This window comes from Lagenorhynchus albirostris, chromosome 5 (assembly GCF_949774975.1).
Source record: "Lagenorhynchus albirostris chromosome 5, mLagAlb1.1, whole genome shotgun sequence".
Lineage (NCBI taxonomy): Eukaryota > Metazoa > Chordata > Mammalia > Artiodactyla > Delphinidae > Lagenorhynchus > Lagenorhynchus albirostris.
Window position 1 is genome coordinate 117,157,522 of NC_083099.1, and position 72,089 is coordinate 117,229,610.

Sequence of the window (72,089 nt, forward strand, 5' to 3'; positions counted from 1 at the left end):
TTTGCTCACCCTTCCTCATGACCCAGCTCTATTCATCTTGGGGGAAAAAGTTCTCTATAAAAAAGATCTAGGTCATTATCAAGAAAAATGTTTCTTCAAAGCTCTATTGATTGCCAAAAAAACTATTACTGTGAAAAGAGAAATCTTCAACTACTCCTAAAATAATTGACTGGACATGTGTTATGTGTGACCCAATGGCACTAAGAAGAATTTCATTTAATCAACAAAATAGATCTTTCACATAAAAATTGGCCTCCTATAATGACATACAATAATCACCAATTTTATAGTGGACTCCATTATTAAAAAAGCCATTCTGAAAGCAATTGGATTTTAAGTGGTCTCTTTTTTTTACATCATCAGATTCACCTGCTGTCCAGACTAAATTGTCTTGGTCAGCTGCAATATGGGCTGGATGGGCAGAAGGTCCCCAGGTCAGAGGAGCTCTCAGAGAGGCATCTGTTCCACTAAGCCCTGCTGGTTTGTGTGACGTGGCACTGCTTGGTGCCGACTGCCCAGGATTAAGACAGGGTGCAACTTGAACAAAAAGGATGACCGCATGCAACTATTTGGAAGAGATTTTTAAAAAAATAGATTGAGATTTAGAACCTTTGGCTACAATCCAAGCAGGTCACTTTTTTTTTTTTTTGCCCTTGTTTTCTTATCTAAAAAAATGAGGAGGGAATTAAATTGGATAATGTCTAACTCCCTTTTCACCCCTAAGATGCTACGATTTTGGTAATGCACGTTAATGCCTGTTAATGTCAGTGGATGACAATGTGTTTATGTGTGTCCATCTGTGGAGACATTTTTATTTTCCACCAAGGTGAGATTCCTTTTTCAGCCTGTTTCATTTTATGAATAACTCTTTCCGCTCGGTCTTAGCTTAGTCTTTCACTTCAAGTTATCAGAAATTGAAATTTTGTGAGCAAAACTTATTTCAACAGCAATAAAAGTAAAGGAATGTAGGACAATCAGTCCTCTCCTGTTCAGAGGACACTCTTTGAGAACATGGCAGTACTGACCCAGCTGAGATTTCTTGTGGTTTGGGAAGAAAGGAAGAAAGGAGGGATGCTATATGCTCTGAAGGGACTGGCAGTCTACAGCCACTCAGAAGTGAAAAAATGAAATTGAAACCACAAAAGCTGGCAGAATGAGTACTATGAAAACACATTGTCTGCCATCAATCATTAGAAATAGTCAGTTGAAAATAATTAGAATAATTGCTGTATCGAAAAATCAGGATTATCCATTATTGTTCCCAAGCATATTTGAATGTTTACAAAGCATGCGTTTACCTTGATTTTATCATTATCTTGACCCTGAAATTGCTTCTGTGTTTATACGTGGTTATTAGATCAATTACTTTTACTTTCATCTCTTTTGTTCCCCATCTTGATGATTCAGGTTTGTTCAGTTGATCATGTTGGTAACTTATTCAACCTGATTCAGTGAAAAGATCATTGGAGTCATGAAATCAACCTGTTTTATTGTACAAAGAGGTCTTCCTTCATACAAACCCAGGACAAAGGTTCACTTTGCCTCTTTTCATCTAAATTTATCAAAATTTCTCTGGCTTTCATGACAGAAGACCATGGAACTCTCAGGTAAGCTGGTTTCTTCACAGATTGCCAAAGGAATGCAAAATTGCCTTTACTATTGAATTAAGTTCGACCTATATCTAACTTCACTTCTTTCTTACACACACACACACACACACACACACACTATATAAAGAAATACTTGCACAACGTTCTAGAAAATTTGGGAAAATTAAAGAAAACCAAAATTAACCGTAATCCTATTACTCCAAAACCATAAACATTTTTGTTTGCTTTTTATCCTAGTCCTGTTTCTAAGACAAACATGAACACTCACACATACAAACACAAACAAAATGGGTCCTATCTCTTATCTATCTATCCATCTATGTCTATCTCTTTACAATTGAGGATATGTATGTACATACATATGGATCATACTATATACGCAGCTTATCATTTTTCCTTTTCTATTCCTTTTCAAAAATTTCAACAATGTGTAAAGGGCATGTCCCTGTATTTATCAATATTAAGTGGTCTTCAAAAACATGATTTTATAGCCTCAAAATATTTCATCAAAATATTGACCGTATTTTATTTACATATTTATTTATTATTGAACTTAACATTTTAATTCCGAATTTATTTCATTCTTTAGGACTGCTCCAGATTTGCATTTCTGATAAGTCAGCTGCCCTAACCAGCTACTTCTGTCCTGATCTTCATATTTATTATGTCTATGGCTCTATTGTCTTCACCATAGTCATCTGGTCAGGACCAGAGTCAAGGGGCTTCCTATATCATTTCATTTTGATGACACTACATATCAGTAAGAAAACAACTCTTTTAAACAAGTAGTTCCTTTCTCTTTGGTGTTCAACTTACTATCTTCAACTGTCTAAAAGAGAAGAAATCTGATTGATCCAAAAAAGGGAAAAAGAATTAGCAGTTTCCTTTGACTCTTCCCTGGCTTATAGAAGGAACTACACAAATTCAAGACTGTGGTTATCTCTGAGGAGGGAGGGAGGGAGGGAAGGGAATAAATAGAATGAGGGGTGGTATAAAGGGACTTCAATATATCTGTAACATTCTAGCTCTTGAAAAAAAACAATACTGGAAGCACATTCAGCAAAATATCACTATCTGTTATATTTGAGTGGTGAGCAGAAGAGTATTTGATATATAAACCTCCGTGCTTTTCTGTATGTTTCAAATGTTCCATAATTTTATTTTATTTTATTATTATTTTTTTTTGCAGTACGTGGGCCTCTCACTGCTGTGGCCTCTCCCATCGCGGAGCACAGGCTCCGGACGCGCAGGCTCAGCGGCTCACGGTCCCAGCTGCTCCGTGGCATGTGGGATCTTCCCGGACCGGGGCATGAACCCGTGTCCTCTGCATCAGCAGGTGAACTCTCAATCACTGCGCCACCAGGGAAGCCCTGCTCCATAATTTTAACACTCCTTAAAAATATTTTGTGAAGTTCTGTTGTAAAATGTCATCCAGGGGAGACGGAAGTGCTTGCTTTGGGATGGAGGTGGGTTGGGAGGTGAGGCCTGAGAAGCCTTGGCTAGTGGATGCTGGGGGAGGTGGGGAAGTCTGACTGATGGTCACAGGAAAGTACCCTTGAAGAGAGGGGGCAACTGCCCAGGAGGACTGAGTAGGTGGCTAGCCACCGATGCTGGGAGGGTACTGTTTGAGTGTCTAGCCTCTGGCAGTGCAGTACTCCCTTGAAGGAGAACTTCCTGTTGTCTGGTCACACCGTATGACAAGTGTTCCTCTTCTCAGGACTGGAGAGGACTTATGCTCTGACACTCCACTTGTCACAAGCCAGGTGTGAATCACAGAGACTTTACTTGGTCCTGTATGATTATGCCAGATGGACATCTCCCACAGTGGCCCAGGATAGCCAGAAATAGAAGGGCCTGTCACTGAATGCAAATATGGTTGGAAAGTATATACATCCACCCCATTCCCCAGTTCCCCCCCATTCCTTCCCCAACTCCCTTTGCACTGTAACGTACTATTCTTAAACCTGTTACCACTGAGACACATGTCCTCCAAAGGTAGCAAAGAATCAAATACAAGAGCTATTTGTTGGCAAAAAGAAGTTGTTTATCTTACGCACAGTGTTGGCAATGATAGCGAAACTGGAATTTTTCTCACTCTTAGTGGGATTGCAAATGGGAGCTATTTGCCAATATGTGTCATGAGCCTTAAAAGCACTATACCTTCTGGACTTCCCTGGTGGCACAGTGGTTAAGAAACCACCTGCCAATGCAGGGGACATGGGTTTGAGCCCTGGTCCGGGGAAGATCCCACATGCCGCGGAGCAACTAAGCCCATGTGCCACAACTACTGAGCCTGCACTCTAGAGCCTGCGAGCCACAACTATTGAGCCTGCGTGCCACAGCTACTGAAGCCCCCACAGCTACTGAAGCCCGCACACCTAGTGCTCTGCAACAAGAGAAGCCACTGCAATGAGAAGTCTGTGCACCGCAAGGAAGAGTAACCCCCACTCGCCATAACTAGAGAAAGCCCGTGCACAGCAATGAAGACCCAATGCAGCCAAAAATAACTTAATTAATTAATTAATTTTTAAAAAGGTATTATACTTTCTGACCTAGTGATTCTTCACCCTAAAAAAAAATCAGAAATGTGAACAAGTTGTTTCAAGCAGTGCTATTCATAATACAAACTGTTAGAAACTGCTTAAATGTCTAATAATAGTGAAATGGACAAATTAGTGTCATTAGATTCATACAATGGGACATTCTACAACCATTAAAAATAATAGAATAAAAATCATTCACTAAAAATGATTTAAAATCATAGTAAGGAAGCATATTTGTTTGCAAGAGAAAAATATTCATAATATATTTTGTTCAAGGAAAAGAACAGGATACAATATGGTATATACACATTAGTTCTAATTTTATAAAATATGTATGCATTTTATATATACAAATGACAGAGGAAATATGTTAAAATGTTATTACCTAATGATTTTAACTCATTCTTCATTCATTTCTATTTTGCAAATGTCCTACAATAAACACATTTTAATTTCTATAATAAGGAATAAACTTTAGAAAAAAATTTTGGAAACTAAAATCAGAAAGATATTCTGCATTCTTCAATTCACTTTTATAATAGTCATTTCATGTAGGGAGAGAATTGGTCTAGGAGTCAAAAGACTAGAACTTATCTTTCTTGTAACATTTGCTTCATGTGTCTCTCTGGTCCCCAGATTTGCCACCTGCAAAACTGGGTGATAAAACAAATCTCAGCTAGTGAGTTTGTATGCTGAGTTGATGCTCAGCATTTGAGGCCTCAAAATCTGTCCTCTTTTTTTGTTTTTAGTTTTCTTTCCTTTCGGTCCCTCATAGCAGCCTGTTGGTTCACTCCTCTCCTGTGAACCTCACTAATGCTCCCATCCCCGAAAACCCTCCTCTCATTCCATGTAAAATGCACTGCCTCCTCTTCCTGCACTTACCCCGTGCACTTACCCTTACTGTTGTTCCCATCATCCCCTAGACTGTGAGCACCTTGAGGTTAGTTCTAATGTATTCACCTTTATCTCATTAGTGCTCAGCACAAAGCCTGACACATGTCAATAAGTATGCGTCTAGTGAATGAATAAAGGAAACTATGTATTGTGAAGCAATCTGCAAACTGCAAAGCGCCCTACTTCATACATGCAAAGGTCTTAACATTAAGTGTCCATTAGCAAAACAATACAATATGTGGGAATTGAATAACTAACTCAAGATTATAATGACCATTTGTATATTCGACTCAATATTCTGGAGGTTTTAAAAAGAATGAGAAATTTTTCTAGCCTAAACCACAAGGAAAAGACAAAACAAATTTGATATTTTTGAGCTGCAACTTAAAAAGAAACCCACTAGGAACCACTAGGAAGAACATATCATGGGAAGCACTTAGAAAAAATGAGCAATATCGATACTTAGTGAGAAAAGCTTAGCTGATGCTACTCTCATAATATCATGGCCGTTAAATACGCTCACAATTCAGGAGTGCAAATTAGAGTAAGCCACAGAGTGGGGTCACTGGTGGCAGTCTAGTGTTATGAAAGCTAATATAACATGGGGATGTGCTGGCATTTACCACTAAGCCTAAAACGCTGTGGTGGTCAGCAAACCATCTAGAAGCTCAGACCAAGCCGGGCCCACAGAAGGCTTTGTTCCATTTGGGGCTTTATATTTTCCAAGTGATTGGGAAAGTTGGAAATGAACCAGAGAAGAGCAACAAAAATAATTAGTGTTGGCAAATGGACCTACGGGGAACAAAAGGGAAAAGAACTTGGAATTATTTGAGCTGGAGAAAAAATTGCTGCAGGGTGACCTCATAATCATTTTCAACTGATGAAAGGGTGTTATAAGGATAATAGGTGTTGGGAATGGAGGGTACCAGTGAATTATCCTCCTCTTCACTTCTGGTTTCCAAATTTCCATAACCAAATTGAGAACAGACACAGCAATCAGGTGAGAATTCAAGGATAGAATGAGCTTTACTACTCTAAACTGTCATGGTTTTTTGTATTGGAGGATGTAGCTTGGGCCCGAGACCCAAGTAAAGTGTTCTAACACTTTGTTGACCACTCAACTTCCACAACCTAACTTCACAAATCTAAACTCAAGACACAATCAAGGACCGAGCTGGGACTAAAAGCAAGACAATTAACCCACAGGTTCATGGGTGCCTATAGTCTATCTCACATACAGTTCAAGGGAAAGAGAGAACCAAGAGAATAGGTTACATAAGAGTGGTGATTTTGGCCCAATTTCACCAAGAAGAAAAGCTGTATCAAAGACAGAGATAGGAAATGTCTTCCTCTAGTGCTTTTTCCCAGGAGGAGAGCTCAAGTGTTCTTCACCTTAGAAAGAGTGAGGAGTTGAGTAACAAGCATTATCTTTCCCCCTCAACAATAGGACCCAGGGATTTTTTCCCATTTTTTCATAGAGACCCACTTACCAAAAGGAAGTTTTCTCTTAAAATCAAGAAGATTGCTGAATGTTTCTGAAAGAATGACAGAGCTCTCTGAAGGACAGTTTAAAAGTTTCTCTGGAGATCTTCTGGCTGTTGTAACCATTTGATCAACATTATTCAAAGTGTGTTTCTTGGTAACAGTGGTTTCATGGGGTGTTAACAGGGAGGGATTACATGGAAAATGTTCTGTGATCAAATCCATTTGAGAAACACTAGGTTAAACCAAGTTAAATCATATTTTTTACTGAAGGTCCTAATAAAGCTTTTAGCTTTTAATAGTATAATATTTGTGGTGAATCTCCCGTTTTCCAGAATCTTTCTTCATCTCCTTTTTTCTTTTCTTTTTTTTCTTTTGGCAGAGTACATAGCTTGGCTTGTGTTTCATGAAATGTGCTTTGGAAAATGTAGCCGTAGATGGTTTCACTGACTTAACCTGGAGACAGACAAAAAAGTTGGACCTCGTCTACCAGCCTCTTCGAGCTCTACTATTTCATGACTAAGTTTGGTGCAGTGATTCATCTTATTGCAAACTGTAATCACAACATTTCGCCATGTGTAAACCTAGCAGTGAGTGGTGCAACTTTTTAATGGAGACGAGACTTGGACTAGACCAGGCTGACTACCTCTCCTTGGTAGACAATACGGCTTTGGATCAACACTGTATATGGACAAAAGCATGGAGACACACAGCACCCCGATTCAGTTGCAAATGTTTTCTTTGTTTATCTGTATTTAGCAGCAATGAGATGTTGCTCAGATGGTTGCAGTAGGGTGCAGTAGGGTGCTGGACAGTGTGACTTTATTTCATTGCCATTGACAGTTGTATTAGGGGGAACTTCCCTGGCAGTCCAGTGGTTAAGACTTCGCCTTCCAATGCAGGGGGAGTGGGTTCGATCCCTGGTTGGAGAGCAGCCAAAAGGCCAAAATATAAAACAGAAGCAATATTGTAACAAATTCAATAAAGACTTTAAAAATGGTCCACATCAAAAAAAAAAAATCTAAAAAAACCCAAAAAACAACAAAAAACAATTGTATTAGGCCTTGATTTAGGAGGGACCCAGCAAGAGCTCGGCTAGAACAGGGAAAATTCTTGGTTGCTTCTGCACAGCAAATCATGGTGTGCCTCTCCCTATAGTAACATCATACCACTCTAGAGAAGAAAAAAAACTTCCCCTCCCAAGGAAAGGGTATGATTAACCCCAAAGGGCCTGTGGGATCTTTTGTTTTTTTACACATAAGAGCCTTGTGACAATTTTGAGATTCTGAAAATGTTCCCATGAAAGTTTTCTGTTCTTCTGGATAATGAAGTAGCATCTGAAACAACATACTCCATTCAGTTTGGTGCTTTGGCAGGAAGTGGCTGACAGAAATTGCTTCCATAGGCAGGAAAACCCGCTGAGGCTGCACGACCGTGGTGGAAGGAGGGCTCTCTCAGCTGCTTTCAGGGTTTTGCAGCTCTGTTGGTTAGTCCAGAGGATGGTAATTAAATGATCCCTTCAAGGGAAAGAAGTGCTTCAAGAAAAGCAAGATTTATGAGTAAATTAGGAGAGCTCCACAATTCGGGGGCCACATGCTACGTGTCACCCGGAGTGCAGACTGTTCCCTGACTCAGAGGCATACCTGAGCCCGTCCGAGAAAACTCAGTCTTATTTTATTTCTTGAGCAGAGCTCCAAGTTTCTGACAAGTTGCTCCACTGTCAGCATATGTGTGTACCACCTTTTATAAGAGCTCACTGAGAATGAGAGGGCAGATTATATTTCCAGCTCTGATGTACTTGTCCTGGCTATATTGTTTGGAGCTGCCATTTAGACAGAAGATTTATCAACCACTTTGTCAGTTCTGTTAGTAAGGAACTGTATATGAGGACTGTCTTGGATGAAGTGATGAGAATGAGGCATCTGATAGACAAATGAAAACTCAGATATGATCCCAAAGATAGGTAAAAGCTGGCCACACATTGCTAGGAGCCAAGATAGCCAGATCTGCACTCAGAAGTTTGCCGGAACAAACAGAGCTAAATATACACATATTTCTGTTTTCTATTAACCCTCAAGCCTTCATCTACTTTACTGAGAACCCTCATGCTTTCAAACAAAGCTATAGTCCTGAAGCATAACCCATGTCTATGTAAATACTAGACCTTCTACACAACTAGAATTCATCTGGTTACCAATGACGTGGAATAAATGAAAGGAACTGGGTCGTGCAATGTCTTCTTCGCACGACATTTGCAAATAGCGGCAACGAAGACCACCAGCCCAGGCTGGGAATATTTCAAGGAAGTATTTATAGCTTATTCTAGGACTTTAGGGAAAGAAATGATTTTTTTTAATGTGGTACTATAAATAGATAAATAAAAACAATCACAAATAATCCTTTTCTTCATCTAAAGACTTATAATCTATTCATGACAATTGGTACATAACAATATTCTCCAAAGCCAAGGAGCACATAAATCATTTTCACCCAAAGAAGTTGTCCCAGTAGGAGGGTTTTCAAGACTCTCAGAGAAAGTAAACATGGTTAAAGAGACAGCAGTTGGCCAACTCTGCCATATGTAAGGAGAGATGAGAAAACAGGGTAACGTCAGGAAGGACAAACATGCGTATCACAGTATCATTTGGGCTCTTCAAATAACCATCGCTGTGATTTTTAACGGTTATATAAAATAAAGACAGCCTAGAGAAAAATGGGCAAAGGGAATGAGTAGGCATTTTACACCTAAGTGGCCAGTAAATACAGGGAAAAGTATATGTTTTGTCAACCTAAGTCGTTACCAGGGAAATGGCAAATAAATTAACAATGAGCTATCACTACTTGCGATTGTCTTATGTCCAGTTGCCTGTTGGGTTGTAGGGAAAAGGACATCCTGACACATTGCTGTAGACATGTGCACTGTCCGTGCTATCTTGGGACGCACTTTGGCAATATCTATTAACATCAAACATATGTCTGTGTATACTTACCCATTTACTCTTATGGATCAACAATCCTACCCTGAGACACTAGTCTATAAAAGTAAAAACACCAGTATATAAAGGTGTCTATTGCATCATTGTCTGTGATAGCAACAAAACTGGAAACAAACTGAATACTCATAAGTAGGGCTATGATTGGATAACTTGTGGTATGTTTTTAGTAGGGTTTTATTGCATAACCATTAAGAAGAAATGCGTTAATTTTATCCCAGTTGCCTTTGAAAGATTTCAACAATATGTGGCTAGGTGGGAAAAGCAACATGTGGAAAAGTATATGGAATATAAATTCACTTGGCATATGATTGATTAGGAGAAACGTGGATGGAAGGAGGAAAGAAAAAGAAAAAGAGTAGAGGTAAATAATGTATAAAACTAAAGTTGTTGATGGAATTTTAAAAAATCATATTACAATGATCATTTTAAAATGATATCATATAGTAGTTATTTATAAACAGAGACATTAAATGATGGTCACTGAAATGTTAATGAGCTTCTGAGAGCTAGAACTTCAGGTAAATTTTAGTCTTTTCCTTACACATTTCTGTACTTTTTTTTAACAATGAGTGTGTATTATTTTTATCAGAAGAATAAATATATGTTTTCAATTAGATAAAAACTTTAACATAAAACCTCACTATTGTTTCTATAAAATGTTTCATACAGATTAGCATGAATTCTGCAAGTGACTAATATAGGCAGTGGGAGAGAAACGTGGAGAAAGAAGCATTTGAGCCAAAATGTGCATTCTTTTTATTTCCTGCACTCTGGATCTATTCAAATCTCATCTCCTGCCGAGGGATTCAGTGCAGAACTAAAATATGATGACTTACTTGGCAACAGCAAAAAAAAGAGCATTTACTCAAATGCAATAAAGATAAGCAATAAGTTTCAGTGATGCATATAGTATGTTCTCTGCTCGCCTGCTTGTTCTTTCTCCTCTCAGCAGAAGTTCAACTGAAAATAAGCTCAAACAGCAATTTGCCAAATTAGCTAGTCACCTCACTTGTGACCAAATCGCATCCTACAGAGAGATGCTGAACCACAAGCTTTCGCTTCCTGCAATATATGTGATTTGAAGAGATATCATGTAGCAAGTGAAGGGGTAGCCTAAATGGTTTGAATATTTGGAAATGAGATGCAGGAATATTTGTGCATGATATTCACACATAATTCCCAAATTAGCTCTCCTTAAACTACCCACCTCCCAAAGATGCCAGTGCAAAAATTATACATTTTCTCTTTCTCTTGTCCTTTCCCAACCTCAAAAGAAGGTAACTGCTTAGTGAAAACCTAAAAAGCCACCTATGGAAAGAAAAACAAAGAAGAGACTACAAGTTTGATAAAGCAGTGGTGGGAACATCAAGAATTGGATGTTTTTATGTGAGTAAGTCAATCTTTATCCAGAGAGGCTAGGGTTACTTATCGTTTGGTTTCCTCTCTTCCTGATTGGCCCCTGCCTTTAGGACCGTGAACAACTCTGAACCAATCTTTAGGCACAGAAGGTGTGTGGTGTGTGGTCTGGGGTATCCTGATTGGCTAATATAAAGCAAGAGCCAACCCTCTGGAGGAAGAGATAGTGTGGGGTGAACTGACCCATTGGGAAGATGGGCAGTTATACAAAAGAAAAAAATGCTAGGCAAACCAAAAGTATCAGCTGTTCACTATGTTGAGATGCTCTTGAGCAGGAATATCCCAGGTGCCATCCTGGGACACTTTTTTTCTACTCTGTCTTTTAACATATATGACCAGTTTAAGCAGTATGTAAATTCGAAAGAATTGATTCTCTTCATAGGGATCCAGAGTGAAGATTTTACCTCCAAAACTTATTTTGAAAAATTCTTTCTTTTTCCTTTTTTTTTAAATCAGTGTACTTGTTTTATTTTTTTTAATTTTAAAAAAATTTATTTAGTTTTTGGCTGTTGGGTCTTCGTTGCTGCATGTGGGCTTTCCCTAGTTTTGGTGAGCGGGGCTACTCTTCGTTGCGGTGCCCGGGCTTCTCATTGTGGTGGCTTCTCTTTTGTGGAGCATGGGCTTCTAGGCACGTGGACTTCAGTAGTTGTGGCACGTGGGCTCAGTAGTTGTGGCTCTTGGGCTCTAGAGTGCCACAGGCTCAGTAGTTGTGGTGCATGGGCTTAGTTGCTCTGTGGCATGTGGGATCTTCCCAGACCAGGGCTTGAACCCATGTCCCCTGCATTGGCAGGTGGATTCTTAACCACTGCACCACTAGGGAAGTCCCAAAACATTATTTCTAGAAGTAACTTCTTTTTGTTTTTCTTGTGGCACAAACTATCTACCTTGAGAAAAGTTGACACTTGATTCTTTACAGTAAATCATTTTTGTATGCTATTAGGAAAATCAAAACGTTACCCTTTAGTACTTCAAATTATTGATTAAAATTCTCCCACAAGATTTCTCGCCAAGCAAATGCAGAAATGTCCTTTATTTGGGAAATACACCCTAACAATTAGAACAGGAATCCTTTCTGGAAGTTAAGCCAGTCCTTAGACTGCCTGTATTAGTGTTCTATTGCAGTGGAAAAAATTACCACAATCTTAACAGCTTCTAACAACACCCACTTATTATCTCAGAGTAGTCAAGGTCAGCAGACCAGGTAGACTCAGCTGGGCTCCCTGTTCAGAGTCTCCCAAGACTGAAATCAAGGTGTTGGCCTGGCTGGGTTGTATTATGGAGACTCTGGGGAAGAATGCACTTCCAAGCTTATTCAAGTTGTCGGCAGAATCTAGTTCCTGTGGTTGGAGGACTGAGCTCACCATTTCTTTGCTAGCTGTCAGCAGGGAGCTGCTCTTACTGCTTAGAGATCACCCTGCATTCCACCTTGGGTGGCCCCCTCCATCTCAGAGCCAGCAATGGGGCACTGAGTTCTTCTCGTGCTATGAATCTTTCCGGTCTCCTCTTCTGCCACCAGTTGGAGAAAGCTCTCTGCTTTCAGGGGCTCATGTGATTCAATCAGGCCCACCTGGATAATCACCCATTCCTGGAGTCTATTGTACCATATAACATAACATAATCTTGGGAGTGATATTTCATCAAATCCATAGATCCTGGGGATTAATGATTAAGGCAAGACATCTTTGGGGATCATTTTAGAAATTCTACCTACAACCTTGTCACCTCCTCCCCTCCTCTTCCTGCCTTCCTCTCCCCCTCCCCCTAACCAACATTTTATTCAGTGCTTGTTATGTGCCTGACAGTTGCTGTGCCACACACTTTATATGAGTTATTTTGTTTAACATTTACAATATCTCTATGAGGTGGGTACTATAGTCAGCTCCATGTTTGGATAAGGAAATGAACTTAGGTAGCCAGGTTCCTTGCTCAAGGCTGCAAGCCAGCAAGTGGTGGTACTAGCATATGACCCAGGCCTGACTCTAGGGACTTCATTCTTCAGCTGTCTCTATAGTTTGTCTATATATCTGATCTCCCAATCGTAATCTTTTAAAATAACAAATTACAAACTTACCTAAAAATATCAAAGTTTCAAAATTTTATTTAGTTAACATTTTTATATGTTATGAATTATGTCATGTGGATAATATATACTAGACTCATGTTGTAAACAAAACAAATCAGTTTAATTTTCAAAAGTAAGTATAATTTACCATATTTTAAATGTAAAAGAGGAGTTTCTGTCATTTTCGTGACCTGCACTTTGAATTGTGTTGCTAGTGGAAATGGGTATTTGGACACAGCCAAGGGCACAACTGGCAGATTATCTGTGTGTGTATATTATTAACGGCGCCACTTCTGACCTCTGGGTAGAAAGTTCAGAGAAAAGGGGCCGCTCTGGGCGGATGAATTGGAAAAAGGCACCCTATCTTCTGGGCTGACACTTGTGTAGTGAAATGTGGATTACCTTTCACCACCACCCACACCCTTGGCAGGCTGCTCCAGGCACATACAGCTTGAACAAACATAGGCTGAGGCCCAGTCGGAGATGGGCACAATCTCCAAGCCCCACCTTGCAAAGAGCAGCATTCATTTACAAAACTTCTGCATGCATTATGCAATCTCTTGCTGTGGGCCTAAATTCCTGGCCTGTGCAGGATCAAATATCTGTCCAGCTCCTTCCATTACATCAAATACTGAGGAGACTGGCCCAAGATACCAATGGACATGTTCTACAAATTACACTGAAGCTAATGAAATGAATTTATGGCTATCAGTTTAAAAAGGCTTTGGCACTGTACCTTTGATTAGACTATTCACATTAATCTTTTCCATTTTATGATTTAGCTATAGAAACACAGAAAAGGGGAAAAAAGTCAGAAAAATATCTTTTGGGTATCTCTAAATTGACCAGTCTACAATTTATAACTAAGTCTAAGAGTTAAAACCCAAAAGACAGGAATAAAGGATTTATTGTGTATACAAGTCAACAATTATAAACACTGTCATTCAAAAGCTGGCCTGTTTTCTCGCATTTAATGTAGAATTTATGAATACCCATAAACTGTTCATATTTCACTTAGCACGCTTTTGAGTTTTTAGTACTAAGACATTTGTGTTAATGCGGCACGACAGTGTCAGGATTTCCAAAGTGAGAGGCTGAATTACTCATTGTCTTGAAAGGAACTATTTTTTTCCCCCACTTTTATGGCATAAGCAGTAATGAACACCACCAACAAAAAAACCTTAAAAAAGTTATTGCATCAGAAAAAACGTTTCTTCAACACTCACAGTATGTGATTTTCATTTACAGTGCTTTGCTTCTAATCTCTCACTTTAATATAACAGTCAAACGTTTGGAATATGAGTCCCCAGGGGCCTGGGTCAAAGTCCAGCCCAACAGATTGGTACTTTTGCCCACAGGGCAGCAATAAAAACTCAGTGACTTGTCATAACATCCAGTACTTAAACCTATTTAAAGGTCTGATGTATCTGTTTGAGTTAAAGTTTTTTCCAAATTAAACTTCCAGTGACACAAAAATTTCCAATTTGATTTTTAAATTCTGTTCATTTTGGAATTCCTGTTTAGAAGCAAGTGGTTCATTATTTCTCTTTTGATTAAATAATAAAAAAAAATACCATAGCGCTCACCGTAGATGACACTGTCAGCCAAAGCTATTTCAATGCTTAATCATGAAACAGATCCAACATTTAAACAATACCAAAGATTCATTCACTGAAACAGAGGCCATACAACCTAGTATTCTAGGGTGAAAAAGCACAATGTTGATTAATCAGCCACCTTTGTTGGGAGGAATTTGTATCTTACACTTGAAAAATAAACTCTCATCATGGGTTTATGTTTTAAGCTCCTCCACTGAAGGATGTAAGTCATATACTGTGATTAGTCCATCGTCAGATTCATTTTCTGCACCTTCTTCATTTGCTGCATTGGGTGCTCAATAAATACTGATGCACAGAATACTGATGCAGAAACACTGCCAGCTAAGCACCATCAAAGAAAGGCTCAAGGATCCATGAGTCCAGAGAGTAACATGGAATAACCCATTATATTGGCATCTCACTTGATAAAGGGGTCTAATTCTTTGATTGTTTTCCTTTCAACCAGGTGAAGTGAAGATAGTGCGAATTTCCGGATGATGAACATCTTGACCAAAAGTCACTGGATTCATCTAGATTATATATCTGTCCTGATTTAATTCATCAGCTAAATACCAAATATCCATATGGTACCATAAGTCCTCTTAGCCTGGCCTTTAGGTTTAAGATACATTCCTTTGTCCATTCAGTGGCCTCTAAGAGGTAAAAGGTAGAGGAAAGGGGGCATGATACAATTTTCCTTTCCTTAACATGGCTTTTCCTTTCCTGTTTTTATCCTGGCAGGTGTTTTCGTAAACTTTCTCCAGTTTATACACTACATTTTCTAAAGCTAAAGAGAAAGGCTCATTCTGTTTCTCGACAGTTTTTGGTTTTCATACTACACTGGCAAAAAGATGTGTGAGACATGACTGTACAACCCAAGAGGAGGAGCCCTCTAGTATCTGGGTAACTCAAGAGTGAGTACTGAATCCAGAGAGGAATTATGTAATCTCTTATGTTTTTTAACGCTGTGAACTTGGGTTCACACAGCATTATACAAGGTTATCATTGTTCTTATGAATCTGTTTTTTGTCTATTGTTGCCTTTTGGGATAATTTAGAAAATCCACAGATTGATTTATTTCATGACATTAAAAAAGTTAAACTCTAAAAAGAAAATCAGCAACCTGGCATGAAAATCTCAGGGGAAAAAGCGTGATACAAAATTGAGTTGTAACTTGAAAAAGTGTTAGGTAGCATGCACTGACGGTAATTAATGTACCAACAGATACACCCAGTTCTAAAATGAACGATGAGTGGTTTTTAAACAGCAAAAAAAAAATATGTTGAGTAGAAAACTGTTTGGGTTTGAGTAGATAGCTATTTTTCTTTAATAGAGACAGTAGAACACCAAAGGAAAAAAAAAAAAAGACATAAGTGGCAGCAAGAGGGTTATGGACACTGAAATTTTTATTGAAAATTTAACTTAGATAATATGTGGTGATTTAGATAACATAAAGGAATTTATTGCAAAAAAGGGAAAATAGCATTCATGGTTTCTAGTTTTTGAAACTAAATCATTTTATTTTCAGGAGACATCTCACTATAAACTATTATTCTATTTTATCATGTAGCATACCAGTGACCAGAGTAAAATAAAAAAAAAAAAGTATTGGAAGTTTATGGTAATACAAGATGCAGGTTTGGAGTTTGTTTTGACAGTCTACAAGTTGAAAACCAGTTTTCTCAATGTTAGTCCAGGAATGGAGATGTACCTGGTAGGGAGGAAACTTAACTAGAGGCAACACGCCAAGCTGCCTGCTTTGATGACACGAAAATCTGCAATATGAAAAATAGCACGTAAAAGAAATTCCTATGTCAATTATCAATCCTGAAGGCTAGAAATTGTTCATTCTATCTAGTGTTTAGAGAAATGTTGAGAAATCTGAAAAATGTGGCAGAGCTCTTTTTGCATACTACTCTGCCACTTTCGTTTTTTTTCCTGTTGTCATTGGGATTGTGAGTGTACAGTGGTGACACCATCACTGACTCTGACAAGTAGAACACAGCCTATTTATCGGGGATGACTCCTTCTCACTAAGGAACATTCATATCAGGGATAGATAATGGTCAGTAGGAAAGGAGACCACATTACCCCACAGATGGTGGAGGAGATAAGAGCTCAGGCTTAAACCTGCCCACTAAGCTGGGCAGCTCTGTGATTTTGGGAAGTTGATAAAACGTTGCCTTAGTTTGCTCATCTCTGAAGTGGGAATAAAATAGTACATGCCCATAGGGTTAATGAGAGGATTAAATACATTAAGATATGAGAAGCACTTAGAAAAATGCCTGAATCACAGCACGTGCTATACCTGTTACCTGTTATTATTGTTGTTGTTGTCATTATAAGGTAATTTGAAGAAGCCACCAGGTTTCACTTTAAACTATGGATAATTGAATAACTTTGTATACCAGCTCCCTACAATGCAGTGAGAGCAAAACTAATTATGGATGAATTTCAACAAAACTAAGGACTCCAAACCAATGCAAATATAATTCTCCCTAATTTAGAAATTCCTCCTTCACATGGTGTTGATATCAGCTATATCTCACTCATTTATTCGCTCAACAAATATTTATTGACCACCTAATATACGCCAGGCATTAGTCTAAATGTGGAGGATATCATAGTGAACAAATATTACCGGAAAGAATAGACCTTTTTGTCTGATGATAGGTCAATTTTTACCATGGAACACATGGTTCAAGGGGACACGTCTGTCTAGATTTCTATAATGCGGGTCTTAGGGAAATGTAAAGGTCCAAGTGTCTGAAAACCAAAAACTAAAGGTACCAAAAGGCAGGAAGGGATGCCACAAGGGAAGTGGGAGGGGGCCAAAGGCGAGTTTGGTCATTTCAAAAATGGGCTCAGGTCTGTACCGTGGAGGGGAATAAACTTTTCCTCTTCCATCCTCTCTTCCTCTCCCTTTCTTATTCATCCTTGGACCCATCTGTCCATTTGGAGAAATCAGTCCACTTGGACTATGATTTCCATGCTTCTGGACTAAATAAACATTCACAGAATGACTGAGGGTCCTAACTATGAGGTAGAACATTATTTCTATTTTAAGCGTTAATGGTCTAAACAACCTATTTGGAAATAAAAGGTTTGGGAGAACATTGGTCTGTTGGAGTCTGTATTTTTACTATTGTGATAATTTTCTGGTTCTGATAATGAGTGTCATGAATGTAGGAGAACAAATGTTGATGTTTTCATTTTCTTTATGTGTCCTATGTACAGTTATTACATAGGTTAAAGATATTAACTTTATTCTCAATAGTGAATTCCAAAATGACTCAAGGAAGAACAAAAGGGACAGATGGGTGGTTTATAAAAGAGATTAATTTACTTGAATAGTACATGGTTTCAAATTGGCGTGAAGAAATTTGCATATAAACTAAACGAGAGAATAAAAGAGAGAAACCTAGTCTATTCCTGTCTCCATAATTTGCTCCCACTCTGGGTCAGTACATGGCAATAAATTTCACAGGTACTCCTTTTCTCATTTAAAAGAAAAATGTCAAGTGAGAAATGAAACACAAAAGGCAATTTGTTATTCTGGGAGAAAAAGTTTTGTGTAAAATTCTAATTAGCAAAATTGTTTGGATTTTTTTTCTTTTCCATGTTAATCAACTGTTATTATTCCAAAGTTGGACATTAGCTGGTTCTACCAGAGTCTAAAGTGATGATTCAAGTAACTGACAATAAAAATGTTGTGTCATTTTCATAAACACATCAAATAAACATCACAAAATGCTCAATTTATGATGTTAAAATGATGCTGTCTGAGAAAGCAATAGTACATAATGATCACTGTCATCTAGTTACTCCAAACCACGAAGGAAATAAAAATCAAGTTTTCTTACATAAGAACTTATTTTAGAAATATTTCCTTGCCCAGTATTTCCCTATGGTTTTTGCCACTAGCGTTCTCCTATGTAGCTCTGAACTAATTTTGTGAAAGAGACCAATGTCTCAAACATGTCTTTTTGTGTGCTTCCTTCCAGAGCACACATATGTTAGCATTGCAAAATTTTGGATATCCAGATGTCTCTTACACTTTTCGTGTGATTTATAACTTAAAGGTTGGAAAACTTTCATAAATAAGCTGTCATGTTCTCAAGCCAATCCCTCTTCTTCTGGTGTCTGATGGGGGAGACCTGGCAATGATGAGAGGGATTAGACAACCCACTCCTCTGTTCAAAATTCTCTTGTCTTCCCTGTTTTCGAGATTTATGCTTGTTCATTACTTTAATCAATGTAGTCAGATTCTTTGCTCCTACGGGTTGACCTGAACAGTGAGCAAATGAGATCTGGGGGAAAAGATGTTGGAAAAGGAAGGAGGGACAATTGTGTGTGTGTGTGTGTGTGTGTGTGTGTGTGTGTGTGTGTGTGTGTGTGCTTGCCACACTGGAGGGTATTTAGTAGCTAGAAAACAGTATGAAGGAATGAGATCATTTGAGTTGAGAGAAGGTAGGTTCCTGAAAATAGGGGATGGACTGAGAAAAGGAGGTGTCAGAGTGTCACTGGCCAGGTGTCTCCTTGATGTTTCATCTGGGCCCTGGAGGCAGTAACAACTTTAAAAGCCGCTGAACACCAGGCATGTCCTCATTATTAGAATTTGTTCTAACATGTTTTGTTGGGAAAATACCCCAGAGGATGGAGACTAGGGATGGAGATGTTATTTTACCAATGCCAAAGAAAATAGTCAAAATGTTCTTCTTGATTAGATGAAAATAATTGAATAAGCACATTTGATTGGTTCTAGATGAACTGAGTGTTTTGCAGGGTGTGCATTAATATTTATACCCTTTATGGTATTAGACATCTGTATAAAATGTGATGAGCTACTTATTAGCTATGGACTGACTTTCTCCATGATATCATCTTCATATTCAGACTGAAATTCCCCAGCTGTGACTTACAGAAATCCTTGCTCATGTGCTGTGTCATTCTCATTCCTAATTTCAACAAATATTGACTAAGCACCTACAGCATTTTAAAGAATATATCAAGTACTGAAGACATAGTAGCAAACTTGGTGCCTTTTGAAAATTTATAGTCTGGGGAAGGCAGGTATTAAACACTATGCTACACTAATGGAGTTATTTAAGAGCCATTGTGCTAGGCCCAAAGAAGAAATATAAAGTGTCACAAGAACATATAACAGTGGGAAACAAACCTAGTCTGGGGACCTAAGGAAGACTTTCCTGGCAGGAATCAAATGGTTAAGGGTCCAAGGATCAAAGGCAGGGCACTAATGGTCCCAGCAAAGGAAAAACACAGGTGAGGATCCTGATGAATTTTTTTAAAACTTTAAACTTTAAAATTATAAGTATAGACCCACGGGAAGTTGCAAAAGGAATATGTAGAGTACTGTGAACCTTCTGCTAGTCTCCTCCAATGGTAATCTTTTGTATGACTGTAGTTTAATATCAAAACCAAAAAATTGATCTTGGTCTAATGGTATAATAGTAGTAACTAGACTACAGTTCTTACTCAGTTGTCACCAGTTTTTGTACACACTCGTTCGTGTGTGAGCGCATTTGTGTGTGTAGTTTTAGACAGCTTGACCCTATGTAAATATTTGTGTTATCACGGCCACAATCAGGGTACATAAGTGTTCCATCACCACAAAGGCCCTCCCTCTTGTTTTTTCTTTGGAGTTTCATCAATGCCTCATCTCAGTCTCTATTCCCTGGGAACCATTCATCTGTCCTCTGTCTCTATAATCTTCTCAGTTAGAAAATGTTGTATAAATGTATACAGTACACAACCTTTTGGATATTGGCTTTTTTCACTAATCATGATGCCCTTGAGACCTATCCAAGGTTTTGAATGTATCAATAGTTTGTTCCTTTTTATTGCTGAGTAGTATTCCACTGTATGGATATACCAGGGTTTATTAACTCACTGAAGGACATCTGGGTTACTCTCAGTTTGGGGCTATTACAAATAAAGGCATGATGAACATTTGTGTATCCTAATGCACCTTGAGGAGTGAGAAAAGGGCTATTGTTGTTCAGCACAAAATGAGGCTTGTTGGGGGCCCAATTTTGCAAAGCACAAATCCTTTCTGAACATAGACTATAGAAGTACAAAAATGAATGAATAAATAAGTAAGAGGAAACTCATGTAAACACAGAGTGTTTTAAGGACTCTGACTTTTGGTGTTACATCAGAGATCCAGATGGTTGCCTTTTATTTTTCATTTTTGATCTAACTGTTTGCACATAATGAGGTGGTCAGACTCGAATACTAGTTTACAGATGGATGGGGGGGTATTCTATACTTGAGACAGCTAATTAAGACATAATCTCTAAAAACAGGCTTATAAAAACTTTTCTTCCCTCTGTTCACTGAGAAAAAACTTATATTTAGCTAAAGAATTTTATTGGAAGCATCAAATTGAAAACTGTCAGCTCAGATTCTGTAGCCTAAGGAAGATTCTGCCTAGTGGTGTGTTGAATAAGAATGCAGAAAAACAAGTTGGGAAATCATGAGTGTACTGGGTTTTCTTTAAATCAGCAGGCAAAACAGGCTATGAGAATCCCAATCCAACCAAACGTCTGCAGAGAACAGGTGATCTCCTACCAGAGGAAACATAATTTTGAAAATTAAAAATTTTTACCTACTTCGTCGACATTCACTTTCTTGATCACGTGTAATTCAATAATTTTGAGGCGGGAGGTTAGTGCCACTCAAAAGGTGTGAGTTCCATTTTCAGTGAGATGAAAAGAGAAAATCACCAAGGAGATTTTAGAATCAAACCAGCCCTAATTTAATCCAATTGATCAAAACAGTTATTCCTAAAGGGTGTTTTGCTCACTTGAACTTCTGGGTTTTTGTGCTTTTCCTGTTTATAAAATGCAGCCTCACCTCCTCTTTGCCGATCTGCATTTTACCAATCCTTCTATGATGCTTTCTGTCACAGTGATATCTTCTTTCACTGATTTCCCGTTATAATTATAGGATCATGCAGGTTTAGACTTAATGGTTGTCAGATTGTTACATGTGTTAGTCATATATGCCCAACCAAATTTAATTCACTTAAATATAAAGGTAAAAAACCAAAATATAAAGTTAGAAAAATGGGGGAGGAGAGTGTAGTGGGGATATCCGTAGTACCATTGCCCATACTTCCTGTTTCAAAAATCTTTCAGTGTAATGATAATGCTGAATATTGGAGGAGTGAGGTGAAATGCACACGCTAATACGCTCTTGGTAGGTGTTTTCATTGGGACTAGTCTTTCAGTAAAGCCGTGTGGACTCCTAAAATTTTATATATTTGGACCCAATACACCCACTTCTATGAATTTTTACCAAGGTAATCATTAGAGATACAGACAAAAAGTTACATATAAGTTGTTCTTTGCAGTGTTATTTATGATATAGAAAAATAAAATAATCTGAAAAGGAATTGAATAAATTAATAAATTTCTTTGTAGACATTAAAATTAAGTTTTCAAAGAATATTTAATGACATAAGAAAATGCTTATGTTGTGATAAAACAGAAATACAGAGGACACACAGCTGCATGTACCCTGTTCAAATCAAACCCAATCCAGGCTCCTTTTTTATTCTCCTCTTCCCTTTCTTCTTTCAGCAGTTTTGCACTAAATCCTTTGCATCTGGGAAAATTGGGAACTGCTTTGGAAATTCATATTCTGGTTTCCATTCTAACACACATCTATGGTTAATTTCAAATAATTGGAACAAAGTACATTCAACACTAAACACATAAATCTAAAACTATAGAGAACAGAAGTTAATCTTTTTTCAGTTATTCATTGTAAATGTCAACTATTATTGTACTCATTAGAAGAGATTTCCACGAATAAAATGACAGATCAACCAGATTTATTGTACCATGATCTACATTATAGTGTATATAAAGCCACATTATACTTACATATTGCCTTGGAAATAATATTGTTCCTGTCGTTGAGTCCTGTTATAACTCTTGTTCTGTCTGGATGTAGTTGTGTGAAACTCTTGTTCTGTCTGGATGTAGTTGTGTGAAATTGGAAAGTCTTTTTTCTTTCTAGATCTCAGTCTCCTTTTCTATGAAATGAGCATAAATGGTTGGTCATATTCCCAAGGTTACTTATGTGTGTGTGTGTACGTGTACCTGCACATGTGTGTTTGTCCGAAGTTAGTAAGATGTCAATTTTCAATAATAGATGAGAAATTTGAAGCATATCACTTCTAATAACTCTTCAAGATGCAAGTTTTGACTGTGTGATTTCATGACATATATTTTGTCTCCTGTTATATTGCTTATGTCTTTGTAACTCGGGGTGTGTCTTCTACTGAATTGTCTTCAGGTACATTAATGAGCACAAATGTTTGTGGATTAAACAAGGTTATTATATTATCAACAGTTTAAAAGTTTGAGAATACACAGTGTTGTAAAAGATGTGAGGAAACAGGCATTGTCAAACACTGTTGGTGGGAATGTAGATTGATTTTGGAAGACAATTGGGAAAATTCTACCTAAATTTAAAATGCATATGCCCTCTATTTAGCCATGTTTAGCTAAGAATATCCTATAATTACTCTTGTAAGTGTGGAAAGATTTATGTACAAGGATGTTCTTTGAAACATTCTTTCTAAGAGAAAAATACATACAACTCAAAATGAGTACTGGATACATAAATTATGGTTCAGCCATGCAAAGGAAAACTATTTAGCTATTCAAAAGAGTGAGTTGGGTCTGTATGTACTGAAATGGAAAGATGTCTAAGATATCACAGTGTGAAAATAGCAAATTGAAGAACAATTTGTCTGGTGTAAACTTTTGCTAAAAGAAATATGTGTTCACATGCATTTGAATAGAAAAATTTTGGAAGGTTGGAAAGGAGTTGTTGGGAGCAGTTGCCTCTAGGGAACGGAACAGGGGGTGGGTATGTTTTGTTCTTACATATTGTTTAAATTGTTTACCATGAATATGTATGGTTCTTATAGTAATAAAAGACTAATTTTCACTTATAAGATTAGAACAAATAAATAAATTAACAAAGTTGTAATGATCATTTTTGTGCTAGATACAGTTCTCTTTTTTGCACTATTTTACTTGGGGAGATTCCCAGAAATGTGTTGTTCGGTCATTGGATATAAAACGTTATACATCAGATTTTTCCAAAGAGTTGTACCATTTCAAGATATTACCAGCACTGTATGAGAGTAACGGAGTAATAGTTTTACTAGTATTATTTCTAGGATTGTTTTTGTTAAGTTATAATGCAAATGTACAACTTAATCACTGTTTTTATTTTATTAGCATTTGTACTGCCCCATTTCCCATTTATTTCATGTTGACAATTTATGCTAAGGAAAAATCCTAAACACAAACAACAACAACAAAGAAATTTTATGACAAAGATTTTTATTCTAGAAATATCTACAATAGTAGAAATTTAAAATATGAGAAACAGTTAATTATGGTATTATATATCCACTCTACACCAAGGGATTATTTGGTTATTATTTAGTTATTAAATGTATATGCCAATAATATAATAATGTAGAAGTAGGTTGTACTTACTAGGCTGAGTAAACCAAAAAAAGTTAACATATATAATTACTAAGTTATTGGAACTACATAAGAATTATACAATCATTCATAGAAAAACAATGGAAGGAAATCATTAAAATGGTAAAGTAGAAGAAATTTATTAAAATGGCAACATTTCCCCCTCTATTCAATATTTGCAGAGTTAGAATTAAATTAAATAAAGGCTATGTAAGTATCTATTGGTACAAGGTCAAGGTCAGTGCTCAGTAAAGATTAGTGTCCCTTCTATAGTTAGTATAAAATAGAGAATTATAAATCCCATACTCTGCCTCTTTGTATGTTGGGAAAACCAAAATTTTCTGTCATAAAAGTGAAAATATACTTCTTTATCTCTTTCCTAATCTGTTTCTTAGTCATGCTTGATAGGATTGTGGATCCCCAGATGGTAATTCTATACAAAATTACAATAAAATATAAAATAAACCAAAAAATCTCCAAAGAATGCAGAAAAATGTAAGGTAGAGTCTGTGTTGCTCCAGAAAATTGTAAAGGTGTAGAAAGGGAAGTTTCTGTTGAGAGTTCCACCATATTTGAGGAGAAAAGCAGTGATATGGATGCCTAATATTTTGATGGATAATTGAAAACACTATTTCCCTTTCCTCTATAGAAAGCCATGACTGGTGAGGTTTGAATGAATGCCACATACTGACTCATGGAATTGAGAATTGTACTAAAAACTGTTAAGAACAAACTAGCTTCACATTTTCATTTATTTATCAAAATTGGCAAGAAGAAACTTTTAGGAGTTTAATGATCTAGTTTTGGGACTATTTTGCCTCAGAAATTTACAGTTCTTTTTCCTAAAACATGTGAGACTGTCAAAGGGAAGCAAAACATTGTATTTGAAGGTAGAACTGGGAATGGAAAAACTGAGGAAGGGGAAGTTTATTTTTTTTTAAATAAATTTATTTATTTTATTTTTGGCTGCGTTGGGTCTTCGCTGCAGTGTGCGGGCTTCTTACTGTGGTGGCTTCTCTTCTCGTGGTGCATGGGCTCAGTTGCTCCGCGGTACGTGGGATCCTCCTGGATCAGGGCTCGAACCCACGTCCCCTGCATTGGCAGGCGGATTCCTAACCGCTGTGCCACCAGGGAAGCCCAAATAGAGAAATCCCCTCCCATATATGTACGACAGTCAAAGAAAAAGCTAAGCAATGGGTTAAAGAATCAATTCCTAGAGTCTGAAGTTAAAAATTTACAATTATTTATGTAGGAAAAAATCAAGTTACCACTTGAATACATGCATATTCTGTTTGTTGAAAAGTTGATGTACAAAATGTGAAATTTCCTATTATGTTTTGAAGGATGATTGAGCTCCAGAAAGATGTACCACAGCGTGAACTGCATATGTCATGTGCATTTTCTTTAATATATTAGCAGTAAACTTTGTGGCATAATCACTTCTTCCTGTATTCCAAATACCCACACTGCTTTCTTTACTTTGTTTCCTATCATATTGTATACAATATGCAAATATACTAAAATTGATGTATAACATAACAATTTGTAACATTGTAAAACCATAAAACATAAAATATGACCACTAAATATTTTGGTTTAACGGGCCTGGTGTTCTACTACATATTTATTTTAACTCACTCTTAAAATGTCAAATGAAGCTCACAAATCTGTTTTAGTTCCGAATGTAAAACTATTAATTTTATGGCCTAATATCTGATTAAACTTAACTATGCTTCTAAGACTGTATAGATTCCAAGCATTAGATGGGCTGACTGTTGAATTCCATCATTTTAAGTGGAACTGAACCCCATCTTGCCAAATATGATAATATCCTGAGGGAGGGAGACAGGGGAGAAATGAAACAACAGAGGTGTTTGAAGGCTCTGTGAATTCATGTCCTCTGCTTGGGAGCCTAACCAAAACATTTTAATAACCCCAGTACCCACATTCTGGGTAACATAATACAAAAGTGAAAAGAAGGAGTTTTCAGTGATTTCTCTTGTATTGATAAATCTATTATCAGTATCAATAGACATAGATAAAACAGCTAACCAACAAGGACCTACTGTATATAGCACAGGGAACTCTGCTCAGTACTCTGTAATAACCTAAATGGGAAAAGAACCTGAAAAAGAATAGATATATGTATACATATAACTGAATCACTTTGCTGTATACCTGAAACTAACACAACCTTGTTAATCAACTATACTCCAATATAAAATAAAAATGAAAAAAAGACATAATAAAAAATAGACTTACAGAGTTAAAACAGAATGTCTGCATAGCCAGGAATAAGGGTAGGCTCTGAGGCTGTATAAATTCCAGTCAAAAGTTAAGACTATTTCCCAATGGTTAGCTTTTGAGGTAATGGCATTCTTAGTCTGAGAAAAAGGGCACAGACAGGCTTATACTCATGGCCCCCAAGAATCCTGCTGACTGGTTCATTACACAGAACTGGCGACTGTCTCCTAACAAAAGTTCTTGATGGCTTTCCAAGCCAGAGAAAGGGCGCTGAGTGACACATAAAAATATAGAAAGGAGAAAGAAGGGTGAGCTTGAATGGCAGTGACCTTATCATGAAAGGTTTACGGGAGAGGTACTAGCTGTAAGACCTTAGCCTGCATTCTGAAGAATTTGTTCACCACTAAACAAATGGTGAGGATTCTCTCCCCAAAGGAGGGAATTTGGGATATCTTTATACATATATGATAAAACTTTTGAAATAGTATGGTCCTAGAAGTATAGTGTGATCGCTACACTGGAATACTGCATATATTCTTTTTCTCGGTTCTACTACTGGCTTCGTGTGAAACTTTGGGAAAATCTCTTGAGGATCCTTTTAACTTCCATTAATTTATTTCTGAGTATTGTGTGAGTATCTATTGACTCAATAAGTATTTGCTGATTTATATTATGTATATAATAAAATACCTTAAATTCTACAGAAGAAATATATAATGCAAACAAATGATACTTAAATTTAGATATTTTAAGGTATAATTTGAAAACTTCAAAATAGTGACTACCATTTTCAAATGTAATTTTTTTCAGAATAAATGTATCTCAAAATCTACATGATGATAATTAATCTCAATTGTCTTTTGTCTTATTTTTGTATGAACTAAATAATGAACATTTTAATTAGAGATTTGAAGAGATAAAAGTATTATAATAGGTCCTAGGTCCTCTTAGATTTTAAGAAATCAATATAAGTTGTTAGCAATAGAAATATTTGGAATGCATCTATACGAACAAATTTTCTGAAAAAAAAATTGAAGTATGATGTTTAAGAGTCAACTTTCTGTGGAGATAACAGTAACACCCATAAGTATTTAATCATTAGTGAAATGGTAGTATATCTTATTTTTACTTAATACAATTCAATCCTCATTGCTGTCACCAATTTCTGTAAGCATTTTAGCACCTTTCATTAGAAATTAATGTTTTACAAGCATTACACTTTTTATAATTATCACGTGTTTATTATCTTACCATTAAGTATATGTCATAGGTCCAAAATAATGTCTTTACAATTCTCCTTAAATTTATCTCCTTAAAAAGATAATTTTAAATGATTTTTAATGGCTTTTACTAATTCAAGTGTTTTCAATAAAAATTCTAATAAAACAAGTTAATAAGGTCCTTATTCTTTTGTAATTTAAAGAAGAAACAATGATTATGTTGTATATTTCAACTCCTTCTGACAATGATTCTAATATGCCTTTCTATTTTGCTCTAACTATGAAAAAATGGCTGGCTTAATAAATTGAATTTTAAATGATTCTAATGAAGTGCTTATATAACAACCATGAAATGACTATAACAGAGCCAAAAAAGTAAGTAAAACTTCACAAATGCTTGGTGATGTGATCTAATCATCCATTTACATTTGGGGAGTTCAAATCAGAAGACCTGGGAAAGTGTAAATTCATATAAGAAGAGCAGATAGAAAGAATAATGGGAAAAAGAGAAGACAGTTTTAGAGAATTAAATTAATGTTAATAGATAACGATAGAGGAATAGCTTTAAGAATAATTTTTCCCTTAAGACAGAAAGAATACAAGAAATACGATGTTTATAAAATATGACAGGAGCGATTTTCTTTTAATAATAACAATAAAACCTAAGAACTTGAAGTAACAACAGATGTCACCATATCAAAACTGTGACAACTCATTTAATTTAGATGTGAGAAGATGCTTTCACCATTTCATATGAAATTAATGTATAAAATAATTTTTATAAAGGATTTAGAAAAAATTGCAAACAACAGAGTTTTTGTTTTCTTCAATTAACTGTTTGCTGAAAGAGAATAGGGAGTGAAGTAGGAGAGAGAAGGGGAGGGAAGAAAGGAGGAAAGAAGGAAGGAAAGAGGGAAAGAACTGCATAACTCAATAAGAGGGAAAAGGGTACGAGGTAAACAGATGTCCTCACCTTGGGAGGCTAACCAAAACCTATTAATACCTCCAGTACCCCCATTCTGGGTAAGATAAAAGTGAAATCAAGTACTATTGAACACAAAGTCTCTCCAGGTGTACACATAATCTCCTAATGGGCACCTGTGCTTAACTCTATCATAGCCACTTCAAAGTCTAAAGCCTCTAATCTAAATCAAATTCATCACTCTTCCCCACACCCCCTGCCCCTCTGCATTCCCTACTGTAAGTACCATTCCCCTGATCTATCCAGCTAGATATATTGGTGTGCTTACTGACACCTACCTTTGTTTCAAATGCTACTTACTATTGCTTCAGCGGCAGCACTGCCTCTTGAGGTACTATCCCACTGCCTCCAATTTCATCGTCCCTGTTCATTCTTTTTTTTTTTTTTTTTTTTTTGGTCCCTGTTCATTCTTGTACTGCTATATTATCTAACAGTGAATTTGGTCATGCCACTCTCTCACTGAAAACCCTACTATAAGCAGAGGTCAGATTAGGTCGGCCTCTGCCACCTCCACCCTTGCACTTGACTTCCAGATAAAATGAGCAAAAACTCTTCCTCTCCCCCCAATTCCATGACTTGTTAACCAAAACCCTCCCCAAGACCTTTCCACATGCCTGTGGAAATTAAATTCTCCAGTCACTTCCGCCTCTGGGCCCTGCCTCCTTCATGTGTCATATATAACTAACCCAGCCCACCCCTTGATTTTCACAAACATTAAAATACCTACTCACATAAATACAAGTTCAATGAACTTGGAGATATTGGGAAGAGGCTGAAGAGTGAATTAAACATTAGCAATACAAATAACTTCAAATGGAGCAAAGAGTTAATCGTTCTTAAAATATCCCTCATTTTCCCTTATGCTGTGAATATTTACTAACGTATTTATGAACATTTTTTTCCTCCACTTTTTTTTTCTTTTCTTTTTTTTGTGGTATGCGGGCCTCTCACTGCTGTGGCCTCTCCCGTTGCGGAGCACAGGCTCCGGATGCGCAGGCTCAGCGGCCATGGCTCACGGGCCCAGCCGCTCCGCGGCATGTGGGATCTTCCCGGACCGGGGCACGAACCCGTGTCCCCTGCATCGGCAGGCGGACTCTCAACCACTGCACCACCAGGGAAGCCACTGCTTTTCTTTATATTGTTGAGTTCTCCCGTCATTGCTCTGTTCCTGATCTCCTTATCTAAGAACTCCAAATTGTTCTCCGTTCACTTTTTAGCTACTTCAGCTAACCCTCTCCCAGCCTCATGTACGTTAAACCCATCAGGCTTGTTCAATAAACCCCATCAAGGCACAGACCAAATGACCCTCCATTTGATTTGCTCCTCTCTCTTAGCAGGCAGCTGTAGTCATAAAAAAAGAAAATAAGTGAAGCTAAAAAATAAATACCATAAAAACAAACATCATCAAGGAGTCCATTTCCTTTTATCCCATAGGAACCTACTTTCTGCCCATATCTTTAGTGTTTTTTTGAGGGTTTCCCATTCTTCTAATTCTCCAGATTCAAGAAACTTCTCATCTTTTCTCAAACACAACAGATTCTTTGTGCAATCTATTGCTTTTTCCTGGATGACCCAAGCCACATTTCTTTTCTTAATGGACTCCTACCCATGCTTCAATATCCTTCTCAGGTGATCCCCCAGCCCCTACGCAGATAATCTTGACCTCACACAGCACATGCAATTTACTTTATTTTATTTTTAAAATTTTTATTTTATATTGGAGTATAGTTGATTTACAATGTTCTGGTAGTTTCAGGTGTACAGCAAAGTGACTCAGTTATACATATATCTATTCTTTTTCAGATTATTTTCCCATATAGGTTATTACAGAATATTGAATAGAGCTCCCTGTGCTATACAGTAAGTCCTTGTTGACTATCTATTTTATATATAGTAGTGTGTATATGTTAACTCCAATCTCCCAATTTATCCCTCCCCCACCGCTTTCCCCCTTTGGTAACCATAAGTTTGTTTTCAAAATCTGTGAGTCTGTTTCTGTTTTGTAAATAAGTTCATCTGTATCATTTTTCTAGATTCCACATAAAAGTGATATTATATATTTGTCTTTCTCTGTCTGACTTACTTCACTTAGTATGATCGTCTCTAGGTCCATCCATGTTGCTGCAAATGGCATTCATTCTTTTTCACGGCTGAGTAATATTCCATTAAATATATGTACATCTTCTTTAAGCACATTCATCTTAATTGTTGGAAAACACGTCTGCCTCCTTTGCAAAAATGGGTGCTGCTTCACTAGTCAGTGGCTATGTTCTGCAAAAGTAGAACAGCCTTGATATTCTACAATTTTACTGCCTTTGAGGGAAAGTGGTCAATGTGGCAATATTTCTTACACATTTTATTCACAGAGTTCCATAACCTAATCCCTTTAAAGCTGTATTATTATTATTTTTAATTTTTATTTTATATTGGAGTAGAGTTGATTTACAATGTTGTGGTAGTTTCAGGTGTACAGCAAAGTGATTTAGTTATGCATATACATATATCTATTCCTTTTCCAGATTCTTTTCCCATATAGGTTATTACCGAGTATTGAGTAGAGTTCCCTGTGCTATAGAGTAGGTCCTTGTTGATTAAAGCTGTATTATTTTATATACAGCATAGCCCCAGGTTGAATTTTCAGAATCCCACTCTCTTAAAATATGATTAATTTTTTTGTATTCCACTGATTCACTTTAGGTGGAAGAATTTATATCCTCGCAGATATCTTGGAGATGATCTGCTCCAGGAGTGCTCAACCTCTCTATTTCTCCTGGCACAACTGAAGGCTAACATTTTTGTGCCACTCACTCCTCTGGCTCCAAGGGCTCCTGGTAGAAGGTGTAGACTGGAGTTTCAACCCTGCTGTAGCTGGTTCCAGGACTGGAATGCCATGTTCTGACCCGAGTTATGCCAGATGGACCTGAGAGTTGCTGTCCTGGTCCCAACCTCCAACCTTACAAAAAGAAAACTGAGGCACAAAGAGGTTAGCTGACTTGCCTGTGTCATCCATCTACTTAGAGATCATCAAGGCTGGATCTAGAGCTCAAGTCTTCCGGGCTCTTTGATAAGGCAGTAAGAACTATAACTGGTGTCTTGAGAAACCCCCCCACCTCAATGCTTATGTGACAGTAATGTGGTCAATTACACATTCTGGATTAAAATCTCTCCATTTTTGAGCCATTGTTGTCACATAGAAACTGTTTTGACTGAATTTAGCCTATAAAAGGTAGAATTCATCAAAATGTATTTTTTCACTCTTGATGTGAAATTAATGTTTTGACAACTTTTTCCACATTGTAATTGGTTGTTTGAGGTTGACACAAATTTAACTCAAGGCAAGATACTATTAATCAGGAATTTCAAAGAATTTAGGAGAATGTTAACTATCTTCAGTGTATGTGTGACAATGACTTTGAACTGAGAGGGTAGTCACCAGGTTAGTGCCCAGAAACAAACATGAGAAATAGTTGGGTACAAAACCCAACTTGGGGATCACAAATAATTTCTTAAAGTAGATCTGTTTATTCACAAAAAGTATCCTAATGTTATGACAGCTCAGGAATGGCTGAGTAGTCTCTGCACCACACCCTGTGGACAGTGGGAATTTTGCACAAAACAAAGGTTTATAATCAGTCTTTTTGGCAGACCAAGTGATCTGCCATTAGGGTAATCTAACCGGGAGAAGATAACAGCGTGAATAAATGAGCAATAAGCAAGGTAAAGTTTACCCATTTATTTCAACTAATAATAGCATGTCTTAATCTTTTAATGAGATATTGAAAAGGAAACACACACACACATACACACACTTTAAAAAATCCCCACTAACACAGAGGCAGAACAAGATTTTTAGCTGACGTTCAAGGGCTGAATATTTAGGTCAGAACTGAAGTTCAAGGAGAGATGGTAAAAAGAATTGCTTGTTTTGAACTTAATGGAGAAAAAATGGATGTACACTTTTGTATCAGCACTGTCTTGTAAATGTGATTTAAAAGAACACTGTTAGAAATCACTAGATTTCTGAGTTGTCATAGGAATGAAACCAATATTTTGCCAGTGAATAGCTCTACCCCTGAGCAGCCTAGATGAACAAGATCAAGGCCAGATTGTAGTCCCTTGAAGCATTGATGATAAGCACTCTATGGTTAAAGGACACAAATTACCCTTGGAATCATAATGCAGGTACCCTGGATGTAAGAATAATGTGATTCAAACTAATTTCGGACTGCGCCAAGCAGGAAGAGAAAGTCCTTTGGGCATTCAAGAAGAACAGTTAGACAAAGCAAAACAAAAGGGGAATTTGTGGTTATCCTGAAGCTGTTGCTCATTTATATTTCACTGAAGATTTAAAATGTCAGGCAAAAGAATGAAGCTATGATACACAGAGAAAGAAATTTGGAATGTGCATGGTTTGTAACTAAAAAAATCAAATAGAAGAAATGATAAGCAACAGGAAAATTGAAAAGGTGTTCTCTTTAGTTTCCTAAAATTATTTATTTTGGAAACTCAGATGGGTTAGAAATATCAACACAGGCTTCTCTTATATCTCAACAGGAAGATTGAAAAGGTATTCTCTTTAGTTTCCTAAAATTATTTGTTTTGGAAACTCAGATGGGTTAGAAATATCAATACAGGCTTCTCTTATATCTCATTATGATGCCTTATATGAATTAGCACTCTTCTATGTTAATCAAAGTGAATCCCTTCCAATTATACAGATTGCTATGAAAAATCATGAGACATCACATTTTACTAAATGGGAAATACTATTGATCTAACAAGATCCACTGAATAATGGAAGGGGTCCATTTTCATTACATATTCCCTCTAGCAAAGCTGAATGTATATACGGGTGAAAGATGAAAGAATTAATCGATTTCTAGAGTTTCAGATACCTACAGAATTTCAGATACATACATGATAATTGATTAATAGACATAAATAATATTTTACTTGCCTATATCCTCATATTACTCTGTTGAAAACTGTTTAGAATATGTTTAATAAATATCAGTTCTTCCTTTTAGGAGTTTACAATCAAAAACTGATGACAATAAAACAGAGAAATACATAAAAGGAGAGATAGCTTTGTAAACCACACTTACAACGATGTTCAAATATAAATGCCTTTGATTCATTACAAATGTGGAAGAGATGTGCTTATCAAGAGGGGATAAAAAGACAATATCTGTTATTAAGAAGTAAGTTCTTGGTGCTAAAAGATTATATTGAACAGTTCTTTAATGTCTGTAAGCAGTGGATTTGTTTATCTATCTATCTATCTATCTATGTATCTATCTTTATCTATCCATCCTTCCAAATGAAAGAAGATATAAAGTAAAAAGATCAAAGGAAGTGGGTAGTGAGCAGACATAATGTGGTTCAATCAGAGGGTCTACAAGAAGAGAGAAAAAGGACTAGTACGGCATTTTAAAAACAGGATGAAATACTTTGCAATTGAACAAGAGGATGTTACACATGATTTATACGACAAATTTTAAAAATTGTATGGCCTCAGAAAAGTCTGGCATATACAAAACAACAGGTGAAAAAGATAACTTCGGCAGAAGAACTGACGACTTATAGGAAAGAAATATTGTAACTTGGGATTCTGGGGACCTGAGTCTGTGGTTAAACGAACAGGAGTTGAAGGATTACATATAAACCATAGAACAAACTTAACAGGTGACAGAGTCAAATTCTTATTTTTCACTGAAATAACAAATTGTTTTACCTGGACTATATCACTTGAGAAAATATGATTTGGTCATTAAAATGACCAAAATAAACAGACAAGGGAACCACTAATTCGTGTATCTGGAATATATTAATGATCAAACTGAGAAACAGCATACATGATACAGTTGTTCGTGTGGCCATCACTCAACAAGTATTAATTGGCTGCTCTTTGTAATACATTAGAGCAAGTAGTTACTATACAAAATGCCAATTGAACACAGAGTACTTTTTTGTTTATTCTGTAAAAAAATCCTTCGGAAGAGTTGAAAAGAAAGCAAATCAGATTCAGAAAATGTCACGACTGAGAAAGCAGATTTAATGAGGGACTGGAAATAGAAATGGAAAAACAACCAAGAGTCAGTGAGGAGTTTTATTTGGGAGCTTTCTTATTTATCAGTGTTCTTTACCGACACATGGATATTGGATATGGGGAAAGTTAAAGGCGGCTGATAAATTTCTGTTTAATATGAATTGGTCATGGAACTTGTCTTACAGCCAGATACAATGTGCAGGACAGAGGTGAGTACAGAAATTGATTTCTTGTATATGCGCATTCATTCAGCAAACATTTTTGTGCTCATGTTATTTTGCAAGCACTGTCTGGGCACTGGGGTTCCAACATGAATAGAGCATGGCCTCTGCCATCAGTGAGGCAACTGAGATGAAATAGCTAACTTGCCAAGCAATGGGGGTTACCCCATGGACAGTGGAAGCTAGGGGAAAGGGGGTGAAGGGTTTCTAAAGCAGATGAGGTGAGTGTCAGACTAAATGAGGAAAGAGGCTCAGAAGCCAAGGAGAGAGAGTTGTGTAATTGGTTATCAGCAGTGTCGAATTCTGTACATAGGTCAAGGAGCATCAAGATGGAGAATTGCCATTTCGTTTTGGCAGTGAGTGTGTTACTGGAGACCTTGGCAAGCCTAGCTTCTGGGAAGTGGCGTGGGTTAGGGCTGGACTGGATCGAGTTCAGGAGTATTTTTTACGGAGGAACTGAATGCATCTGGTGCACTCTAGGAGTTGGGAGAGGAAGGGGAGGGAAACAGTTGTTCGAGGGTGTGTGTATTTTTTGAGGCCCAAGGATATCTGAGACGCAGGGACCCCCCACCCACAGGCTCTTGAGTTCTATTTTGTGCAAAATGTAGCTTTCACTAGCAATGAGGAAACAGCATTTACATCTACAAGTAGCCTTTGTTGAGCTTGTTCGCTCTCTCCAGCAGTGAGTCACTCTGTAATACTGACCCTGCCATTGAAGTCAGCAGATTCTATTTGGAGAGCGTTGGTGATTGTGGGCGAAGTTGTTTAAAAAGTTGACAAAAACCTTTACTCTCCTTGATATGCCAAACACCTGCTTGCATTGGTTTTGACGACTGAGTATCAGCCTGGGCCACAAGAATGCTATATTTGAGTCAAAGAAGAGGGAAGTCTCCTCTTGTGAAGGAGCGAAACATACATGACACAGGAAGAAGTTATAATACTTTCTATTTTGGTTTCCTCTCCTTTGAAAAGAATATTAAAAAGAAAAGTGGTTCTGCAAATGCCAACTTCAATTAAAATGCTAAATACTAGTTGCGGTTCCCCACCTCTGCCAAAGGGAATGTGTCCACTGTGACCAGCCACCTGTCTCCCTTTATAAGAGATCAAGACTGCTGCCTCATCCAGCACGCTGGACTGACACTAAATATCAGTGTGATGATGAATCAAAAGTCAACAGCAGCAGAGTTTTATTTACCAAGAAATGACCCTTAGTAAGGTCATCTCTTTTTGAGAGGACATTATAGTCATTAAGGTTGAAACACTTACGCAGAGCATCTTTAGGGGCCCGATTAAGGCGTGAGGTGTAGGGTTAGCAATCTTTGGTGTTTCCAGTTTGATCGAATATGTAAATACATATATGCCAACATGCTGGCCGAAGATGTTTGAGCAGATAGTCAAATGGCGCATGGTTTTCGATGGCTTAGCTAGACACAGGGAAGGTCATAGGACTAGAAATTTAAAAATCAGTTATGAAACAGGTTAAAATTGCCGTCAAGAGAGTGGGTTTGGAGTCTGTAGGACCTGGGTTTTAATGACAGCTGTGTCATTTACTAGCTGTGTGGCATCAATCAAATGATTTCAACTTTTTAAGCCTCTGTTTCCTCATCTATAAGATGCAAATAACACCAGTGACTAACGTCTATCGTTGTTTTAGGGATGAAATGACACAGTGCGTGAAGCTTAACCCAAGACCAGCTATATAGGAAATGCTTCATAAATAATAGCCTTTATTTCCCTCAAATCAAGTATCATCAATTCCTTGTTGATCAGGAAGATACAGCCGTTAGTGCTCTTTAAAGAGCTGAGAGCAAATATGAAAATGAATGTAGGAAACAGCTTGTTGTGAAAATGCTATATTTGGAAAACAATCGTAGTATGCCTAAGAGAAAAAGAGTGAGCATCATGAATTCAATCTAATCTAAGAGGATTGAAATAAGAGCATCTTAATCACGAAACAGAACCCAGAAAGAGAACCTAAAGTTATAAAAGTTATATTCACTTCTAAAATTTAATAAGATTCTGATTTCACTAAGTTAAAAAAATCATCTCTATTAAATGTAGAAATTAGCTTTATTATATGCATAAAGAGTCTCAGCGCTCTTGATGAAATTAACAGTAAACAATTATTCCAAGTAGGTTCTATGGGACATATTAGCAATAATCAGACACCAGTCAGGACCCTTCTCTCCACATGTAAAAGGCCCTACCCCATTTGTGGAATAACTCGATGGCTGAGCTCTTCGTTACATTCTTTCTTTTATGATCCCTGGTTCATCATTTAGTATGGAGGCCCTAGAGCTCTCTCTGCCATCAATCAGACCTGGACCTTCTGCCACTTCACAGATCCCAGGTTTAATCGAAATGCCTGGCTCACCAAACCCTGTTCACATCATTCATTTTTCCATTCTTAGAAGAACTTTGTCAGTTTGAGATATGTCATTCTATCTGTAAACAGAACCCAGAAAGGAAATCTGAATGTTATCGAGCATGGATAGTCAATTGCTAAAGGATTCTGAATCTCAGTGAACAGTGGGCCTAAATGAAACCCTTAAGGAGAACCCAGAAAATTCATCTTGCTGGCGCTCATCTTGGCCTGTTGAGGAAAAAGTAGAGCCCTGCCCCTTACGAAATATAAACTCTAGTTTTCTAGGCAAGAAAGAAAACTGCAAAGGCAAGGCCATGTGGAGAACTGGCCACTTACTGGGGTCGGTTGACTGAAATTCCACTTGACAAAGCCTTTCTAGCCCAAAGTGACCTCTCTGACACTGGTTGCCTACTTAATTGATGTTTTGCCATTTGTATTCATGTATCCTCAGGCTATGAGCCATCAGAGGGCACCATCTTTAGGTCTATGTTAGAGCAACAGATCATGAAGACTTGCTCCCCCTTTCTCCGAATCTCTTCAGAGCCAAGGGGTCCTGGAGTCTGGAAGACAGGGAAGAAGAAAGGGAGAAGGGAATTTGGGTTCTGCATTTTGCTTTTGTCAACCTTCTGTAAGTCATTCAGCCTCACTGGCAGTGATTTTTTTGTATGATGGAGGTAATTATAGATACTGGCTTGAAAAATACTTTGATATCCTCAGATAAAAGAGCCTCTGAAAGGGCAGAGGATAATTATTATTAGCAGCTCAATGGTTCTTAGCTTTTTCCATATGCAGCTTCCTCCAGGGAAGCTAAATCCATCAAAATAAAACCAGTTTGAGAGAAAAGGTATGATACAAAACTATTTAAACGAGGAAAATGACTTCAAAAAGATGAACTAGATGAGACATAAAAGTGAAATAAAAAATTAAAGCAATGACATGCTTCTAAAGAAATCTCTGCAGTATCGTCAAGAAGGAATTTAACATCACACACGAGTTGTGGTAGTCATAGCGGCCTCTTGTATTTGTATAATGTCTTTCTCAAGAAGCTTACAGCTCTTTTGTGACATGAAATGATACTTATTAAATCTTCAAGATGCTAGTGGGCTGATTTCTAAGTGAGATAATTGAAGGCTGATCCACTTCATGGATTAAACCAGTAGAAAAGTGAGAATTAGAATCTAGTTTTTCCAACAGACAGTACAGAAGCAAGCAGTAGGAAGATCTACCATCTCGTGGTTTCCACCGAAAATCTCTCTGTTGGAATCATTAGCTGAAAGGTAGAGGGAATTTTTGGCATTTGTTCTGACTTTCGTCTTACCATTTAGCAAGTATTAAAAAAACAATTATTTATGAAGGTCCTCCTAGGAATCTGATCCTTGCTACGAGAATAAAAATAGGGAATTAAAAAAAAGAAAAAAACAAGTATAATATCCAGTGTCTAGCCACAAGAAGATCATGATGTAATTGAGGAGAAAAGGCATACACAAAGCAAATTGTGGACAAAGTATTATTTTATATTTCAGTATTAAATGCTATCTACTCTGTATACAGATGGCCAACAAACACATGAAACGATACTCAACATCACTAATCTATAGAGAAATGCAAATCAAAACTACAATGAGGTATCACCTCACACCAGTCATAATGGCCATCATCAAAAAATCTACAAACAATAAATGCTGGAGAGGGTGTGGAGAAAAGGAAACCCTCTTGCACTGTTGGTGGGAAGAGGTGTGGAACACTCTTCCACAGCCACTATGGAGAACAGTATGAAGGTTCCTTTAAAAACTAAAAATAGAACTACCATATGACCCAGTAATCCCACTACTGGGCATATATCCTGAGAAAACCATACTTCAAAAAGAGTCATGTGCCACAATGTTAATTGCAGATCTATTTACAATAGCCGGGACATGGAAGCAACCTAACTGTCCATCAACAGATGAATGGATAAAGAAGATGTGGCACATATATACAATTGATTATTACTCAGCCATAAAAAGAAACAAAATTGAGTTATTTGTAGTGAGGTGGATGGACCTAGAGTCTGTCATACAGAGTGAAGCAAGTCAGAAAGAGAAAAACAAATACCGTATGCTAACACATATGTATGGAATCAAAAAAAAAAAAGGGTTCTGAAAAACCTAGGGGCAAGAGATACAGATGTAGAGAATGGACTTGAGAACTGAGGACACGGGGAGGGGGAAGGGTAAGCTGGGACAAAGTGAGAGAGTGGCATGGACATATATACACTACCAAATGTAAAATAGCTAGCTAGTGGGAAGCAGCCACATAGCACAGGGAGATCAGCTCGGTGCTTTGTGACCACCTAGAGCGGGGAAAGGGAGGGTGGGAGGGAGGGAGATGTAAGAGGGAGGAGATTTGGGGATATATGTATATGTATAGCTGATTCACTTTGTTATACAGCAGAAATTAACACACCATTGTAAAGCAATTATACTCCAATAAAGATGTTAAAAAAATAAAAAATAAAATAAAATAAAATAAATGTTATCTACTCTGAAGAGCTTTCCATGATTATGGTACTGGAAGGTAAATTTTTTAAAAACATCTGTAGCACTCCTAGAACTATGTTTCTTTTAACGTTTGTAAGAGGCAGATATCTTGTCACGCCTTCTCTCTGGGGTCAGAGTTTAAGCTTATCAAGAGTAAGAACCATGTTTTATTTTATAGCAAATTTCAGTCCGTGCTTCACATTGTCCAGGACACAACATAAGGGCATGTCTGTTGAATGACATACTGATACAATAATTTTTAAATATAACAGTTAACTACATCACAAGGACAATATGTGCAACAAAATTGCTGAGCATGTTTTCATTCATAATTAAAATCCATTAGGCTCCAAACAATTAGGAAATAATCACGCCATTCCTGATATCCTTTGAGTCACTCAATAGCAGTTACAAATTAAAGTTTAAAAGTTCCTTACCATTATTTCACTGTTCTTCAGAACTATAGGAACTTAACTTTGTTTTACTTTCCTCAATAGACAGATGACATAAGAAATAAAGAAAAGTGAGAAACCTGCATTATCATCCTATCTTCAAGATTTCCTTGTCATCTTTGCAGCCCTTAGCCCCCTTACTTTAGCAGGGATAAGAGAAAGAGGACGGACTAAAGAAAACAGAAGCCAGGAGTTCCAGAATGTATTTGTAAGGACAGCTAGTATTCTGCCTAATTTCCTTCCCTGGCAGTGGCAGATGGGAATGGAAAAGGCTGCCTGCCTATGTGCCCCTGGAATAAGGTGAGTTAGTGGTCTGGGTTAGTAGTGCAGGATAACGTTTCCACCTCACCAAAGGAAAGGAGGAAAAATAATTGAGTGATAGCTCACTTTCTTCTTTGAAAAAATAGCACCTACTTTGCATGAATATCTGATAATCACGTGTTTAAGCAAAATGTTCCTAAATGAAATTAAGTTTTCCTTTCACTCATTGCGTATAAAATAGTTCATATTTACATATTAAATACTGACCCAGGCAGAGAGCTATACATACACAGTTAAGTATGCAATTCCCTTCCTCTGAGATGCTCTCAGTCCTAGAAACAATGACTTAGCAGGGACACATAGGACTTTCCCAGAGAACTAAAATAGTAACTAAACATTTTTAAATAGATCAGTATGTGATTTACATTATGCATAAGCTTAGGACCAATTTTGCCATTTCACTTATCTCACCACCCTCTTCCATTCTTCTGTGAGAGGGAGAAAAGGATAGGAAAAGAAGTAAGGATTTTCACTCCTTCACTCCTGGGCTGAAGTGAAAATCCCTTTCTTGAGAGGTTTTAGATTTATTTTGACTATCCAGCACCATGGCCTTTTCAGGTAACATTCCTTTGTTTTCTGAACTGCCTGGAATAACTTCTCAGGAGAAGCCATGATGTCCAGGCCACCCAGGGTCAACCAAGTTCAACTCCTATTCCCATTGTAGGGAGTGAGACACTGGAGTTGGCTTTGCCCAAAAATAGCCTGTGTCCATGTGGTAGAACGAGCTTGACATCACCAAGCTCTAAACTCATAGCCTGAGTCCTGCTTTCAGAGGGAAAGGACTCCAAGCCCTTCAACTTTGCCGTTATGCAAGTTTGTAATTACTCATGAGGGCGTTGATAGCCAGAGCCCTGAGACAGTATCATCATGATCAAGGCGGGTGCCTCAGGACGATGCCAAAGGGATGAAGGCTTCACCTTTGAGAGCATATTTTCTTTCTACCAACACTGAAGGTAGTCCAGGGAACAGGATCTTGGATTTCTACTGGTATAGGTTCATTAACCCAAATCCCTCTAATTCACCATAATTTGTTATGGCATTCTCACCTTCCTCATTTTCCAAAAGGCTGATCATCTCAACAACTTAATGAAGTAATGACAAATTTGATTGATAGGCCAAGCCTCCATTAGACAGATGGACTTTATATTTTGAGCCTTCTCTAGCACTTCAGTACATGCATCAAAATTGGGTAGATGAAATTTTAACTGTAGAAGAGAGAAAACTCAGTCGACTATGTATAGAATGCTTATTTTTCTCCCGAATCTGTTCTCAGTAAAAATCTTATTTTCAGAAGACTTTCGCTAAACTATTAGTGTGTCACATATAATGATTTATAAATGCTGCCTAATAAATCACTTCCCTGTCTCGTAGCTAAATATTAGTATCTCTTTTGTTTTCACAGACAGACAAAATGAAAGTCATAGATTAAATTAATGGAAGGAAAGTGAACTACAAACCATGGTGACTTCTCCTTTGGCAAAGTGAATTATTCATGAAACCTCTATTGCAAGTTTCCAGTGCCAAAGGTAGCCAGCTCTTAGGATGATTTTTTTCTCAGCCTCTGGGCTCTGGAAGTAATTGCAAACGGGTAGCAATTACTTTTGGCATCTTCCCACTTCATATCCAGTGCCCTAATCCCACCTACTTTTCTGCAACCCAGTATTTAGGGACCTTATCCAAGCTTATGGCTCTCCAAACTCTTTTCTGAGTTATTCCTTTCATCTCTACCCTGCACTGGAGGCCCACAGTGTCCGTAATTGTTATAGTCACACACACACACACACACACACACACACACACACACACACACAGAATATTAGAAGAACGTTTTCTTATTGTAGGCTCAAGCTCATTCACACTGAGGTATGAGTGACTAATATGCTTATGCATTTTGAGAGAAGTTTGTTAACTAAAATGAAACTTCAGTTGGATGTGATATGCTGGGGAGACGGTCTTTAACTTTCTTGTCTCCTTGTTTATGCCCTAATGTCCACCTGCCCAACTCCCATCTTCCAAACAATACCGAGCAGAGTTAGTTGGCAAGTGGTATTCTGCTCCTGAATGATTGCTTGAGAATCTAGACCTTGACACGGAGACTCTGCGGACTTCAGCCATGTTGAAAGCAATCTACTAGCATACAGTCTGAGGAAGGGCTAAAAATCTAACTCCCTGCTCCCTAACTCATGACAGACGATACAGTACAGGAGTGTAGAATAATAGCCTTTAGGTTCAACTTCTGGTGTGTGAATTTTGGCCCTGCCACTTAGTAGCTGCATGACCCTAGACCATTTACTTAACCTCTTCATAAAATGGGGATGCTAACAGCTATTAGCTTATCAAATGGTTTTAAGGATTCATTGATATAATAAATATATGGTGCAGTACCTGGCATAAATTAAGTACTCAATCAATGTCAGCTATTATTATTAGAGCATTATTATTAGAGCACTATTATTATTAGAGCAGTCATTATTATATACCATAATACCATCTAACAGAAAATCCCCAAGTGGGCAGCTTCAGGGTGTACCTGTGGTTACAGCCCTTTCTGAGCATCCTGGTATTTAGTGCTTCATCTATTTTTTTCTGTCTTTCGTTATTTATTTGTGGTTGCTGTGCATCAGGCACTGTGCTAGGAGCTGGCCACTACAGTGAGCTACGTAATTATGGCTCCTATGCTGATGAAGATTCCAGTGCAGAAAGAATAACAGAGAGAACTAATTACAGAACCCATTTCAATGATAATAAGCCCTGTGCAAAAGACATGTGTTATGAAAGCAGGTAATGTTTGGGGGTGGGAGGCTATCAACCAGGATCAAGAAAGAATCCATCTTGAAGGATGAGTAGGAATTAGATAGTCCAGAGTTGGGGGCAGGACAGTAGAAAACAAGTAAGTGGAGACGTGGTGTGTTATGGACTGAATATTTGTGTGCCCCACCCCTGCAAATTCATTTTGAAGCCCTAACCCTCAATGTGATGGAGATGGGGCATTCAGGAGGTAATTCAGATTAGATGAGATCATGACAGTGGAGCCCTGGTGATGGGATTAGTGTCCTAATATGAAGAGAAAGAATTCAGAACTCTCTCTCCTCCCTGTGAGGACACAGCAAGAAGACAGCCATCTGCAAGCCAGGAAGAGAGCCCTCACAGGGAACTGCCGCATCTGTAAGCCCGGGCTGGCAGCTTGAACTTGGACTTTCCAACCTCCAGAATTGCGAGAAATAAATATCTGCTGTTTAATCCTCCCAGTCTACGGTATTTTTGTTATGGCAGCCTGAGAAGACTAAGACATGGTGGAAGGTTGCCTCAGAAGAGGTGGTAGGAAGCCTGTATAGCTGGAGAAGAGGAGAGTGATGGTGGTGGTAATTGGGAGGCATGAGGTGAGTGGTGCAGAATTAGGATGGAGTCAGGGCAGGGTCTGGAGAGGTCAACTGTTCTCAGTCAGGAACATGTATTTGGAAACGTTTGGTGATATTTTTGGTTGTCATATCTGTGGGTAGGGAGTTCTACTGGCATCTAGTAGGTAGAGGCCAAGGATGCTGCTAGACATCCTACAAGGCAGTGGACAGGCCCCTCCTACCCTCCACACCCCAGGAATTTTCCAGCTAAAAGTGTCAACAGAGTCAAGCTTGAGAAACCTTGGGATAGACAGGTCATCATATGGGATCCTGAAGGGCAGGTTCAAAGCATTGTGCTATATCATGAGAATAAGGGGAGTCCATTGAAGGAGTGTAAGAAAACCTGTGATGTGATTGTATTTGGTATCTTAGAAAGCATCTCTGGCTGCTCTTAGGGAAGAGCAGCTGATAGACTTTTGCCAAAATGTTCTTTTTTTTTCAAGTCAAAGTCAGATGAGAGATGTTGGTGGCTTGGACCTTGCTTGCCTTCAAAGATATATCCCCCAATTTCCTAAACTTTGAACTGGGGAGTGAATTAACTAGATGTGGAGGAGAAGCAGAGAAAATAATTGGACTCCAGAGACAGGGAGATGTGCTTTTCTTTGGGACTTTCTGAGTCCGATGAAAGCACCTCTTCTTCTCCTCCTGAGGATGCGTGAGTCACTGCTGACTCTGCCCTGGCTGGTGGCTACCACACAGGCCTCAACACCTGCTCCACTGTCTCCACCTGCTTTTTCTCCTTCCATTCTGCACGTCTGACTGAGAATCGTCTCTTGAGAGCTCCTCCGCCCAGTTAGACTCACTCTAGAAACAGATGTGTGCTGATTACTGCTACATGGATACCTAGAGTCTTCCTTGGCCCAGTGCAAAATCTTACGTCTATCAATCGTGTCAAATGCTTTGAAAATAGAACACCTGTCTCCTACTTCAAAACTGCATTTCTAACAAATTCCACAAATCAGTGGTCTGTCATGCCTGATGCTGATACCTGATCTGATCTGATCTGATCATGCCTGATACCAGGCACATGGTATCGAGACAGCCAGGATTTTCCAAGATGATTCAGATTTTATGTTATTTGCTGCTTTTCAATAAAAATAATTCATCATGGATATCTGTAACTACATCTAATGGCTATCCTAAATCCTTTCTGAGAAAAAGGCAAGGTGTTAATATATCTAAGTGTAATTTAACTTTTAGATTAGGAAGATTTTCCACTCCCTAAATTCATAAATCAGAAGAAATCCTGACTGAGTAGTGACAAATAGGGTTGCCGTATCTGTGAGTCGTAGCATTACTTGACGGGAACAACAGAGAAGACAGTCTGACACTCATACATGGAGGCATCTAGAGTTGGCTGTTCCAAGATACATATATGAGCCAGATATAGATAGACCAGGGTCCCTTGAATTGAGGAATAGGAAAATCTGGAAAGTAAATGCGTGAAGCAATCAGATGTAAGAGAATAGTGAGTGCTTGAAACTCCTGGGAACTAGAGTGGCTATGTCCACCTACAGGTGTTCCAATTAAAAAAAGAAAATTAAGCAAGGTGCTACCAGGTAAAGCACGTGTACAAGCATCCGTTGGCCAGTAACTGCCAGTCTGTAAATTCTGATCAAGGGGAAAATAAAATAAAAAACCTGAAGACCTCCACTGGAAACTTCAAATCCAATGAAAGAGAAAATATTGCTAAAATACTGAAAGACCAAAACAATGGATGTACTGTTGATACATAGTGGACTTTTTTACAAAAACTCTCTTCTCTTTTGTGACGTTATAATATTTATGGTGATCATGTAAATAAAATTATTTCTTTCACTCTCTTTCTCTCACCGTCTTCTCACCACCAATCTCTTTCCTCCACACACACAAAACATTACCATAATATTAGGGGTGTGAGGTCAAGCAGAGGCGGCAAGGAAATTCACAATCACTGCTGATCCTCTGTCCTTAATGTGTACTGCCGCATCTGTAAGCCCAGAAAAGTAGGTCAGCAAAATCTGTAGGGACATATTAACTGTAATGCCTGGTGCATAATAGAGCACATTAAAGACAGACTTTCAGCCTTAACTCTTAATCTCTTTCCAGCTTTGGTAGATTTAAAAATCTGATATTCTGAGCACAGCATTATGCTTCCCAGGGCTACAGCTGTGCATTGCTTTCTATCTTGGGAGGAGATGTTTTTGCACAGGTCTAAGGAAATGCAACACAAGGGAAATGCCATTTTAACAAATTTCAAGGGAGGGGGAAAAGTGCTCTTCTTTTTGCAGCAACAGAATTTTGCTGGAGTGGCAATGTTGTACAGTTATCAAACAGATACATAAAAATGGAATTTTCAATTTAAGGAAACTCTAGTATTCTAACATTTGTATAGTGCCATTTATTCCTTAAGAACCCAAACACCTTTACACCTATTAGGCACCATCCTTATCCCAAAGTTTGCTTTCTGGGACTATCCAGACCACTATCATATTTCCTTAACTTTGCTCTGTGACACAGGTGGAGATAGAGAGAGAGAATCAAAGTGGAGGGAAGGTGCTGGGATTTTGGTGGTAATAGATGGCTTTTGCAAAGGCTAAAGATGATGAAAGTATACGTGTTATGGCTTCTTCGTGTATTTCCCAGAAACTTTCTGTAAGATTCAGACCCACCAAACCCTTACTGGGTTCCCTAAATCCTACATTCAACAAATACTGACGAAGGCCAGGCATTGTTCTAAGTACTGTAAATGCGGTGGCAGCTGAGACAGACAGGCTTCCTACTCTCAAGGAGCTAAACTAATGGAGAAGGAGACAGTCAAAAGACAAACAAACCAGGAAAATGACACACACACTATGCAGAGAATTAGCTGAAGGCCTGGGTGGCTCCTTAGATTATATGGTCAAAGAAGACAATGCCCAGGTTGAGACAAGAGTGACGAAAGGAGCCAGCCATGTAAAGATTCTAGAGAAAGGGCATTCCGGGCACTGGGAACAGCCAGTACCAAGACCACAAGTTGGGTGTGTTAGTTTCTATGGCTGCTGTAACAAATAGACACAACCCTAGCAGCTTAAAACCACACAAATTTATTATAGTTCTAGAGGTCAGAAGACCAGCATGTGTTTCACTGGGCTAGGATTAAGGCATTGGCAGGTCAGCTTTCCTTGCAGAAGCTGTAAGGGAGATGCTATTTCTTTGCCTTTTCTAGAAGCCATCTACATTCCTTGGTTCATGGCCCCCTCCTCTGTCTTCAAAACCAGCAGGGTAACATCTTCAAATCTCTCTGAATTTGACTCTCCTGACCCCCTCTTTCACTTATAAGAGCTCTTGTGATTACACATTTAGCCCACCCAGGTAATTCAGGATAATCTCCCTATTAAAATCCTTAGTTTAATCACATCAGCAAAGTTTCTTTTGCCGTGTAAGGCAGCACATTCACAGGTTCTGAAGGGTGGGCATCTTTGAGGAGCTAAGGTGGAAATCAGCATTTCTATGTTCTAGAGACAGAAAGAACTATTGTGGTAGGACTGTAACAGTAAAATAGAAAATGATGGGGCGAGGACCGGTCCTAACTTCCTAGTAGCAGCAATAGATGACATCACCACATTCACTATTTAATTGGACTTCCTGCAGATCTGATGCTGCCATCTGAGAATGAGGACATTCAGGCTCTGGGGTTTCTGACCTTCCTTGATTCATAGTAAACCAGGATTAGAATTCCTTAGTCTAATTCTCTAGTTGTAAATACAACAAAATTTTAGCATTTATTATATAGTATCTTTTTTCTGCTTCCTACAATCATAGAATTTCAGCTCTCAAGAAAATTTGAAAGATTGCCTCATTGGGTTCTTAATTTTTATGAAAAAAAAAACACACACACACATTGAGATTTATAGAAGTTAAATATCTTTCCTAAAAAGATGGACCTGAGGGCTTCCCTGGTGGCGCAGTGGTTGAGAGTCCGCCTGCCGCTGCAGGGGACATGGGTTCGTGCCCCGGTCCGGGAAGATCCCACATGCCGCGGAGCGGCTGGGCCCGTGAGCCATGGCCGCTGAGCCTGCGCGTTCAGAGCCTGTGCTCCACAACGGGAGAGGCCACAACAGTGAGAGGCCCGCGTACCACAAAAAAAAAAAAAAAAAAAAAAAAAAGATGGACCTGAGACCAGAAGCTGACTATGCAGTGTCCCTATCCATTTCTCTTGTGCATGATTACATTTAGGTGCGTGTTGCCTTTCCTAGTGGCAACTGCTTCTGTGGGTGCAGGGAGTTATGTTGGTCTGGATGTTCCTGGAGCCAAGCATGCACTGCTTTGCATGCATAGAACAGTAGGGGATGAATAATACTTGTTGAGTGAAAGGTTGAATCAGACCATTGTCCTTTTTTTTCACCCAGAAAAGATTTGGTGACACAGAAATTTCCTGATTTAGAGGATGCCTGTAGACATGTAGCATTTTTTTTTTATCATTTGCAAGATTCTTTAAATGGATATCATGCAAACTGGACAAGACAAACCAATCACATGAGGGTATACTTGAGACTTTCCTAATTACTTAACACTCTTGGGTGTGGGTACTGAGCAAAACTTGCTAACGAAACGTTAACTATTTGGAATCTATTAGCTATTTACATTAATTGAATTTGAGGATTCTCTTGTCTCTGCAATAGATTTTTAAAAATGATTTAAAAAATAATATTTCAGAGAAGTTTGAGACTTTCCAATTCTCCCTATCAACCATCTCCCTCTGAATTTGACCTGTGGCAAAAAAAATATGCAAACAGAGCAGTTAGTGAAGGACTTGAGGAAACTCAAAACGTGTGAGAGAAAGGAAATAGTCCTAATGATTAATAGGAATTTGGTTATATAGATTAGAAGGTTGATTGACACCGGAGATAAATTTTGCAGTTTAGCTTGTGACTCTGAGCTTTGTAGATAAGGTAATAACTACCGGCAACTTCCAACTTGCTCCTAAAAATAAACTATTGAAGTAACTTCTGAAAAATGCAGGAAATGGTGAGACAAATTGATTCACGTAAAGAGGAACAAAAGAATTACTTAGAGCCTGTACTGGGTAAGAAAGCTGGTTGGGGCAGATCCCAGAGGCAGGACTGGGTATGTCTCCTGGGTGTGGATCAAACCTGTAAAGCTCAGGGAAGAAGGTGTGCTAATCTTTGAGCATTTGGCAGAAGACTGATCTAACTTCTGGACTTTACATGTCACTGCCCTTTAACTTTTCTCAAGATCCCCATAGTGGAAATAAAAATATTTCTAGATTCTTCTCTAAACTGTGTATGTAGTCATCACTTCAAACTGTTCACCTATATCTTACCAAAGGTAATCCATAATCTTGCATGTGCTGTGTAAATCAGTATATTGAACCAAAACCAAGCCACAAGTTATTTATATAGAGGGCCAGCTCTCAGAGCATTCGGTTGAGTTATTTCATTTCAGTGAGAAGTTAAGAGGAAAACACACCCAGCAAGCATTTTTTAATGTTAATCATAGGGCTTTTTGCTTTGTTAAAATAAATACTGTGTGTTTCCAACATACTTTAATTCTGGGCATACAAAGTTCTTAGAAGATGTGAGTCCATATATCAGGTATTTTAAAAAATAATTTATTAGAGCCATTATAGTGCAATATTATATTCTCTATGCCATATAATTGTAACTTATTTAAAATTAAGAGCTTTAAGCATGCTGGCTGTGACTTAATATTATAAAATATGGTCCTAGAGCTTAAGAAGCTTAATAAGTACAGGTTAAAATTCAACAAATTTTTACTGCTCATTTATTGAAGGCTCATGCTCAACAGGGACCTATAAGATCTGGCTTTTGCATTTAAGAAAATTAAGATCAGATTTGTGCCATAAAAAATAGTATATTATCAAGTATGAAATATATGAAGAAAATAAATCCATGATTTGAACCAGGAATGAAAAAAGGGTTTCAAAGAGAACTTGAGTATTAAACTGTTGATTGATGAGTAAGATTTAGAAGATGATAGGGGTGGAGAAGCCATTCAATACTAAACATAATGCTGCCATGACAACAGATCATTGAGTGTCTCCTGCACGCCAGCTATAATGCCGAGTCCTTTACGGATATTTCGAAGCCTCAACGTTACATTACATTAAGTCTGCAAAGAATCACTAGCCCCATTTTATAGATGAAACACCTGAGGCTCAACAATGTCACAGCTAGCTAATAACAGAACCAGGACTCCAACGCAGATCCAGCCAGCTCCAAAAACTACACTTTCCACCACAAAAGGGCAGAAGCACAGACATAAAAATATTGTGACGAGGAGGCTTGAGGGGAGGATATCTTATGCATAAAAATGGGCATTAAGTTTGGATGGGTCATATGGAGCTAAACTGTGGAAGGGTTTAACTGCTAAGATAAAGAGTTGCACAAATGTATTTCATGCCACTGAACTGTACAGTTAAATATGGTTAAAATAGTATGTTTTAGGGCTTCCCTGGTGGCGCAGTGGTTGAGAGTCCGCCTGCCGATGCAGGGGACACGGGTTCGTGCCCTGGTCCGGGAAGATCCCACATGCCGCGGAGCGGCTGGGCCCGTGAGCCATGGCCGCTGAGCCTACGCGTCCGGAGCCTGTGCTCCGCAACGGGAGAGGCCGCGGCGGTGAGAGGCCCGCGTACCGCAAAATAAATAAATAAATAAAATAGTATGTTTTATATTACGTGACTTTTACCACAATAAAAAGACATTAAAAAAAAAACAAAATATTTGAACAGACATTTCACAAAGAGGATGTATGAATGGTAAATAAGACAATAAAAATGCTCAATATCATTCTCCATAAGGGAAATACAAATTAAAGCTATGATGAGATATCCCCACATATATATTAGAAGATGAAAATTAAAAAAAAATACTGATGATACGAGTGCTGGAAAAGATATGGAGCAACCAAATCTCTCATACATTGCTAGTGATAATGTAAAATATTACAGTCATTCTCACAAACAGTTGCCAATTGTATATAAAGCTATGCATTTACTAACCATATGACCTAGTAATCACACTACTGGGTATTTACCCTAGAGAAGTAGAAACTTTCGTTCCCACAAAATTCTGAACACAAATGTTCATACCAACTTTATTTACAGTGGCTGGAAACTGAGAACAACCTAAATGCCTTTCACCTGTGGTACTGCTATATGATGTAATACTACTCAACAATAAAAGAAACAACTATTGATACAAAAGAAGAAAAAAAAAAGTTTAGCTGGGTCCCCTAATGGAGTAGGGAATATCTCTTGGTTCTTGGCAAAATTTTGGTAAACACTATATGTTCTGTGCAGATTTCTGGCTCAGCTTAATAAATGGCAAATTTCCTTTTATTTCCTTCTGGGGACCCTGGAGTTCTTCTCTCTCTTTTTTTTTTTTTTTTTTTTTTTTTTTTTTTTTTTAGTGGTATGCGGGCCTCTCACTGTTGTGGCCTCTCCTGTTGTGGAGCACAGGCTCCGGACGCACAGGCTCAGTGGCCATGGCTCACGGGCCCAGCCGCTCCGCGGCATGTGGGATCTTCCCGGACCGGGGCACGAACCCGTGTCCCTTGCATTGGCAGGCAGACTCTCAACCACTGTACCACCAGGAAAGCCCTGGAGTTCTTCTCTTTCTTCTCTCCCTTTAGAGGCTTCTGCAGAGTAAGTAGGTCAATGGTCCAGCTTTTCTCTTCATTCTTTCCTCCCCACTAGAACAACAACCCCAAGCTCATATTTTTGTTGCCTTATTTGCATCCTTATAGAGTATAATAGATAGGACCTGAACCAAAGGACCATGGCCATAGCAACATGGATGGACAGATCTCAGGGAAAGCACCATCTATCCGTCATGAATGAAAAACATAAACCTACGTTTGGAAAAATGTGAAACTATTTCAAGGGTTAAACCAGTAAACAAGTATTTCAAGGACTTGACATGAGGAAGGGATGCAGTGAAGGAAACAGAGCTATTATCTACCTTTATAGAACTCAGAAATGGAAGAAGTACCTGGGAAAGGGGATACATAGCTTAAAAGTAAGGATGGGAAAAGCAGCTTGAAATACATAAGGGATGAAGTAGCTAGGGAGGAGAAAACATACATGACCTTGGCCCTTTCATATCAGATAATTTGGGCATGCTATTTTAGAAATAGGTAAGAAATGTAAAAGGTGATAGTCAGTAAGTAGACATTCATGCAAGCTCTGGTATTGAGAACCAGCCACCAGGTGAACCTTTTAAAAAGGTATGTTATTCTTTTCTCCACCCAGAGCAACTTGTCTTAGATCACTGAAGGCAATTAACCTAAATTTATGCCATAGATAAATGCAAAATTAGCACCAGACAGAAGTTATGGGTAGAAATTAGGGAGCCAGAGCTGATTGATTATGTCAAGTAATAATTAGTTGCTCTAACTTTGTGCTCTGTCGAAATACTTTAATACTATGCAAACTTTACCACCATCCTCCATTCCTGTTTTTTGTTATAGTATCAGTGTATTTCTTACAAAGAAGAAATCTGAACACGATGAGAGGAAAGGGGATTTGTCCAGAAATTACAGGAGAGATTGGTATGATGGCTTAGAGAAAGCAAACCGATAGCATCCTTTTGGGAGGATGTACTTTCCCTCTCTTTATCACCTTCCTGCTCTCAGTGTGGAAAAGCCTTTGTCCTTGCTAGTTTCCTTTTCTTCACTTCTTTCCAGTCTGGGAACCAGTGACTATATCCCTCAGGTTTCATTTTCCAGATGAATATACCGATCATTGAAAATGTAAGTGATGATGCTGGCTTTTAGGAGGTTGGTACAGATCCCGGTGCACAGACTTGTGCTCATCAGCTGATCCTGTCCGCTGCTCCTAATCCATGGCGAGATTAGTGTCTGCTTTCCACATCTCTTCTCTCCCGTTCCCACGTAGGCCTGTGTGCACACGTGTGTGTACAGCATGTGTGGGCAGTGGGAGAAGAGACCGAAGACTCTGGACAGGAGGAGCTGTTATATGGGAGTTTCATAAAACGCTGAACTCATATTAATCTGTAAATTCTCAGTCTTGGTCAGAAACTGGGATAATCATGTTTGCTTCCTTGAATTCATCTTTACTCAAAAAAAAAGAAAGAAAGAAAGAAAGAAAAGAAACAATAAATCTCATGTTTCTCACCTTTAAGCTTGAATTATTATAGTGAATCTAAAATCAAGATTAATTTTATCTTGTATCTTATAGCTGTCAGCTATGTAAGCTATAATAACATTTGCTTGTACTTTGTTAAACCTTCCTGCCTGGAGCAGGTGGTGAGATTCTGGGAATGAGAGGCAGGTGGAGTTGTGGGGGGGGGGGCAATAAATCAAGGTTCAATTGCCCCGTGCTCTTTGGAGTAATTGGTGTTTGGTTTATGGTAATTGGGACTGAATTCGGAGGCCGGGTCTGTAGCTCTGGCTGTCCTAAGCGTGCTGCTGAAGCACCCAACTGTATTGCTTTCAGGGCAGAGGAAATTAGGCGCTCTTGAGGAGTCCCACTGTTTTGTAGATTGACTAAATCTCAAGCAGGTGCAGCCCTAATCCTGGGCCTTGGAAGGAGCCTTTGGGGAGCTGGCTATGAGGGTTGGCGTGCTCCAAGAGGAAAGCAGTGAGCAAAGAGAATGCTGTAGGAGGGAGCAATCCCCAAGGGCCCAAAGCACAGAGTTTTAGAACCCAAAACATTGCTGGCCTGGGGACCATGAAACTCCTGCCACCCTTCTGTGAAAAGGGGTGGTACCTGGAAAGCCAAGTCCAGAAAATGAGATATGTAAGGTTTCTGGATCATCCAGGGATGACACAACGTGAAAGCCGGAGACTCAATGTTTCCAAAGGATTTATCTTTGTTTTAAATTTCCCTTCCTTTCTTATAAATACTCCAAACCCAGATAACAGGGTAAATGACTGGGTCGCATCCCCTTGTCAAGGCAGGCTTGCGAAAATACAATAAGGGTGAAAGAGGGCAACGTACACCCAGAAGCCCAGACCTGCTTCTGTACATTTCCAGCAAAGTACAGAATGTACAAACATTCCAGCAATGTTTGGAAACTGTGCATCTGAGCAAATTAAGGAAAAGGAAAAGAATGAAGGGAAGAAAAGTAGAAGAAAAGAGAAGGGGAGAGAGAGTGAAAGGAGGATGAGCAAGGGGGAAAAACTGGGAGAAAACAAGAGGCAAGTCAGCCGGGGATGGGTAAACTTGGACTCTGACTCTCCAAGTGATTTTGGTCAGCCGGCTTGAGCGCAGATGGACTTGGTGGCCGAGAGCAGAAACTGATAGGTGGGTGGGGCTGAGCCGCCCTGGAGGGGGTGTGTGTGGCTGGGAGTGTGAGAGAGGGCCAGGGAGGACGCGGAGTTTTTGATGCATGGTGTCCAGACCGGGCTGACTCCAGGGCTGACCCTTCGGTGAATGAGAGCGAGACACACAGGCATTCTTACACATAAAAAGAAAATTGAGGAGAGAGTGAAGTTTTGTCTGAGCTAAGCTCAACTGCTCCCAAAACAAAGTAGTCGAGTGGTGAAAGGTTAATTTGGGGGCCCTCAAGCAAAGCTTCTGAGGGGGCTTATTGGTCCTTGTTAGTCATTAAATGAATAGCCTGTAGTCACTGCCTCCCAGGCCCCAGAAACCGGAACCTGTTCCCTGATCAGTAGTGAACAAAACTTAGCATTTGAGATAGTCATTGTATATTCTTTGGTTGGGGGGCATGGAAGTCTGAGTATTTTCTGTAGGACTAGGATTTATGTTATAGATGGTAACTAATGCTTGATTCACCGACAACCCACGTTCCCTTCTCTAGAGTCTAGACCCTCTCTTTAAATAGCTAATGCTTCAGGCTGACTGAATATCAGTTACTGATGTGTGGAAGTCAAGTACAAATGTGTTTATTTAGGAAGGAGGATGCTTGAACGTATACCTAAATTGCTTGGACTTCCAGCTGCAACAAAACATGCCTTGGCTACACTGGATGGGGAAATGATGTATGTGACAGGGGTCACCATTATTTAAATTTAGTGCCACTGAGAGGCTGAATGTGCAGAAAGAAATGAGGAGAGGAGGGAAAAAATGGGCAAAGAAGAAGAATGGGCAAAAAGAAAAGAGGTGTGACAGTAAGGAAAGGTGAAGTGACACCAGTCATTGCCTGGTGTGACATTTAATGGCCCCAGGACCGTGGTGACCTTCTCCGAGTGTAAACTGGGGAGCAGGGAGTGGCCTCTGGAGCAGTAATTGCAAAGCGGCACCTCTACAAAAACCGGTTTTGAACAGAGGTAAGGCCTCCCCCTTGGAAGGACCAGCCTTGTTCAGGCTGGATATTAGAGGCCCAGATGCCCATCCCCACAGCAGGAATAAAGGAGAGAGGGATCGTATTTTAAAGCTCCATTAACAAAGAACTTTACTCAAGGAGGAGCTGTTAATAAGTAATGAAACAAAGTGCCTGTTATGGAGATTAAATGCCCCTGTGTCTAGGTACAAAGTTCAGGCTGCAAAGTGCAGCTGTCACCCCGTCTCTAACCCAACCGCAGCCTTAGAACCCCCAGTTCAAAGTGTGTCTTGCTGCCTTCCTGTTACTAGGCTGCCCAGCACAAGGTCCGGCCAGGGTGCAGAGTTCAGCGTCTGAGGCTCTGCTGACTGCCTTCTTTGTTTAGCTGGGGCCAGCTTTAGATAAGCCTCGAACTGCTTATTTAAGATGATTACTACATACAACTGACAGATTATTTTCCCAGATTCTTATACTTATGCTTTACATGCAAGCTTAAACGGTACCATGCTAATTTCTCAAGGATTTGTATGTGTGCAATAGCAATTGATATAAGGACGTATGAAAGACTAGGTCAGAAATCTATTTCTAAGGAAGAACTGTGGTCCAAGCAGACACAGCAAACTAAGACCCTTTGAAGTAAATACTTGAGCGGGCAATTTCAAGACAGGTCAAAGAATTCTCTCTCTAACAGTCAGAGATCAAATAAATACTAGATTTACCCTTGAGAATCGAGTAAATCCTCTCCTCGTATGACAGGAGACCAGTGTTAATTCAATTCTGTATAGAGAAGGTCTCTTTAGTTGCTCTTTTTATTTATCTACGAAGGACTCAGAGGGAAACTCCCTTTTGCAAGTGGTTCCCATTATTTGACCCGATTTAGCAAGAGTCTTGGGAAGGCGGCAAAATGTTAATTAGTATCCCCATTTTACAGATGAGGAAACTGTGACTCAGAGATGTTAGCAGCTTGGGAAGGCGGCAAAATGTTAATTAGTATCCCCATTTTACAGATGAGGAAACTGTGACTCAGAGATGTTAGCAGCTTGGCCTGGGGTGCAGAGTTAATATATTGCAGAACCAAGACCACAGTCCATCTCTCTGGCTTTCCTCTCAGCACTTTTTCTACTAGTCCAGGGCTACCTCATATGTCCTGACCCCAATTTTCCTTACATGGTCATAGCTTTTTCGTTCTTTACTTTATGGAAATGAACAGAGTCGAAATGAAACCCAGTAGGGCAGGCAGTTTGGGAGATGTAATTTGATAGAGCGCTTCAGATAAGGGTTTAGAGACACAGGGTTTGAGTCCATGTTGGCCTGTGCCAGCCACCTGTGATTTACGTTCCCCCTCCCTCCCGGCCCTGAGTGCCAAGGAGGCAGGACTGTAGGCTAGTTACTCAGTGGGTCGTTAGGGTGTTGCTCCTTCCTGTGAGAGCATGGATTGATATTTTACCTGAGGAAGGAGCACAGGCCACAGTGATACACTAACGCCCCAAAGGCTTAGAGTTTAGGAGATCACTTGCTTGGGATTCATAAAATCAGGCTAAGATTTTCTTTTCCCATATTTTCTTTATATTAGAATAGAGTTGAAAAAATCATCAGCAGGTTTCATTCCTTTAGCAGGTATCCGTCAAAGCTTACAATGTTACAGATATTTATTGAGATTTATTTGTAGATGTTTACATATGTTCATATTTTCACAGCTATTTATTGTGCCCCACTGAACCTGAAGAAAAAGGCATAAATAGGGCTTCCCTGGTGGCGCAGTTGTTGAGAGTTTGCCTGCCAATGCAGGGGACACGGTTCGTGCCCCGGTCCGGGAAGATCCCACTTGCCATGGAGCAGCTGGGCCTGTGAGCCATGGCCGCTGAGCCTGCACGTCCGGAGCCTGTGCTCTGCAACGGGAGAGGCCACAACAGTGAGAGGCCCGCGTACCGCAAAAAAAAAAAAAAAAAAAAAAAAGCATAAATATAAATTCAGATACATTCCATTCCTAGCCCTCAAAGAGCTTGTAGGAAGAAAACAGTAACAATGTACCCAGCCAGCCATGACAGAGAGATACAAACAAAACACTAAGGGATCAGAAAGAGCCCTGAGTTAGAGTTAGAACTGAGTTCTTATTTACTGAGTGCCTGCTCTGAACCAGGAACAAAAACTCAGGAGGCCCGGGTTCAATCCCTGGTCAGGGAACTAGATCTCACATGCCGCAACTAAAGATCCAACTGAAGATCCTGCGTGCCGCAACTAAGGCCCAGCACAGCCAAATAAATAAATAAATATTAAAAAAAATAAAAAGAATAGATGTTTGACTGATGTGAAAGCTTTTAAGCCACGCAACCACACCAGGTGGTAGATATTACTTCCATTTTACAGATAACTGTACTGAAACTCAGGGAGGTGAAGATACTTGTCCAAAGCCACAGAGCCTATAAAGAACAAAACATGGGTTTGAACCCACTTCTCCACCCAAAATCCGTGTAAAGGTTGGAAAAAAATAAAACCAGCCAAGGAGAGAAAATAAATGATCAGAATGGAAGAAAGGGAAAAAGGGCTTTGTAGTATTCTGAATGGCAAGATGAAAAGGAGTCTCTGGGTGACAGTAGATGTTTAAAGACACAGACGCATGGATGTCAGAAACCAAAAAGTGAGGTACTAAGTGACTGATGAAGAAGTAGAGGAAACAAATGTGGAAGCTCCACATATGAACTCCTAATGCCTTTAACATATTATGATGGAAAGGGTTGAACAAGATGCATTTTTTTTTTTTCTTTTTGTGGTACGCGGGCCTCTCACTGTTGTGGCCTCTCCCGTTGCGGAGCACAGTCTCCGGACGCGCAGGCTCAGCGGCCATGGCTCACGGGCCCAGCCGCTCCGTGGCATGTGGGATCTTCCCGGACTGGGGCACAAACCCGTGTCCCCTGCGTCGGCAGGCGGACTCTCAACCACTGCACCACCAGGGAAGCCCATAAGATGCATTTTTAATATCATCTTCTATTGGCTCCTTTTCTCTGTACCCATCTGCAAGAAAGACTATGTACTTTTCCCATTGCTTTAGATGTGCTCTTATACCCTGCTGTGATTGCAGCTATCACCTGTACTTTGAGGGCACACCATAACCTAGATCTCTAACCAAGATCTCTCTCTTCAGATACTGATTTGTATTTCCACCTGCTCATTCAATGTGTCCACCTGGACAACTCAGAGTCACCTCCATCCACTCCTGCAAACCTGCTTCTTACATTCCCTGCCTTCGACCACAGCATTTTTAGTCTCCCATTCATCTGTTGACAGATACTCAGTTTGTTTCCATATCTTGGCTATTGTGAATAAATGCTGCAGTAAACATGGGAGTACACATATTTCTTTGATACCCAGCTTTTGTTTCCTTTGGATATATACCCAGGAGGGTAATTGCTGGATCAATGATAATTCAATATTTAATTTTCTGAGGAACCTCTATACTGTTTTCCATAATGGCTGAACCGATTTACATTCCCTTCAACAGTGTACAGGTTTTCTTTTCTCCATCACCTTGCCAACACTTACTACTTCTTGTCTTCTTGATGATAGCTAATCTAACAGGTGAGTGATGATATGCCACTGTGGTTTTGATTTGCATTTCCCTGATGATTAGTAATGTTGAGCACCTTTTCATGTACCTGTTGGCCATCTGTATGTCCTCTTTGGCAAACTGTGTGTTTGGTCCCCTGTCCATTTTTTTAATCTGGTGGTTTGATTTTTGCTATTGAGTTATATGAGTTCTTTATATATTTTGGATGTTAAACTCTTATCAGATATATGATTTGCAAATATTTTCTCTCATTCCATAGTTTGCCTTTTCATTTTGTTGATGGATTCCTTTGCTCTGCAGAAATTTTTAGTCTGATGTAGTCTCATTTGTTTATTTTTGCTTTTGTTGCCTTTGCTTTTTTTTTTTTTTTTTTTTTTTGCGGTACGCGGGCCTCTCACCGTTGCGGCCTCTCCCGTTGCAGAGCACAGGCTGCGGACGCGCAGGCTCAGCGGCCATTGCTCACGGGCCCAGCCGCTCCGTGGCATGTGGGATCTTCCCGGACCGGGGCACGAACCGTGTCCCCTGCATCGGCAGGCGGACTCTCAACAACTGCACCACTAGGGAAGCCCCTGCCTTTGCTTTTGATGTCAAATCTAAAATATCATTGCCAAGACTGATGTCAAGGCGCTTACCCCTTATGTTTTCTTCTAGGAGTTTCATGGCTTCAGGTCTTACCTTCGTCTTTATTCCATTTTATTTTTTAATTGGAGTATAATTGCTTTACAATGTCAGGTTAGTTTCTGCTGTACAATGAAGTGAATCAGCTATAAGTAAACCTATATCCCCTCCCTCTTGGACCTCCCTCCCCCAACATCCCACATCCCACCCATCTAGGACATCACAGAGCACCGATCTGAGCTTCCTGTGCTTCATAGCACGTTCCCAGTAGCTATCTATGTTACACATGGTAGTGTATATATGTCAATCCTAATCTCCCAATTCTTCCCACTTTCCCCTTACCCCCATGTCCACATGTCCATTCTCTACATCTACGTCTCTATTCCTGCCCTGCAAATAGGTTCATCTGTACCATTTTTCTAGATTCCACATATATGCATTAATATATGATATTGTTTTTCTCTTTCTGGCTTCTGTATGACAGACTCTAGGTCCATCCACATCTCTACAAATGACCCAATTTTGTTCCTTTCTATGGCTGAGTGATATTCCATTGTATATATATACCACATCTTCTTTATCCATTCATCTGTCAATGGGCATTTAGGTTGTTTCCATATCCTGGCTATTGTAAATAGTGTTGCAATGAACATTGGGGTACATGTGTCCTTTTGAATTACTGTTTTCCTCAGGGTATATGCCCAGTAGTGGGATTGCTGGGTCATATGGTAGTTCTATTTTTAGTTTTTTAAGGAACTTCCACACTGTTCTACACAGTGGCTGTATCAATTTACATTCCCACCAACAGTGCAAGAGGAGTCCCTTTTCTTCACACCCTCTCCAGCATTTATTGTTTGTAGATTTCCTGATGATGCCCATTCTAACCAGTGTGAGGTGATACCTCATTGTAGTTTTGATTTGCATTTCTCTAATAATTAGTGACGTTGAGCATCTTTTCATGTGCCTCTTAGCCATCTGTATGTCTTCTTTGGCGAAATGTCTACTTAGGTCTTCTGCCCATTTTTTAATTGGGTTGTTAGTTTTATTGATATTGAGCTCCATGAGCTCTTTGTATATTTTGGAGATTAATCCTTTGTCTGTTGCTTCATTTGCAAATATTTTCTCCCATTCTGAGGGTTGTCTTTTTGTCTTGTTTATGGTTTTCTTTGCTGTACAAAAGCTTTTAAGTTTAATTAGGTTCCATGTGTTTATTTTTGTTTTTATTTTCATTGCTCTAGGAGGTGGATCAAAAAAATCTTGCTGTGGTTTATATCAAAGAGTGTTTTTCCTATGTTTCCCTTTAAGATTTTTATAATGTCTTGTCTTACATTTGTGTCTTTAATCCATTTTGAGTTTATTTTTGTGTGTGGTGTTAGGTAGTGTTCTAATTTCATTTGTCTTTATTCCATTTTGAATTGATTTTATTGTATGTTGTAAGATAGGGGCCTAGTTTCTTTCTTTTGTATGCGCTGTCCAGTTTTCCCAGTAGCATTTTTTGAAGATACTATCCTTTCCTCATTGTATATTCTTAACTCCTTTGTAGTAGGTTAATTGACCCTATAGATATAAGTTTAGTTCTGGACTCTCTATTCTGTTTCATTGATCTATGTGTCTGTTTTTATGCCAATACAATACAGTTTTAATTACTATAGCTTTGTAACATAGTTTAAAGCCAGACGTGTGATGGTCCAGCTTTTTTTTTCTTCTTCAACATTGCTTTTGCTATTGAGGGACATTTGTGGTCCCACACAAATTTTAAGATTTTTTTTTCTATTTCTGTGAGAAATGCCATTGGAATTTTGATAGGGATTGCATTGAATCTATAGATAGTTTTGGGTAATATGGACAGTTTAACAATATTAATTCTTTCAATCAATGAGCACAGAATATCTTTCTATTCATTTGTGTCTTCAGTTTCTTTCAGCAGTGACATAGTTTTCAGCATGCAGATCTTTCACCTCCTTGGCTAAATTTATTCCTTAGTATTTTATTCTTTTTGATGCATTTGTAAATGAAATCTTTTCTTGATTTCTCTTTCTAATAATTTGTTTTTAGGATATAGAAACCCAACTGATTTTTGTGTATTGATTTTATATCCTGCAACTTTATTGAATTAGTTTATTAGTTCAAACAGTTTTTTGGTGGAGTCTTTGGATTTTTCTATATAAAATATATCATCTGCAAATAGAGACAATTTTACTTCTTCTTTTCTGATTTGGATATATTTTATTTCTTTTTCTTGCCTGATTTCTCTGGCTGGGACTGCTAGTACTATATTATATAAAAGTGCTGAGAGTATGTACACTTATCTTATTCCTGATCTTAGACGAAAAGCTCTTAGCTTTTCACCATTATGATGTTAGCTGTGGGCTTAGTTAATAATAATGTATCATTATTTGTTTATTAATTGTAAAAAGTATACTAACGTAAAATGTTAGGAGAAATTGAGAATGCAGGAACACTCTGTACTATCTTCATAGTTTTTCTGGAACTCTAAATCTATTCTAAATTAAAACATAGTTTTTAAGAAAAGAGTGAATACATGGCAAAACTATATAATGTGAATACATGGCAAAACTAAAAGAGTGAATCCATGGCAAGCTATTTATTGACCTCTTTCCTTCTTTTTAATTCCTCAGCTTCTCTAGCCTTGGTGTGTATTAGTGACTCACAAGTAATGCATAAAATATTATCTGTCTAATATATGCATGTGTGTGTACTTATACATATGTAAGGAAGGTAATAGTTATGTGAAAGGATGTGTCTGTGTTTGTCCGTATATATGAAAGATAATATTTTATGTATTATCATTGAGTTTGGGAATTACTAAAGAACCAAAGGCCTTTGAGACTTAAAGGAAAAAGTTTCTACTGGTGAGGATTTAAGTCATTGTCATATCTAAATCAGGAAGATACCTCGTGGCAGGAGTAGAAACTTCTCGAGCATACTCCAATCATAAAATCAGCTCTGACTATAATTCAGACATAAATTGAAGGACAAAGGCACAGGAAAGCAGAAACAAATCACAAAAAACACACTTTTGTACAAGGTGCTAACATCACTTTCCTTACGGCCATTATTGACACGAAGAATTGAAGAAGAACAAACTCAGCAAATTCAAAGCTTTCTCCCACCCCACCTATAGAAATGGTCAGGTTCCAAAATAAGACATACTGCAATTAATTTGCAAGAAAGGAAACATATTCCTGTGATCCTCAAAAATGCTGATTTGTACATCACTTTCACTTTATTAATTTCACTTTGTTAATTATTCCCTGTGGTCACCTCAAGGGGTACATTGTTCTTTTCCCATTTTTTCTAGGTGAAGAAATTTTGGCTGAAAGAGCCTCACTGACTTTTCAGAGGTTATCTAGGGATTCAGTAACGGAATAAAAATTAGGCTCCAAATAATATCACTAAACCATTGTTATCTTCTGCATCTTCCTGTTTCCCTCAATACAAAGAGGCTCTAAATAGGGAGATAACATAATTAAATAACTTTAGGGGAAATGCAAATGAATAAAATCTAGGGAAAGATGAAGATAAATTAATCAGACACAGTGAGATAGCTAAGGAATGCATGGTGTTTGGGAGACAGCAAATTAGATTGGCCATTTGTAAGTAATGAGATAGAAGTAGAGAAAAGCCAGGGATATTCTGGTGTGTACTCAGAGAGGCATGGGATAACCCAATGAGAAAAAGAAGGTGCTGATGTGCTGCGGTCATGCTTATTCTGCTGGACTCATTTTGGGGTCTATGAGCCCCAAACTTATGGAATTTTTGGAAGAACTCCAAGGAGCAACGTATGTAGATAGTATGAGAAAAGCTCTCAGACTTGTCTCTTCACTGTCCACTACCTTCTAAAGGCAAAATTAAGCCAGATGGAACTGACTTAGTAAGCTGAATAACTTAGGCCTGAGGCCTGCATTGACATGATTTATTCACTTTTTATTGCCCCCCAATTTTGATATAGTAATCTCTGTTTGGATGAGGGCAACCCTATGTGTAGGTGAAATGAATGCCTTACTACCTATACAGAATGGTTTGTGAGATTCTGTAAGCCTGCTTGCCCTAAAACCTCTCTCCCACAATTCTACCATGATGCAACGCTTTCCCTTTTGTGGCCTGATGTTCTCAGAGGAGAGAAGAAAAACCCTGGGAATGAAGAAATTCACTACAGAAGGTGTGATTCTCCCAAAGATATAGGTAAAATGTTTGGGTACTATTGGAACAGACAAATGCCCTCTAGCTCTCTTCTTTAGAGCATCTTCACAGGTTAGTTTGTGAACTGACCTCTTTGACATCATGGAATTCACTGAGGAGTGCTTGCTCCAAGAGGGTACCAGTTGCGTTATGCCTGGTGATCAAAGATTGGTTAGTCCCTTATGCTCAATATTTTTTCCAGCTGATAAATGGGGTAATATCTACCCACCTCCTAAGGCAGGCAGAGCTGAGTAAGGTAAGCAGGAAGAGCTAATCATGACCTGTTGGTGATAAGTGGGAGAAATCTCACAGGACCCCAATACTACCCAGTAAAGTGAATGCTATAGACTGAATGTGTCCCCCAAATTTCATAAGTTGAAATTTTATCCCCTATGTGATGGTATTAGGAGGTGGGGATTTGGGGAGATGATTAGGGCATGAGGGCAGAGCCCTCATGAATAAAACTAGTGCCCATAGAAAAGACACCCCAGAGAGTTCCCTTGTTCCTTCTGCCATGTGAGGATACAGTGAGAAAATGACTATCTAGAACTAAGAAGGAGGATTTCTAGTGGGAGCTAGGATTTCTCACCAGACACCAAATCTGACGGCACCTTGATCTTAGATTTTCACCCTCCAGGATGGTGAGAAGTAAATTTCTGTTCTTTGTAAGCTACCCAGTCTATGGTATTCTGTTCCAGCAGCCCAAATGGATTAAGGGGGTAAGTCAATTCTATATTTGTAGACAATGGCTGCTAAGTGGAGAAAAGGGACGTTTCTATTGGGTAAGGAAGGAGAATTTAGAAGGAAACTAACTTTAGCTACTTCACTCTGCCTTAACCCGATGACCAAGGTAGGGGAGAGCCACATTTGACCCCTCCATCTTCTCACCTCTTGCCCTTCACTGTCAACACGATCTCTCCTAAAGGTCAACATCCACTGAGAAGAATGACTCAGTGCCTGACAAAACAACATGAAAAGTTTGTCCACAGAATTAATATTTTAAATGGATGGGTCTGTAATTTCTTCTGCCCATAGGACCATTGGAATAATATTTACCATCTGGAAAAATAATTTAATCAGGCAAAGGAATGGTTTCAAAAAACAACTACAGAAATTGCCAGGAGTTGATTTCATTCTAGTCTGACCAGAAAAGGATCAAGAACATAGTAGAAAAGGATTAGGGGGAATTAAATGCTGAAGGTTTGGCAAGTGTGTTTTGATCCCAGAAAGGATATGGGGAAAGGAGTTCTGTCTGAAAGAAAACTTGGAAGTTAGAGAGTCATCAGGCTTCTGAGATGAACAAGAGGATGAAGAATTAAAGCAGAAGGTTATGTGGCTGACCTGCTTTGAAAAGGGAGAGGGAACCATCTACTTCTTTCTTTATTCTTTGCTCTAGGCCTGGAACAAGGCAGAAACCCATCCTTCAGAGAATGTGAATGTAATTCTTTCATGTTTTTGTTATATTTTTTAATCCGTTATTGGACTAACAATTTGAATGCTTCTAAAGATCGACCTCCTTCACTCCAAGGTGCTGATTTGGCATTGCGTAACTCAGGGTTTGACAGCAGAGATGTCTGGAACAGATTCTTGACTCATTTAGAACATGAAAGTATCAGGTCAACAAGAATTGCATCTATCACCCAGAGAAAGGTCTATAACACTTATGTTTATTATTTGATTCCCTCGCTTCCTAATTTTTAAATTTCAGTTGATGTTGATAGGATTTGCCACCACAACCAAAAAGGACATTTGCTTAATATTATGTATTGATACTTATGACAGTGGCTATGACAACACTTTGCCTAACATTTAACTGAAAGCTGAAGAAACTCTGTACAGCCTCAGAACAAGAAAACATTAAAGCTTTTTTAGAGGGATAATACCAGGTACAAATGTCAAGTCAAGGAACAAAGAGACTACCCCAATTTTAGGGCAAAGAATTTGACTGGCTTTACCGCCCTGAACCCACAACTTCCTTCAGTATGTCGGATGTGACACATTGCACGAGGGGTTCCTTAACAATACAGAATAGCTAAAAGCCAGAGAGGCAGGGAGGCTTTGTCTCTCATTGGTGCTTGGAGGATTTCCACAAGTAACTCCTATCAGTACGAATGAGAATGAAGTGAACTAATCTTTTAGCACAGGGCAGAGCCCAGATTGGGTAACGAAGGTCACACTCAGAATGAAGTGACCTGCCGAGTATACTCAGAACTTGGAATTTAGATGCGGTCAGAAGATGCGGTCAGAATAAGACTAGACATATTATTTAAACAGGTTGGAATCCATTTGCAATAGCTATCAACAGCTTTATACAACCAATTTATATGGTTCATTCATTAACTAGCAGCTAAAATATGGCAGAAGTGCCCTAGTGGAGGTATTTCCAAAATAAATTTGGGAGCATTAACTGTGTTTTGTTCATTGAAAGAATTTAGTGAGCTACAACGGTTCAAGGCAAGATGACATTTGTGAAAAGGTGAATAAACATTTAAAAAGAGGAAAGAGGATGTCTAGAACTAGACTCTCCAATACAGTAGCCACAAGCCACATGTAGTGATGTAAATTTAAATTAATTAAATGACTTTTCAAATTTAGTTCCTCAATCCCATTAGTACATTTCAAGTGCTCATTAGCCAGATGTGACTATCAGCTACCGTACTGGAGAACACAGATAGAGAACGTGTCCATCAGCACCGAAAGTTCCATTGCGCCATGCTGATAAAGCCCTTCCACCCTCTGTCCCCACCCTGAGTGACTGCATGTGTAATTTTCATATTCTGGCTGGTACGATTTCAAGATTCAGAATGGCTCCAGAAGAAACAAGAAAAATCACTAGGACAAAATTGTCGCCACTATTAGTGTCTGAGCAGCTAATGAGCTAATGACCATAGGGATGGGCACAACTTTGGGACCTGACTTTCTGTGCCTGAGAAACTCTGAATTGACCTCACAGCTATCCAGCCAAAGTCATCGTCTTCCTCCAGGCTGTGGTCACGTCTTCATACGGTCTATGTTTGGTACTAGCTACTGGCTGCTTCTCGAACTATGTAGCCAGTGAGTACAGTGAGATGAAGGTGTCGAAGAAACAGTCCTTTGTGGTTCCAGCCCATACATTGCCCAAATCTGTCCCATCACTGTGGTTCTCTCATTCATGTAAGCATGATAGTTCAAAGTCAGGGTTCAGAGCCTAGAGGAAAACCATGAAGTATAATAAAAGATCCTAGAATTACTGGGACAGTAATGAGTGAGTATGTACAAATGATATTCCATGTTTAGCAGAGACATGGGAGAATTCACCTCATGAAATAAGCTTAGTTTATTCCAAAATCTTTTTTTTTTTTGGCAATCATTTGCATGGGATTTTTCAGCTTATCTTTATGGGAGTATAGTAAGTAAGAAAAGGAGGAAAAAGAAACAGTCTAACACTTCCTGTCTTGAACTCCCCCTCCTATAACTGATCCAGCCTTTGATAGAGAACTTGAGCTAGTGCCACAGAAAGGGGTTGCACCTTCTGTTTACAAAAACATCTGTAGGGAAGGGTGGGCAAAGTGTGGTTATTTCTCTGTAACTAAAAACAGTTATTTCTAAAAAGAAAATTAATTTAAAAATAATCACAGTGATGATGATGGTATGATGATGATGATGATGATGGTGATGATTATGATGATGATGGTTATGGCGATGATGATGATGATGGTGATGTTAGTGATGATGATGAGTTGTTTATTCCTCAGTTGTGAACACTCAATAAATGTGTGTGGCCGATAACACAGAGAAGTCAGAGGCACTTTACTTAGTCTGATGGGCCTGCTCTCTAGGAATAATTGTTTTCTGTCAGGCTGCTCCTAAAAAGGTTAATGTAGTTAAGTGCTGTATTTCATCTTAACTTCAGTTTCTGAGGACCAGGCAAAAATGACATAGTAAGAAACCTCGGGACTACACTGACAATACTGCATGAAGAAAATTCTTATACTCCAGTCTCGTTCACAATTTTGCAATAAAAAACCAACAAAGACACTGAATGTTTGTGATATGAACCTGGAATAAATGGAGAAAAGCCGTGACTCTATGCAGACAGGGGTGCTACATTCGAGTTAATCCTAAAGTTCCCTGTGTTTTGGCAAGGAAAGTTTTGAGTTTCAATTCAGTGACTGCTGTTTAAACTGCACAAATGATCCATAACACAGTTTGGCATATTAAATCATCTTCACAGTTCTAATATGCCATGAAACCAATTTACATATAACGGAGGCACAGAAGATGAAAAGCTGAGAACAGACTCCTGTTTCAAAAGGCATCAGGCACACTACTTTATTTTCTTGAAGCACCGCTAACTTCTATAAATCCGTTGCTGGAAAAGGTTATTAAGCTGCCAGGCTCTTCTTTCTTCTCAATCCTTAATTCCCCTCCTCTTCTCACACACCATATGGAAACTCCTCTCTCTCCCCCTCCCATTCTTCTTTTTTCTTTTTATTCCCGTAGCTCTTTTTCGTTGAGCTCAGAATATTTGGACCACACAAACATAATTCTTCTCTTTCTGTTTAGACTCGTAATGCATATGGAGTTGTTTTTACTTTTCCATTCTTTCTCTTTTCTTTTTTTGGCCTGTGGTAGATGTGACATAGTAATAGAACACAGTAATAAAATAGGCAACAGACAAGGAGACGGCTTCATCAGATTCTAGACCTGACCTCTTAAAAGTAACACCTAGATAATAATACAAGGCCAGGATGTAACCAGTAAGCGTGAGGTATCACTGTATCATAATCTGATATCTACTGTCAATATAGATAAGAGATGCCCAAACCATAGAATTCCAACCTAGCATCCAATTATTAGCTGTGTGGTGTACAGACAAAAACTTCAGAGTAAGAACAGAGCGCAAAAGTTGGTTCTCGCTATACCTCAAAATATGCATTTTCTTTGAATTAGGTCAGTAAATACTAAAATTTACTGCTAGTCAGGATGTCATTCTGGTGCAGATTCTCTGGCTCATGACGGAGGTTTGGAACCCATGGGAGCAGGTGAAGGCCATTAGGCAGCTTGGGAATCCCAGCACTAAAGGAGGATATGTCCCATTTTCCACTGACGACTTTGAGTGCCTCTCATCAGCCCCGGCATCCCCAGCAGAGTAGAAATGGTGTGTGAGGCAGACAGCAGGGCCTTAAAATAATCTCTGACCCCTGAGGGTCTCTTGAAGCACGGAGACAGTACTGCCCTTAGACCCCTGCTCTGGGCCTCACACTTTCAAGGGGTTCACATTGACCTTTCTCTGGCCAAGTCTTATTCTACAAGACTAGACATCCTTGGGACCAAAGGGACTTGCCAACTAAGAGCTCATTCCACTCCTACCAGTCTAGGCCATACTCTGGACCCTAGGGATCCTGGAAATTCTGCTAAGGTTGTCCTCAGCCTTCAGCCAGGCTTTGCGCGTCTCTTCCTGTATCTAGTCCCTGGAGGGTAAGCTGTACCACCAGTGTGTGCACCTGTAGGGCCGAGTGGATGTTAAAAAGTGATTATTTGTGTTTGTGTGTGGCGGGGGGAGTGATGTTTTGGGGTATAGATGGGATCTTAAATATGTGGACTGAGATGTCCACACAGGTGTGTTAAAGGCCATGGAGAAAGGAGCCAGTGGTGGGAGGAGAATGGAAAGTGGGCTATAAAGTGGGGCTTGCTTTCCTGTCAACACATTTCAGCCTGGAGTCACAAGTAGTCCAGCATTTTAAAATTCAAATGACCTAAGTCATTATAAAAGTATATTTGTCAAGGGAAAAATATAGAATATATTTTATTTAACAGTGCGTTTTCTCGATAATATTTAGAATTACGGTGTGTGGGCCTCCATAATCCTCTTGCCCTGAGCCTAGTTACTCCAGAAGTTAGTGGGGGTGATAGAATTCTAGAGGGCCAGTGGACTGCAAGCTGTTGGGCTCAAGATAAGGACTTGGTCCTTGTGACTTGTGACTGGAGGCCAAGGTAGAGACTAGTTTGCAGGGGAGAAGTTCAAGAAAGAATAGTTATAGCAGCAGCAGCAAATGTAGCAAAGATAGAGGCCAAGAACTAACCACCATAGCCAAGCAGCAGGAGGCATTTCAGCCATCTAACGAGAATCTGGAAGAAGAAATGAAGATCAGACCTCTCGCTACATTCCCCTCCCCCCTCCTCCAAAGATGACATTATGATATTAGATGAGTCCCTCTGGTCCCCTGTAGGCTGAAGAAAGGACAAAGAAATCTTTCGAGAGGTTAGAACAGCCATCCTAAGAAGATTAAACTATGAATTGAATAAGTTTAAATCCTGAATATGTGTATTTTTAGCTCAAAGAGAATATTTTAAACAGGATGTGACTGGATAAACTACCTTAAAGGTGCATGAGAAAACATTTTTTTCTTTTTTTTTTTTTTTTTGCGGTACGCGGGTCTCTCACTGTTGTGGCCTCTCCCGTTGCGGAGCACAGGCTCCGGACGCGTAGGCTCAGCGGCCATGGCTCACGGGCCCAGCCGCTCCGCGGCATGTGGGATCCTCCCGGACCGGGGCACGAACCCGTGTCCCCTGCATCGGCAAGCGGACTCTCAACCACTGCGCCACCAGGGAAGGCCTAAAAAAACAATTTTTTTCACTAGTGATCAAAGAGAGATTCAGAGGTAAGCTGAGGTCAGCTATGGAAAAGTTGCCCTTACATTTCTGCACCTCATATTAATTAACGCAAATGAACTGGTAATGCTCTGAAATATACCATCATGTATAACTTTGTGGAGAAACTGAGTCCTGTCAGGGTACTGTATGAGAACAATACCATGATTATATACCTTGGTAGCAAATAGCTCATTATATCCCAGCCATAGGTAAAGTCTAACTTCAAAGCATTCAGAAACTCTGCATGATGGACATTGGGACATTTGGAGATTCATAACATTTGGAATACCCTGCCTTAGAGAATAGGGTTGAAAGGAAATTTTCCCTCCTAAGAAAATTTTGCTGGTGACTATTAACCACAAGGTCTTGGACAACCCTTGCTAATCTCAGACTCACGGGGAGCCAAGGGATGTTATAAGAGGAAAGATCCAAAGTCTTTCGGCAGAGAGAACAATGCCTTCTAGAAGAAGGTCTATTGCATTATTTGAGCTAGGTTTGATCAACAGGTGGTACTAGGGCATTAGAAAATTGGATCTATCTATCCAGTAGATCTGACTTTTTGACTTGATGATGTAGACCACAAAGGAAGGGAAAGTAACCTACAATTATGGTTACTTGATTTTTTTTTCCTCTTGAGATAGCTAAGGATGTCAAAAAAAGGTATATGACTTGCTCCTATAATATTTCATGAAAGGCCCTGAAAATTCAAATAACATTAGATGTGTATACAGTTATAAGCCCTAGGGACTGGGAATAAAAAATAGTAATAAAAGAAATGCAGGTCCCTGACCTTATAGAGCTTACCTTCTAGTGGAAATGGCATATAATAAATGTTTAATAAATATTTGTTTAAAGCATTGTTTTATATATGTATATATAAACATATATTAAACATATATATTCAGAAAAATGGATAAGCTTAGGATTATGGTATCAGGAATCTGACAAAACTTTCCTAACTGCTCAGATACTGTGTAGAAGGTACTTATTTAAAAAAATTTTTTAATTAAATTTAATTTTTTTAATACTTTTTTTCTCTGTGTGTGTTTCTTGCATGGATATATTTTGGTCAGGGAAGGGACGATGAAAGTCCTCTCTTATGGGAAGGGTTAAGTTAGCCAGTATATAAAAACCTGGGAGATCAATTCAGAGCAACCCCATCATATGAAAATCGTTTCCTGAAAATGATAGGGACACTACAACCATTTCATTTTCATTTCAGAGGGAAAGTATGGAAATGTGAAAGGCACAAAATCAGGCCTGAGAGAGCATTGAGAAGGCATGAACTAGGTTTTGTGGAACATGGCATTGGTAAGATCCTGTTGAATGATTGTCAAGCAGCATGAGGTCCTAATGAGGAGACAGACCACAAACCCAAGGTGGTACCATTTCACGCGGTGCTGTGCTTTTCTCTAGCAGCAAACTGGTTCTTAGGGCATTGGAGATGGATTATTGACTTGAGCTAGGGTTGGGTTTCCACTGGGGAGATGCACTGCTCCAGAAGTTCTAGGAAGTAACAGGTCTAGCTTGATAAGAAGCTGCTGACTGACTAGCAGAAAATGGAATGGTCAAGGTGGTATAAGCCTGTATCAAATCAAAATTGGCACAGTGAGAGTAAGAGATGAAGGGAGCTGGAAGGGTAAAACGTTTTGGTCCGTGAGCAGGATATCAGCATTTAAGATTTCAGAAACGGAGTATTTCAGGGTGATTTCAAGAACTATAGCATAGCCATGTGTGAGAGGTAGTTCCAGCAGAGTGAAAATGGAAGAGTGCTAATTAAAAATGAAGGAAACTGTGAGGAAAACATATCGGAAAGATCACCTAAATGGATACTTAACTTACTCAGGGTAATAGCAGAAGTTAAGAAGTTGGTAAGTTAAAAGGAAATAGGTGGTACAGGTGCCCAAACTGGA

The 72,089-nt window shown here is 38.9% G+C and overlaps 1 long non-coding RNA gene across 1 annotated transcript; it reads left to right on the top strand.

Moving 5' to 3' along the window:
• The first annotated feature begins 26,707 nt into the window (after positions 1 to 26,707).
• LOC132520669 (uncharacterized) lies at positions 26,708 to 31,756 on the top strand. The gene is made up of 2 exons (XR_009540593.1): positions 26,708 to 26,792; positions 31,278 to 31,756. It is a non-coding gene; the product is annotated as an uncharacterized LOC132520669 (long non-coding RNA).
• The last annotated feature ends 40,333 nt before the right edge of the window (positions 31,757 to 72,089 follow it).